Raw genomic sequence first — 70,788 nt, 5'->3', positions numbered from 1 at the left:
GTTCCAGTGCTTGAAGGAACAGAGTGAGGAAGACATGTTGAAGTTTAAATTCTGCTTAAATGATTCTTTAACTTGATTATGAATGAACTGAGGCCTTATTCTGTGGCTGAACTTCCAGTGATGGTGTTACTCTCTTTATCCATGCTGTTTACTTTTACATTGTGTGTTGCATACGTTGCTCCCAAATTGTCAGTTCTGTTCTTCAGCACCTTTTCCATATACTTGTCATGTTATTTATTTTAGTTTGAATTTACATATTTATGTGTATGGGTTTTATTTATTCTTTTGTTTTCATAGTTATCCATTGTCTTACATTTTTTGTTATTGTGAATTTATTTAACTTTGTCACTTGGTTGAAGAAAACCTTGTACTCTGTACGGCTTGATTTTTTTTTTTTTTTAGTTTCTTACTGTCCATTTGGACTTTTCTGTCTCTGAGCCCAAGATATGGAGCTGTCAACCTGTTGATATGATTAGTCTGCAAAAGGTGTAAAGTCCCATAGAAGACAGCTTCTTCTCAGACTGTCTCCATGTACATCAGGACATTGGACATGCTAATTACTGCTGAGCCTCTGTGGAAGGGTTTGCAAAGATCACAAGACCACGACAGAACCTTCTGAAGAGGAGTTCCACAGGCAATACAGAAGGCTTTCTCAAATGGTTTTTCAGCTCATAGATCACACGTGATGAATGAATTGTCCAGCTGTTGTTTGTTGTTGTTGTTTTTTTTTTTTTTTTTTTTTTTTTTTGTTAGATTCTGAAACAAACACAATCTCCTTTATATGTGTGTCAGAATCAGAGAATCTTCATAGTTTGCAGAAGAGTTGGAAGACAGAAGAAAGAAAAAAACAAAAAAAACTACAATACCCACCCCTTAGAATATACATATACCCTGATATCAGAATAGACAAAAACATGTCTTCATATTTATATTTACATATGTACATCATAGGTCTGCTGTTTATAGAAGTGATTACTGTTGAGGTAAAATGGCAGAGTGTGTTCATTTAGACTGTTGCTGACTCTGTCTTAAAGCTGTATTTTTACCAAGTGAGTGATTTTATGAATGATATTTTATGATATTCTTTCCAAGGTTTACCATCCTCAGTTTTTCCTGTGAGTTTGGTATTAGCTGTGCTCCCTCCTGATTGTTAGCTGATGCTCTGTGTCATTTCCAGTCTCTGGTCAGTCTGTGGTGAACTGTGATAAGCATGTTCATGATAAAACTGAATGTGATGTAATTAGAGACACAAAGTAATTTGTTCTGTTATTTAATTTTATTTAAACGACACACACACACACACACACACCTATTGACATTTGTCCATTCTTTATCCTCCCCAACTCCTCTTTAGATCTCGTACTCGGACCCTTTTCTATCCGTCCTACGCTCACTCTCTTCTTCATCTTCTCCCACCCTCACTTTTATCATTCTTTCATTCACAAAGGTCATGAATATATTTTGGTTTCTGCTGTACAGTAACAGTACAGCACACCGCACCACTCTCACGATTTCCCACAGGGGAATTGTCTAGTTTCTTTCTTTTCTTTATTTTTATTTCGTGTTTTTACCTGTTTGAAACTAGCTGTTCATCACAGTTTGAAAAGAGGGCATGTTCCAGTGAGTTAGGACACGCACCATGTGCACATTTGAATCCAGGAAACTCCTTTTTCCTGCCAGACTTCTTTGAACACCTTTGACGTATCATGGGCATTTATCATATTATCATACCACAAGTGTCTCTGCACTGGACAATGGGAGCATCTACGATTTCCTCAAAGGACAATCCTTGAATGTGTTCCTTGTTTCCTCAAAGCCTTTGTAGGAAACTCGCTTGATGGTGGTGACCTATTAATAATCCTGACATAAGAGAAAAACAGTATCAGTTTCTTGAGTCAATTTCTCATCATTGAGAGCATTTTTCTGTCTTCCTTTCTTTCTTTTAATTAGTTGACGGTCCCCTAAATTACTCCCCTTGTTTTATTGTGCTTTGTACAGTGTTATGGACATGTTCACTGTTCACAGGCAGTGGTCCTGGGCTGAGTATACATAGCGAATAGTGAAGGTCACTTCCCTGAACTGCTGCACTTCGCTTGTGCTGTGATGCTGCTACATGAGTTTTCCTTTGACAACAACCATCAATAAGAGAATGTTTCATTTTATTTCATTACAGTGGTTTTTGTTTACCCTCCTTCAAGTGAGCACTACAGAACCACTGCCTATAGACCATAGTTGTACTGCCCTTCAATTGATGCTTTTGTTTTGGCCATCTCATTTCATGAAGAACACATGTTTTGTTCTACCTTGGACAGGGGTATCTGAAAAATCTGTCTGCACAAACTGAGCTCCCACCACCTTTCAAATTTAAATTCTATCCCAGAGTAGAACAACACTGTATGTCCCCAAATATCTTTACCCTCATTATGAATTATATAAAAGGCAGTGCAAAGGCAGCTGCCAGAACTGACAGAATAAGTGTGATGCAGACTGAGAGTTTGATTGTATGGCGATGGTTTTTGCAGTGCTGCTTCCTTAAGTTATTAATTAACCAAAATTAATCAAGAATGCAAGAAAAGTTACAATTTAATTCGCTCATGTTCAGATTACTGTCTTTTTTTTAAGACAAAATGTGTCTGATGATTTCAAGACAATGAAAGTAAGTTGCTACTTTTGTTTTCATTTTATTGAGATTTGTGTGCAACTATTTATCCTCTATTCAGATACTTCATCCATCTATCTATAACACTCACTGTGAGGTAATTAGTGCCACTTTCTTATACCCAGATCACATTATATGCCACTTAGAGGCACACTGTTGAAGAGGCTTCATGAAATCCTCCACACAAACATCACATATTGAATTAAATTTAATATCTGGTAACATTATTGCACCGGAACACGCACAAGTCCAGTGTAAAGTCATTAATTGGAAAAGAACTAACACAGAGTGAGTGGCTTTTACTTGGAATTCACACCACATGATCAGTAGAGATCAAAACATGCTTTATGAGGTGTAATGGCAGTAAAAACTAATGAATGCTCCATTAGGGGTAAAGCAGTTTTCTGTATGGCATCAAACAACCAGCAGGTCTAGTTAGACCTCTTGCAGCTCCGGCTCCACCCCTGTATTGGGTAGCTGATGCTGGAGGCTGATCTGTGCACACCTGCCTGGGCCTTTGAAGCACTGCTTCTGGCCCATCTCCAGGGGATAGGATGTGGCTTGTGTCAGGATTTCCAGCTTATTACTGAAAACACCTCCTGAGGTCTGATATTGTATCCACCTGCGTGGTTTGTATTGTTGCAGCTCCCCAGCCACTGGCTTTGAGGACTCTCTATCAGATTACAGCTCTTTTCAAATATGATTAGTTTTATAGAGGCAGGAGGAGTAATGTAATCATTACCAGAGCATGGCTGTAATTTTAGTCCTGTCAAAATCGGCCCTCCTGATGATTCAATCCACCTAAGCCAGTGGAAGCCCAGCTGTTTTTTTTTTTTTTTTTTTACCTTGTTATTGTCAGGTTTCTTTACAGATTTGACCAAAGCAGGCTGTAAAAAATACATTTGAAACTGCTTCATTCCAACATTGCCAGAAATTAGAGTTGTAATAACTTCAAAAAGGTATAACTGCAGCTTTGACATCAGGCTTTTTTATGTACTAATACTGAATTTAATTCATCAACCCACAACACGACTGCTACGACTACAAAACAAAGGTCTACATTAAAAACACGAACAGTTTGTTCTGTTTTGATGTTGTCTGGATCTGAATTCTTGTTCTTTGAACACGTCGAACTGGAATTAAAGGACACTAAAAGAAAATGTCATTTGGCACTGGGCAGGAAGTTTACTGTAAGTTTATCAGAGCCTTTTCACCAAAAACAGCTGTCAGCTGCAGCTGGAAACAAAATTAATAAGAGCAGATTTAGTGGTCTGGAAAACCAAAACAATTAACTAAAAGAGCTTAAAAAAGCTCTGTAGAGTTAGCAGCTAGCTGCCAACCTTGTCTGTCTACCATTTGGTGCTGAGCAGGTAGCATGCAGTGGCTTTATCAGAGATTTTTTTTCATTGCAAATAACGACCTGCTGTGGCTGGAAAGGTTGATGAGTGACTAGAGGAAATAGCTAAAATGCTCCATAGAGATAAAAAGCAGTGCTTTATTTTATACTTTTTTTTTAACGAACTAAGGATCTTCCTATGTTTATCCCTTTCTGACCTCAGCTGAAAAACACAGGCTTCAACCTTTCACAGCTCTAAGTGGTTCCTAAAAAGACACAGTGCTTATTCAGACTCCTTCACCATCTAAACCGCTGACCGACAACCACCCAAGTGCTGCAGAGCATCTTTGCTTTATGTAAGCAGCTGCATTGAGAAGACTGCCCCTGCACATAAGCTCATGTGGTATGGACAAAATAACAGCAGCACCACATGAAAAGGTTGTTCAGTTTCAAGTACCTAAAGTCTTAATTACAAGAGAAGTCTGACAAACAAACCAAAATAAGTTTGCATTAAAATTCAGTTATGCACACCAGGGAATCTTGAGGCATTTTGGTAAATATGGTAATTAGATTTTTTGCTGAAAGTAAGACGAGAAAATGAATCTCTCATGTCTGTCTCCTAAATATAAAGCTACAGTGAGAATTGAATTACACTTAGCTTAGCATAAATACTGGAAACAAGTAGTCTCTAGCCTGTTTCTATCTAAAACATAACAAAATCCAGCTAACAACACTCCAGTAAGTAAATATACCCACCAGAAGCATGATATAATCGAGCATAATCTGGCACATAACCTCCATAAAGCCCTAGCCCTAAAATTACAAGGGGTTATATGTGCGACTCTTTCTTGGTTTTTCTAGAATTATAAGGTTATTTACAACTTTTACATTAAAGAATTGCAATAGGTGCTTTCTTTAAATTTTGTAAATTTGCTAACTTTCAACAGTTTTAGCCGCGAACAGGTCAAAGTTGCTGTGTATATGTGAAAGTATGTCACACTGAGGTCAAGGCTTGGGCTGTACTCTTTGCTTTTATCTGTGGGAGACTCCAAGTCTTTGGTCAGAGGCCAGTCCTGATGGTCCAACCACATGGTTTAAAGGCCAGCAGTAAGACCCCCGGTTCAGCAGCAGAGCCTCAATTCTCCACAGCCTCACTTCACTAATGTTTTCCATTAGCTGTAAGGCACATACAGAGGCTTACCTGAGCTTCAGGCCCTGGCTCCTTCTCTCTCGTAGGAGAGAACAAAGGCCCTGTGATCCTCATTACACGCCACAGTGAAGATTGAGCACAGATGTCAGGCCATTTATGCTTTGCCTAAAACCTTCTTTTACAGCCATATAAATTCATCAGAGTCCATTCGTTTGATGTTAGTAGAGAGCAGTATACATCACGGGATTGACAAAGTATAGTTCTTTGAAGTTTCGCAGTGATAATCCAGGTATTTTGAAAGGTTATTGGATGGAATCATTGCTACCACGTGTAGATTACATCTCCTGCAAGTCTGTGCAGAGGTAAAGTTTATTGTTGTTAAACAAATTAGGCCCGTGCTAAATCATTTGACCTGTTAGGACAAGTCAAAACTTTCACACGTTTACACTCTACACATACCTGAGATGTGGGACATGACTTTCAATTCCACCAAAATGTACCCCACATGCACACTTTCAAGTGCAATGTAATCAGCTGTGGAAAATTCATTAGCCATGAAAATACACTTAATGTGATGAACATGTTTAATCAGAGAATCTGGGCCAAGCAGCTGTAATAACTGTTTTGATTATACAGTTCCTTGTGTAATACACACTGCAACAATGCACCTTTGTGAGGTTTTACATATGGAGGGTGACTTAATGGCATAGCAGGGTCTTTCAGGGGTGGTCTTCCCTCATTAGAGCTCCATGCAGATTTAGTACACTCTCACAAACTTTGTGGGCAGATGATATGGGCCACGGCACCACACTGTGTTCACAGTAGCATAGGAAGTGTGTGGAAAAAAAAACTATGAAAAATGTGGAATAAAGACCTCCCCGAGTGGCAGCAGCTGGGGGGCGTATACTGTATGTTCCTGAATAAATGTTAAGTGAATAAATGTCAATACACTGAGTTAAGCAACACCACAATTTTACTACTAAGAAAACATAGCTTAACACACTGAAGCTACTTCACATCAAGAAGCATCTATTGTTAAGTAACGTAACAAATAAATGCACATATTATTTTGTGCCATTAATTAACCATATAGACCTGCCACTGTTCAGCTAACGCTGCAGATCTCAGGCTAATGTCTTGTCATGAAACAGGAGCAGGACAGCAGGAGCATTCGTGTGCAGAATTCTCTGTTCTGCTCTATCCGTGTTGACACTGATCCTTGCTCTGCTTAGCTAAAGCATCTTAGTTGAAACAACTATTACATACTACGTATTTTTTTGAATGCACAACGGGTCTTTTATTCTTGCTTGTAATGTCGACAGAGTGGTCACAGTCAGAACTGCTGGTCATGTTCACTTCCCCAAAAATACTTTTTTCCCTACACATTAAAAAGCTTTGAAACCCCAATGGTGCTGGGAAATGTAGTTAAGTTAGTAACAGTGTATGTTCACATATTTAGGTGATCACATTCATTCATTTATTCTTGGCCCTTGATGCTCCTTCTCTTTAATACATCAATGTGCTTTGTTTTAACAATGCTGGGCAGCTCATGTCGTTTTCCTCCCATGACATCTGCCACATTCATAATGGATGTTGTTTCCTGTGATTTGGTGACTGGAACAGGGTGAAAAGCTGTGTCCTTTGCACACAATGCAGAGGGAGTGGCAGCAAACATTTAGTGTTTTGGTGTCAGGAGGTGTACCCAGGAAGTCCATGGGAACAGGACAACTCTATTAGCATGTATTGTCAGAAGGCATGTTAGGAAGCAATAGCAACAAAGGCCACACATGTCTGTGGTTATTTAGCAACAGGCTGGTGCTGGTTGTGGAAAGTGTCATCAAGTTAATCAGTGAATCTGATGTCCACAATTTGTATCTGCTGTCAGAGGAGGATGGCCTTCTTACAGTTAATCTGAGCTGCTGGTATAAATCAGAAACTGATGTTAACTCACTGGCATAATAGAAAAAAGCCCATGTAAATGTGTCCTTTTGACGGACATATGTTTGTAAAATTTGGATATATTTTGGAGTAAATTTCAGACTCAGACTGAAATGTAAATGATGTGTTGCCACTGCAAGCAAGTGCCTGTTTTTTTTTTTTTTTTTTTTTAACGTTAAAACCCAAAATTCAGAAAAGTAAAGTAAATTAACTCTGGCTGTAGTTTGGGTTAAGGCTGGACAACTAAAACAACTATATTTATGGCTCAGGCGAGGCTCTGGTTATGCTTAGGCAACTAAAACAATTTTGGCTAAGGTTAGGGAGAGGCTTTGGTTATGGTGAGACAACAAAACCTTCAGCTAGAAATTAAAACTTGACTCACGGTGTCTTTTCTGTAAAAGTTGTGAATTAAAGGACAATGTATCTGCCCATCCACCAACTCGACCGCAACCCTCGACCACAGCCCTCACCCTGTACAGTATTTTCTGTCCTGCTATTTTAGTGTCCGACTGCTGCTTCCATTGTTTTGTCATGATTCCTACGCGTTGTCCTTCTATAGAGAGAATTTAGATTTTTCTCATTTTGCTTGTGAGTGTATTTGCATTTTTAAACTGTTGTCAGTTTTATAAAATTTCTAGAGGTTAATTTTTTTTTCTTATGGTCACTTTTACTTCCTCCGGGTTTTCTTCAGCTTTCATCTTTGCTTAAAACAATTCCATCTTTTCCTTCAGTATGTCAGATGCTCAGAGCCACTCTCTCCTAAAGGTATTGCGAACGCTGTGGGAAATCCAAAGCTTTCCTCTCACAGTTTCTTTATTTTGACTTGAATGGAGTCAAATAGGAATAAGGATTGGAGAGCCCTTTGATTATATTTTCCCACTGGATTATTTTTACTTACACAACACGGCTCATTGACAGAATTGCAGTCCTTTACTCTATTTTAGGCCTCTTATTTTCTGGTTCTTGGTTGGACTTGCACGGCAGGCCTGACCAAAGCTCAGGTCCATTTGTAGCCTCCATGACCAGCAACCTACCCAACAACCTCCCAAGGTCAAAAACAAGCTCAGCAGCATGTCCTCTTTCTTCATAGGACATTCAAAAGCATCTCTTGTATTTTTCCAGAAGTACATTTTGTTAATTATCTTATGTATTCTTCTTAAGTTGTGATGAGCTTGATACCCATCGTGAAATTATGCTTACATTTGATCTTTGCCCAGCAGTTTAAACCACCTGCTGTGTTTAGGCACTAACCTGAATAAATATGAGGAAAAATTCAACTTCAACTTTATTTTCCAAAAAAGGAAATTCATTTGGTCACAGTACAGTACAGATGTTGTCATCCTGCATGGATAAAAAGCCTCCTCCCAACCACACACTTTGCACAAAATGTAAAACTATGGAGTGCTGGCAGCTGTCATTACTGATTGCACATATGTGAACAAATTTTCTCTTGAATAAGACATATGACGCCTGAGTTAAGGTTTGGCAGCCTCAGTCAATAGTGCACAACTAGGGGTGCAGTGTAAGGAGAAACTCTAAGGATCTGCTTCAAGTTATTCAATAATGTTGAGAGAATTTTCTGTTCAATAAAATTAGATTTAAAGTGTAAAAGACAGCCTTTAGCACATTTTTGATAGAGGGTATTGGTCTTGCATCAAGTAGTGAATTCCACCATATGCAGAATGAGTGTGGTGGTGGGATCTTTTCATGGGGCACCACTTAGCCCACACAAACAGTATGTAAATCACTGCTGCATGATAGCTGCATATGAACACTATTTGCAGGACACATGGGTGGAATATTCTTTGGTTCAAGTGGTGGCCCATGATTGGCAGCTGCATTTTTTCTCCATATGTCAGCTGTTAAAGCAGCAGCATTGCTGACAAATCAATACCAGGCATTCAATTAAGGCCTGAGAGTTCCGATTACATTACTTAGATGTACATTATATTAGTAATATCAGTATTAATATTTGAACCTGATCTTTGCGTCATCTAAATTATTTCCAGATTCAAACACAGACCTGTTTTCAGCACAGGATTTGATGATCTGGTGATTTATTTATTTATTTGTATTTATTTATTGCGGTTCCGGAAAACTGCACAAGCAATTTCACACATCTTGCGTGCAAAAGCAAAATCGATGAACTTGCTGCACAAGTCAAGCGGCTGCATATGATTTCTCACTGCTGGAAAGAAAGCACCTTTTAACCTGCACATTCACTCCCCCCCCCAATCCGTTCAGCAGGGTTTCATGCTGGCGGACCCCACACAGCGTTAGAGGCTGAACAGTTGGTGGTGAGGAGGGTGAGGCAATGCCAGCCCACACTGTAAAACTGGCCACAGTTTATACTAATTGTACCATGAAAAACCTGACACAGTGATTCTGTCACAGTGTATGGGAGGAGGTAAGGGTTTGGAAGTTGAAGAAAAAGGATGAAATAGGTTATCAGGCACGAAATGGACCTGAAATCCAAAGTGAGAAGTAAAGCATGTTTTTTGGGAGATCAACTATTCTTTTGCAGTATCACAAATTCTTCTTCTTTAAACAAAAAAAAAAAAAAAAAATCCACTTTCCAGCCAGGCAACACGTGGCCTCCATCACAATTTCCATCTGCCAGCTGTCAGACAGTCTGCCTCTGAGTATCAACCAGTGCAGATGAAATGATGAGACAAAACACTAATCTGTTGTGGGATTCACAGATCGAAGAGTCACACTGTAAGCGAGGAGGTAACAGAGTTGAGTCAGCAGTGGATTTATGAAGATATGCATGAATCTTCTCAGAGCGGTGGAAGCTCGCCAACATCTGTGTTGACGCTTTGGACATGTGACAAATCAACCATTTCCTTCTGAGGAAGACAACTCTGACTGGAGGAATTTTAGAACTGGACTGAACCTGTTGAATCATGCACTCCGATGAATACTTCCAGTAAAATATAGTAAAACAGAACCTATAGAAGCATCTGCCAGAGGTATTGACAGCAAGACATATATTAATCACTGCTTTTATGTTTGAATGAAATGGCATGATTATAGTTTCAAACTCTGACCAAACAGGTGGTACAACTGGCTCCACTGGGATTTGGTCAGAAATATTAATTTGACAAATAACAGAAGTCTATAAATCAGATATGACTTTGATAAGTAAGTGGTTGAGACAAACATGAAAGATCCTGCTACATATGTAATATTTGTTCATTTACACTGTTTTGACTGATCAAAATTGAGCTATTTTCCAAATTATGATCATTGAAACTTATTTTGTCCTTATGTTGTGTCACTGTTGTTGAGTCCCATTCAGACAGGATTAACATTACAGGTGTAGAGAGGAATGAAATATCCACCGTGCTCCTCAGTAATTTAACTCGGCATCCAAAGCAGCATTTTTAACCATCGTGAAATTACAGGATGTCCTCTGTGTTAGACGTGGACATTCTGCTGTGAGGCAAACACAGTGCATGAGTTGTGTTTGAGTCAAAAATCACACTCACTCCCAGAGGCATATCTCAGGTGAATCTCAACACACAGACATGAAACATACATCAGTATTATTCAGTGTAACGCACACTTCCTGAGGATATTATTGTCTCTGATGTTCATTGCAAGGAATTTCCATAAATCCACTTTGAAGTCACAGAGAAAAGACTCCTGAGGACGTGCCAGAGAATCATCGAGTTTACGTTTTTTTACAGTATCAAAGTAACACAGTGATAGTTTGTAGACATGACATGACTGTTAATAGCCGGTTTGGCATATTTTTAATGATGCAAGTCTGCGAAAATGTAAACAAATCACTTTTGTTTCACTCATTTATATCAATATGTTTCAACCACCCAGATTATAACAGGATGACATCTTTTCTATTCAAAGTATTTTTGGTTGTGAGTTTGGTATCTAGCCAAATCAACGCACACATTTAAGGAAGGGAAACGCTGTGGGTCACAAATGGGCAAAATTAGGAGACAAAAACCCTTCTTTATTTTTAGAGAAAGTTCTTGGCTTTTGTTACATGTTGAAAAAGTCAACCGTGACCTGAAGCGTGAGAGAAGAATAAGAGTCTCCGGTGTCAGTCTTGTGCTTTGTACGCCCAAGAACTCACCCCGCCGTCCTCTCTGCAACCTTTCTCTGCAGTGTAAGAACATCATGCTACTACAAAAGAAAATGTCCCCCGGAAGACAAAGGAAATTGGTTGCATATGAATGTAATGAAGGAGACAGCGTTGGGCGTTTACAGAGAAATATACCACTTGGGTCCGATCCCACACGACACAATTGCTGTCTATAAGTCGGGCATTTTCACCATGGGTGGCAGCACAGCTGGAGAGCAGCAGCAACTTGAAAATGAAGACACCACAAAAGAAGAGTCTGAATTCTGAGTTCTCACATGGCGAAAGATGGTGATCAACCAAAACAAATGCTCGCAGCCTCCATAAAACAACAAACCATAACAGAACTGCTGACTTGCAGTACAGATACAACATGGCACACTAGATGAAGCAGTGTAATTTCAACCCATCCAAGTTGTTCCACTTCTCCAGTTTGGGGTCATGATGGCAGCAGACTGAACAAAGTGGCCCGGATCCTCTTCTCCATTTCTACATCTTCCAGTTATTTCAGCGGAATTCCTGAAAAACAGAGCAAGATGAGGTGTATCACTCCTAAAGAGTGTTCTCAGTCTGCTCCAAGGCTTCTTTCCCATTGGATGTGCCTAAACTACCTCTACTGGATAGTGTCCAGGGGGCATCCTGATCAGATGCTTGGATCACCTCAACTGGGTCATTTCCACATGAAGGAGCAATAATTCTATGCCAACCTCCAGATGGATGTCCAGGCTCTTCACCTTCAACCCAAGGCTGGCATCCTGCAAAGGAAAATAATACTAAACTACTTGTATCCACAGTTCTCTTTCAGTCTTTGGCACTGAACCACACTCATCTGAGCGCTCATACAGTTTTACAAATTTTCCACTGATTGTTGTGTTATATGCTTCTCCACGGTTTCCCTTCTTGCACAGTAGGACCTGACAAGCTTGCAAGGTTACCAAAAACTAGTCTTCTAGTGCCTTCAGCGGTCCACATCAGTCATGTGACCCTTGCCTTTCAGGTCCTAGCAATCAGCTAGTCTTGTTTCAAATCAGTAGCAAACGCAGGTTTATCCCATGTCAGTGTGCCATTAGCAGTATAAAAACTGCTGTCTTCAACTTTTGATGATCAAAACGTTTACAAAACTTTTGTATCATGAAATGAATCAATCTTAGTGAAAGCACTGAACGTATGTAAGATCTAAGCCTAAAGAAAGTGAAATATGAACATAGGTTTTCAACAGTCAGACTTTAAAACTCATGTCAGCTTGAATGTTAGCTGAAGCCAGTAATGATGACATGACAAAGTTCTGGAAATGTTCCCATTCCTGCCCTTGATCTTGACTTTGGCTCCGACTGTTGCAAGAGGCCTGTACTTCTAAATGAGAGTTGGTCACAGCGTCTGATGAGATGTTATCGGTGCCAAGAAGTGAATGCATAGTAAAGGGTGATGAAAAGTTTTAACCTGAAGCCTAAAGCGCAGACAAAGACCCCACTCATTAAGCAGAGAGGGGGATCTCCCTGGCAACAGCTCGGTGTTTTCATGACACAGCCAGAGAAGGGAAGATCAGCTATGTTAAGCAGTGGTTCTCCATAAACATTTATTTGTTCTTCCGAGGAACTCATTAAACATGGCAGACTCTTTTGGCCCAGAGCAAGCTAATTTGTCTTGACGTTTCTAAGAGGGTACATGGAGAGGGGAGCCCCGCTTCCCTCGTAAGCTGCACAGATGTAAGACAGACAGGTAAACTACCAGTTAGACAGCTGGAGAAAACTTGTAAAGAGACTATACTGCTGATGTGAAGTCTTTCATACATTTGGTGCAAGAATTTCCAGGTTCTTGGCTTCTTCCATGATGATAATCTCTCATGTTTTAGTAACAGACTGTTTAGACAAACAAAAGTCATAATACATGACATCATATGAGGTCAGTGGTTTCAGCTGTAAACATAACGGGGGATTGTTGACCAGTATGAGAATGATCACAAATCAATATGGTTTACAGTGGAGCCTTTGGAATGATACAAATATGTGTTTACTTCCGAGACTCGCATGTTGCTTTGGATATTTATGACTAAATAATTTCAAATACTTGTCAGATTCAGACACAGACTGCACCATTAGAGGTCAGGGGTCATTTGTTTATTCATTTTCAGGTATAAAGCATAAATGATCAGCATCACTGTATCACTGCAGTCCCTTAACCAAATGCAAATTAACCATAAACTTTCAACCAAATGTTAATATAAAACTATAGATGAGCGCAGCTTTAAAAATCAAGCAGACACAGAGGTATGTAACATCCCACTGGAGCTGTGCTTAAGTCCACCTGCTGAATATTAGCCTGAAATATCTGGCTCTTAAGCTCCCTACTGTTTCATATTGGAGGGCTGGTGCTGGGCAGAGGGGCATATAAATCATATGCCTGCTGCTGCTGGAAGGTGGGAGCAAAGTTTGCAGGCCAGAAATCCAAAAACAATGAGCTCATAGAGGCTAAAAAGTTCCAGGGAGCTGAGAGGAACTGCTGAGCTGACTGATAATTCTCTGTGGGTTCATTCCAGTCAGCGACACCATGCTAATTACTCAGTCATTTAATCTGTTGTTAGGATGAAAATATTGATAAGTGCAACTTTAATGCAAGGCCGCCCCAGAATATTCATACACAATATTATTGCAGGTCAGAGAGCACGTCCAAGAGACAACTTAAAGAAGACTGATATGCTTAATGGAGGAAGAAGTAACCAAGTAACCGCTGCCTTACAACAGCATTAAGAACAGCATGCTGCTAGCCAAAGCAGTGTATTACATGGCTGAATGAAACACCTCTTTACACTTGTGATGGATGGTGTTTCCAACAGAACAGGTTTAAAGGAACTAACACACAATGTTTTCCTGATTAGCATTTCATCTGTACAGTAAGAATGTGGAATGGCAAGACTAGATTCTAAGCTGGAGGAAGTCTTTAAGCAGTGACATGAATGTACCATATGTGTGCAAGCATGATGCACACAACTTTATTTAAAACCATTCCAATGAAATGTTATCATGCGTAAACCCCGTACAACACACCTTGAGTAATGACAGGGTGTGTATGCGCCATAGGATCGTAAACCTTTGAGTTGTAAAAACATTTCATAACTTGATAATAGCACTGTTGACAGAAGTTCAAGTTTAACTTGACAATGGTGTTCACGTAACACACATGCAGCGTCACCAAACATATGGTGGTCAAAGGGAGTTCAGCGGTGAGAATTTGTGTTCCTTCTCTCTTTCAGTCATCTTTTTCAGCAGTTTGTTGAACACAATCTTTTTTTTTTTTCCTGAGTTAACATCTGCCTCTGAGCGATGTGTTCCCACATGAACACACTGCTATCTGCCAAAGTTAGAGCCGGTTTGGTTGTTGTTTTGTAACAGGACAGATTTCTGGATTTGTGTTTTTGTCTTCTTACTGGCAAAGTTCTGTGGAACCAGCCAGGATGTGGCACCATCAGAATCAGACTCAGGCTGATGTCTCAACATGGAGATTCATTATATTATTATCATTATTATTTTTATCTGTGTAACAATTGTACTGTTTAGGGGCTATTTTATTTATTTATTTTGTTGATTGTTTTTATTAAAAATCAGGTATTTATTTTTAGGTCCCATTGTTGGCTTTCTGTTGTGTTACCATGACGTCAATCAAATCTGAGCAAATCACACTCTCACAGTCCCGATGAAACAAATTAGCCAAACTCTTAATGAATAATACCTATAAAGATCTTCTTTGTTTGTTTTGTTTACTTTGACTCTTGCTTACTTACTCATTACAGAAATATACCTAAGATTTAACACCAAGTTTTAAGGGGCTTTAACAAAGGACACACAGACGATGTTGGTCAGTGAACACTGCTGATGAAGGACAGAACACTGTTCATTCACTTTCTCCATCTACAGTTTCACAGTCAGCTGAGGAATTCAGACCAAGAACCAAACGGTCTCATGTCCACTTCATTCTCCAGGTTCAGGGCAAGCACTGCACTCCTGAGCACAGCTCGGCTTTCCATTGTTTCATTGGGTTTCAGTATATGAGTGACTGAGCAAACCCAAAGAGACGTAATACTGAAGGCACAAAATGATAAAAGCACTTTCATCTTCAATTACACTATCCAGAGAAAGATGTTATACTGAATTCTCTTATTTCACACATAGTAGTAGTAGTAGTTTCAAAGGAGGAGACGAAGACAAAGAACAGTGAAGTAATTAGGAGACGAGGGGTGTGGATTCTGATACAACTCAATAGATGTCCACAGTATTTAGTGACAGAATGGATTATCTGACTGCAGCTGCATGTTTATAGGTCATCGCTGCCATCTAGCGGTCGACTGCAGCACTTCAGAGGAATAAAAACATTTTCTTCAGCAAGTTTTATTTTCCTTTTCCTTTATTTTGACAGTAGCACTGGCTTAAACAACCTTATAATTTGTACAAATACAGTACAACCGTTTCTCCTCATTAATGCATTGCCTGCATTCACTTGCTCTGACATCCAGAAAAAGCTGGGATGACTGCTGACACGCTTGAATACATGAAGTGATGCTTCTCTACTCAGTGTTAACACTCGTTAGGTGAACTACAGACGAACAGTGTGTGTGTGTGTGTGTGTGTGCATGCCTACTTTTTAGTGCATGGGGATGATTGGGATCATTGCATTTTTGTGCAGCTATTGCCATCAGGTTACAATGTGGATTAACATGATAGATGTCACATAGAACTTGCATATTTAATACCTAACCCCTACAGCTTTCCACCTGAGAACAAACCGACACATCCACCTTTCACATACACCTTTTAGATTTGTCAAAGCGCACAAAGTAAAACAATTTTAAGGAAGAGAGAACAGGTATTGCTGTTGCTGAGACGAAGTGTGAGCAGGAAGTGGACATTTGAAAGGGCTCTTTAACTCACTGCGTGATATTAATAATAACACAACCAGGAATGACTAACACTGCTTCAGTTCAGGTACACAACTACAGTCATGAATCCAAAACACGGATCTCCACCAAAACGGTGATGGAGGACCTCTTAGGTGTGTGATGTGATTTTTGAATGGACTTAAATAAACAAAAATACCATAAAATACGTCTTTAGTCGTTATCATGCAGTTGCATTCACTGCCGTTTTTACAGCACGGAACTCTGAACAACTGTACACACCAATACAACCGATACACACTGAATCCACTGTGCTGTTTGTGCAAATGTAAAGAAAAAATCCACATAACAGAATTCATGTGACTCATATGATATGGCCTTCACAGTCACCAGATCTCAAGCTAATTGAACACCTATTTGAAATTTTGGAGCAGTGTGTTACACGGAACTCTCCACCTGGGGCGGGGCTAACCTGCTGGAGGGTCAGGGGGCAAAAATGAACCGTTTTCCCCCCAGTGCCTTTACTGTCTGTGCTTTTTCCATGTACTGTGTATTGTTTTTTAATGCACTCCAAGTGCTCCACTGCTGAAATGTGACCTGGCTCCAGGTTTTCATCATGTCAATTAGTTTATGGTAATTTGATTTATAAATAATTACAGTATAATAACTTCCCAGTAAGTATGTTGAAAGGGCAACAAAGTACTGAATCGTTGATCTTGATAAAAACATAAATAATAATAAAGATACTAACGACGAGCGCTCAAGATTAAAAATCCAAGACTTGCCTTAGGGTACTTGTTAGGGTACGCATGAAACAAGTTTGTACGAAGCGGCATCAGAACTTGTCTGAAAACAAGCGTGGGTAAAACCCTGCTGTTAATAGAATTTTAAAGGAGATATTGTCACAGTCATTGAGTCTAATGGGCATTTTTGTCAGATTGTCTTGTTTTGGAATTTCACTGAATTTGCTGGATGAAACCCCAACTCGATTCCTACGTCAGCAGTTTGTGAGGGAAGTGGGTTTCAGACAATTTACGACAATTTGACAATCCCATGGTTTGAGGCATTCTGCCGCCTGTAATGCTGATACAGCGCTGTAGTGGATCATATTACCAAACAAATTTGCAGTTAATCCAATCACCTTATCCCTCCAGCAGAGCTCCACAGAAATGGAGAATCTGTGACAAGGAGCACTGAGGGAGTTCTTAGTAAAAGAATTCACGTTGGTTTTTCTTCAGTTTGTCACAGAGCTTTCAGATATGAAAATAATAACTTTAAAAAACTGTCCCCATATCCTGGCTGCTGTTTAAATCCTGTGACTTGTTCCATTATTCACCACCTATATATCTCAACATGACATCATCAGCACAAACTGTCTCTCTGCTGCTCAGCTTAAGGAGAAACTGGCTCAGAACCACACTATAAACTGAGCTGCAAAATATTATGGAAATTACGTGTGTGAATTCTATATTAGGAATGGACTTTCCCTTTAAGGGCAGCTTTTCTCTTTATAGACACATACAGAGTCTGAGCTTTAACTCTCCATACAAAGCTTTGCAAGTTTGTCCACCTGATACATCGAAGCCACTGTTTCACAAACTTTAGTGGGTCTGACATGCTGGTAAAAGATAGAAGGCTGATCACACAAAATAACATGTCTTTGTAATTTTCATTCTCTTACTCAATGACTATACTCAGGACTTTCAAAGAACCAACAGACGATGAAGGAAAAAAAAAACTCCTATTTGTTTCTCACTGTTTAACAGCATGCAAGCTTCAAACAATGTGTGTTTTCACTTGAGAAAGTCGTCATTAAAGTCAGTCAGTGCAAAGAGGTGAAGCTGGCACCTTTGCGGCCCCTGGCTTTGGAGCTGGGGCCGGCATCTGGAGAGGTAGGGGAAACAGGGATGTCGAAGGTAGGGTTGGGAATGTGTAAAGCCACTTGTTTACTTTTCTTTGAGCAAGTCTTGGTCCGACGTGAAGGAGAAGCGTCGCCTTGGGTATGGCGGGCCCCGCAGCTCGTGGAGAGCTCTGGTGAGGGGTCAGAGTTCGCAGCGGGGCTGTGGTCCGGGCAGGTATGAGCTGTCTGAGGTTTCCCCTGAGGGCAGGAGGTGGACAGAAGCGGAGGGAGAGTGGCTGACTCCAGCAGACCTTTAGTTCCCTGTGTGCACTGTGGAGGCATGAGAAAGAGGAAGGCAGGATAAAAAAGACAAGCACTGATGAGACGAGCCAGTGAAGTTAACGGGAGGAACAGCAGGGTGTTAAATCACTTCAGTGAATACAGCTGTGCCAGAAGAATAAAAGGCGAGCTGGGAGTGCAAGCAGGCCACACAAGTGATCTGAAGCAGCAGTTCCCAAATGTTTCCTGCCACAGATTTGCACATGAATGCACAGTAGACCTCAGGGATCATATTTGATAGGTTTTTAGCCCAACAGTTGTCTGATAGAACATTGAGTACTCCACAAATTTTGAACTGCAATTTGATAAAAGTCTGGTGGCAGTGCATGAACGTCTAAATCAAATTTCATGGAAATCCATGAAATAGGACAAAAACCACAAATGTCTATTAGTCTTAAGCTCCGTTAATGTCAGGTCTTACGCCTCTGTTCATTCAAACATAAACTGTTAACACAACATTGACATGTTATTACTTCTCAACCAAAGTTACATATTGTGAAGGTGAACAGGCCTGTTTACATATCCAGTAAACATGGAGTAACATTAGCATTTTATACAAATTTAATAGTTTGTTGTTTCTAACTTTTAGTCATGTTTCTGGCCACTTGGTGAATGTGAATCCACTGCTCCTTCTCCTTTTAGCTCTGTTTAGGTCTCCACCAGCTGAGAACAATATCTGGCTCTTGAGCTGCTACATGTTCCACAATGCTCATCAGCTAGATGCTAATTTGACAGTTGGTTGTTTGGTGCTGGGCAGGCAGAGTACAGTGGGTGTATGTGACTGTTATTGCTGCCTGCTGCTGCTGGAGAAAACTTTTTGAAAACATCTAAAGTGTAAGAATTTTATTTGCAGGGCTTAAAGTTTTCGTGTTCTATGATGTTTTAAATATTTTTTCAAAGGTGACAAAATCAAACTTTTTGGTGTAATACCAAATCTTAGCAAATCTGTGGCATGAAAATGGTGGATTTTAAAATAAATGAAATACTGACACAGTATGGTGAAACTGTTTGAGCCATAGCTACACACCTGTGGATTCATTTTACAGAGAGAACATCCTGTATTGTGTTAAATCATGCACTCTGCAATGCATTCAACATAAAGCAACGCATGAGTACAGAAGCCAGCCAGGCACAGCAGTGGACACAGAGGCGCTGCACTCGCTTTCCCTCTCTCTAAACAGGCTTACCAAGCTCGAGCCTCGCTTTTCCTGTGCTAAATGTGGCTAATCAGCCAGTACAGGACACAGCAAAGTCCAGACATTTCTCCTCCTAGTGTTGGTGGTAGGACAGGCACAGAGACAGACCACATCATACAGAACAGCAAGTTAGGACTGGTGAATGGACACACAGCGAACATACTGACACTGGGACAGTTTGCTCTGAGCTTTTCTTCTCTTGGAAAACATGATTATACACCAATATGTAAACTTGGAGCGTGGGTAAACAAAACAGTGAAAAATGAGTGCACAGAGATGATGAACTGCATGGACAAATATGCAGGTTTTATTAAAATTTACATGACAAAATATAATTATGTATAAAAACTGGGTGGACAACTCACAAAAAAAAACAGAAAAAAGGAATGAAGGCATGTCGAAGAAAAAGTGAGGAGCGATGCTGATTGGCTTGATGTATTACAGATAATTTTGGCCCTTTAACCTTTTAAATGCAGATAAATAAAACTGTTACCATGACACAAGGGAAGAGGAACCAACACAATAAAAACAGGGTAGTGTAAGTTATAGAACAAGCTTCCCTCACAGCTTCAGTGTGTCAACTGAATTCAAAAGACGTTTTTACTCCCCTCACTAAACCCTAAAGACTAGAAGCACTAGATCTTCAACTGGCTTTCACTTTGGTTCGTACACATGAATGAATCTTTTGGTGTCAAAAAAATAGCTGTTTGTTATTCTAAATACCAAACAGCAGCTTCTCTGCTACTTGATATGAGAGTATTGTGGCTCACGCTGCAACTCTATCTGAACCACAGATGTGTCTTGTAAACAAAAGTTGCTGTACAACTCTCCAGGCATCTTTTTATACCCCTCACTGTCAGGGAGGGCAACAAGAGAGCAGCTCTGTGAGGAGGAGGAGGAGGAGTAGTTCAAAACAGCATCTGAGTGCTCACTCCGTACAACTCCTGCTTCCTTCCTCCCTCATAAAACATCCTCTCTCTCTCTCTCTCTCTCTCTCTCTCTCTCTCTCTCTATATATATATATATATATATATATATATATAGTATGTATCCAAAAAAAAAAAAAGCTAGAAGTTAAAAAGTTAACCTGATTTGTTCGTTTCTATGAGGTAAACATGACTGAGCTGTTCAGGTGTATAAAGTCATCAGGCTGACAGGACCAAACTACACCTTAATAAATCTTCATTCAAAAGAATAGTTTTTGTAAAATAGGCCTATAAACGCTCCCTGATACAGCTCTCGTGTGTCTTTAATCAGGAAGCTTTGATTCAATTATGTCAGAGTGCACTGAACTGTCACCATATTTCAAAAATTATTTTTAACTCTCATTTCCGCTGAGATAAGTAATAAACATTGATATGTGATCTGTCGTGTAAATACAGTCTATGTAGGGATTAACCCACACGTGGCAATCAACAACAGGCAGCAGACAGATGCTGGGTTGAGGCTACAGCAGACAACAAGGCTTCTGTCAGGCAGAGGAAGAGTTTTGGTGGGAGTTGGGGGTGCGGGCACAGGAGAGAGGGGTCCCTTTAAGCCAAAAGCCAGCTGGGAAGGTCCTCCTACCACATTTATCTCGCTTTTAGTGGCCAGAGCTGGCACCTCGATGTCGGCGCCGCCTGTCTGGGCAGATTCATCTGTGGGCAGGAAACCTCGCCTGTCGATCAAGCTGAAACAGAACAGAAAGTCCAAGTCCTCTTTTAGTCCTGACATCCCATGTCCCCTTAGTAATGGACACTCGTAAAACTGTACTGAAAGGAGACTGCAAAGGCATTTTGAACAAAGTCAGTCTTCATTTCATATACAAATACTGCAGAACTACATATAAAACTTTATGTTGTACATCCTATAGGCAAGAACAGGCAACCTTTCAAAATAAGACAGTGTTTTGGGGTTTTCAACTGTTGGTTTGAAAAATTAAATCAAATGTGTCCACCTCATAACTTATAAAAGCATTACTACTATGAACTTTGGTGCCTGGTGGCAATGCTAACAGAATATAAAACTGTGAGACCACATAAGTCAGTTATGCAGGCATTTATGAATGAATGAATGAATGAATCACCAAATTAAAAAGAGATAGTCTGAATGTGAAGCAATATGTCCTACAGCCTTATACTCACTGTGTCTGTCTGATAAAACCACAGTCTGTGCATTTTTATTCATTATCATACAGCTGAGTTGGGGTTTAACGGGTGTTCAAAGGTTTAAAATGTTTCCAGAAATCCTCATATTTGAATATTTAATGTGCATTTTCAAAAAATAGTAATCTGTTAAAAAAAATAGCCACCAGATCAACTGACAACAAAGTGTCTAGACATGTATTATGATGTGACGTGCAAGGCTGTATACTTTTAATATTTATATGCATATCTGAGATATAAGTAAAACCAAATGTAGTCTGCATCAGGATGTGAAATGCAAATCAAAAGTGTTAGGACGACTTCAGCTTGAGGATTTAATCATGCATGGATCAGTAATTCATTTAGTATGTGAGACTAACCTTGGTGGCATGGGTCCACAGAGCACAGAACAGCAGTTGATAAAGATGTTTTTATGACTGTATGGGTTAGTGACACCTTCTCCACTCTTCCCTGACCACGAGCCTTTAATCTATAAAAATCATAATAATGGTAATAAAAAAACAAAATTTACACAGGGGTTATGACACTTCTGAAGATTTCTTTTTACAACATTAAATGCTGGGTTTGCATTTAATGTTTTTATTTCTTTTTTGTAATTACACATTAGTGAATTTTCAGTTTATTATAAAATTACATACAGGGTGCTAACACTTTCCGAACTCAATGCATTACTCACGTCTTCGTTAGTGGTCAGGTTGGAAGCGACTAAGTATGTATGGAAGCCTGAGAGGCCCAAGATGGACCAGACTGAGAAGAAACATATCACCAGCTCCACTGCAGTGAAAGGTTGGGTAAAGGAGAACGTCAGTATATTTGAGGAGGGAAGAGTAAATAAAAGCGGCTCACTGACACTGTTCGTTTACTCTGGAAATCTTAAACACGTCTGTGAGTAAAGGATATCTGCCTGGACTCTCTTGCAGAGCAAACACAAGGCCTTTTCCACCTTGAGCCCCTGAAAGAGAGGAACAAAAAAAAATGTGACGCAAGGCCCTGAACGGGATCAAGTAAAGAATACCAGGTGCTTAGTACTGCTGTATATTTTTCTTATCAGACACCTAGGTTACTCTGATGTGGTAAACCTCAACCATCTGGTAGTGCGAGCGAGACAAAACAAACACTGCCAATTACTGGCAGGTGTGGTAGCAGCTCCTATCAGCAAGCTCCTGCATGTTATTCAGCCATGAAACACCTGTGGACCTGAGCATAAACACTCACTCAGTGCTAGGTGTGTGGTCACACAGCCGAAGATGAACGCCGTCAGGAAGGAGAGCGACACGATGAAGGTATAGAAGAAGCGGTAGTTGCGTTTCCCTACACAGTTCCCCACCCAGGGGCAGTGATGGTCGAAACGCTCTGAAAGAGAAGCGCACCGAAGGAGAATTCACGATGACCTCAAAGAGAAACGGCTGACATTTTAGTTAAAGGGATGGTTCAACAGTTATGCTGATATGTCACTTATTTGTCATTCAAGTCAGTCCAGCCTGAACTCGAGTAAAGGGCTGATGTTCGCTGTAACCCGGTGAAGCCATTATTTATTATTTATCGCTGGTAAATGTCACGGTGCTGGTGTGTGTTCACAGCTCACCCACACAGTTGTCACACAGGCTGCAGTGAGAGGTGCGTGGAGGCCGGAACATCTTGCAGGTGAAGCAGTACTTGAGCTTGACCACCTGCTGGTTGATCAGGACCTCCTTAGTGCGAGGCGGAGGCCGATAGCTGGCGTTTCCAGTGTTATCTACGGAGGAGAGGACAGAAAACAGAGACATGGGGGAACAAAGGTCATCAGCTGAACTGACCTATCACCATTAGCACCTACACCCTCACTTTTTATACTGAGTACCAAAAATACAGATCCTTGTTTATTTAAGTGCACGGCAAAACAATACAAGTCACAAGAAGAAGAGATGCTGCTTGGATGCAGTGACAGCAAAGACATTAACAGAGAGTATTTGTGAGAGGCTATTATTAGCAGGCTAGTTCCCAGTCACACTCACACGCTTTCGCCACAGCATGTGAGAAAATTTTATCTTGCGAAATCTGGTCTTACCACCACATTAGAGCATGACAGCTTGTACACCTTTATCACTCTTATTTGTGCAGAGCGTGTCGTGACCTCACATAATTCCCACCACAGCTCCACACAATGCCACGGTAAGCACCGGTCTAATCAGAGTAAGTGAAAACTCCTGTGCAGTTTTGCAGTGGCTTTAAGACTTGTTTTGATTTCTGTCCAGCTTGAAATTAGAATTTCTTCTATATGCTTTCAGAAGGCTCTACTGGTTACACCCATTCTATAATCTAACACAATACAATACAACAGCCCTGCCCCAGGCTCATCATGTTTTTGGTGACACTGTTGAAAATGTGAACATTCAATCATATATTTATTACTGTGGTGTTATAGTGAACGACATTAGAGGTGTTTCTAATTTCATGTTAATCCCACTGATATAAATGAGGTGGGCCAAGTACTAGAAACACCTCTGAATATAATGCTGATACAATCCTAAAACATAGAATTTAATTAACATCCCTGTGAAAATGTTCCCAAAACTTTAGAATGAAACTGGGACGCAGTTTACACTACAGATTGAAACTCCACTATTTACACATGCTGAGCACTTTTTAATGAAATTTTAAAGACATGAGTAATTGAATGCAGCCTGAGACTTCTGTTCAGAGAATACTGAGTCAAACAAAACACCCAAAACATTTGCTTAAAGATAGAGTAGCAGCTAAATACTCAACATTTACTGTACGTCAGAGTCTCTGTTTCAAAAATAGCAACAAGCAGCAGAACAGTTGGGTAATATGAACGTCTTATATCACCACTGCCTAAACTTTGGTCACGAGTAGGAGTTTGCAAGGTGCACATGAAGCCAACTTTAAACACTAAGGTCATTATACTGAAACATGCCATATGGAAAGGAAAGATAATGTTGGCAAGACTTGAAACTGACGGTGAACATAACCGATGGGCCGCTTTAAAGATCTGTGGTGAAAAATGGACAGATCGGAGCAAAGGAATCTGTACAGAACCTCGTCAGGAGGGATAACACATTTCTCAGTCCTGAAATAGTTCGGACCACGTCGAGGAGCTTTAGAAGTCAACAGCACGCCAGTGTAAGATTCTTTAAACTGAGTCACGACAAATGAGTCTTTTCAACTGTTTCTCCGTAGGATGTTTTGTGTGAGAAGGTTCACCTTCATTAAAACTAAGCAGGTAACAGTATGAGTGGTGTCTATCCCATTAGAATTTGCCTTGATGTTTCAGAGTAAAATAGCTGACACCAACACTAGCAGATCAACGCTTTCGATCTCAAGTGTGAATTATGCTCAAAAGCAAAGTAAACTATGTGAAAGCTGTTATGACAGTGCTGAAAATAGTATGTCCTTGAAGTTTGACATAATTTAATGCTAGCAGAGGGTAGCTTACAGAGAAATGAGCTGAGCTTAAGCAGTTTGAGTTTAGGGATCAAGTTCTCTTTAGGAAATATATCAGGTCTTATGGAAAGCTCTGGTGCAGGTGAGGGTCTAAATTCAGAGCCATAAACCAGGCAGGAATGCCACTCTGGGGAAAAACAGTGAGTACTTTAAAAACTGTAAAATTTTATGATGCTGGAAATCAAAGTCAAAAGCATTTAAGACATCCATATAGTTCTGACGAGAGCTGTGACAGAGCTAGCCCTTACCAATCTGTTTCTCAATGTCTGCAGCCTCGTCTGGCGTCGCCCTGGGCAGGATGCCGGGGTCAGTGAAGCTGGTCTGGAGAAGGGTGATGACCACAAACACAAAGAGGACTCCTCCAATAACCGGTATGCAGCTGGTCAGGTGTTTGACCAGAAAGGGACAGCTGTGATATGGGGCAGACAGAAAGAGGATGAATTACCAAGATACACTGACTGTATCAAAGGATTGGAAACGATCAACACAAAGTCCTGTCTCATCTAACAGAGTCTACTTTTTCACCCAGCAAAGGATCTGGTTTTAATTAACATCCAGTGCTTTTAATCACAATCTCAGTCCCTAGAGACAGAGCACACTTTCTCTACAGTGATGGAAAGAATGCAACTTTCATTTTCAGACAGTACTCCTTATTACAGTACATATTATGTCACATTAACAGCTGCAAGAAAAAAGCTCTGACATCTGTTTTTGTTTTTTTGTTTTTTTAGAGAACGTTACTATCCCAAGTTATGAAATCTTATATTTTAAGTTGAATTGGGAATTAGTAAAGAAACTGCTATTATTTAATATGAATAAGGACTTTTTAAAGGATCATTAGGACCTGCTCCACAGTTCGGCGTAGATCTAATACACCAGACAGTTCAATTCAATTCAATTCAATAAAATATCAATTTATAAAGCTGGCACTTCTCGCCATGATGCTGGGGAAGGTGAGACGTATTGAAATGTCGTCCTTAATATATCATAACCTTGTAACTAGAACAACGACTGGACTCGCTGGTGCTATGTTAGAATCGTAGACTTAATATGAAGCATGAACTCACTCAAATATAAAGAATAATCCACTGGTGATGAGAATAAGGCCCAGGGTGAGGGGCAGGACCCCGCTCTGCCGGGCCACAATGATCCGTCCTTCGCAGTAGAAGCGATTCTTTCCGGGGAAAACTTCCCACTTTCTCCTCGGTCTTCTCGGCTCCTCTTTCTTCTCACTGTCGTTTCCATGGTGGGGCGGAGGGGTCGGGGTGGGTGTCGGAAGTGCCTGCGGATCGATTTGCTGATACTCGCAGTTTTTCATGATTTATAATGAAGTCTGGCTGCTCTGTCCCAATTCGGACAATCGAGGCATTTGGCCAGCGACGGATAACATCACCGACACCCGTGTACTCTGAGGCAGCTGAGCGGAGCAAATGTCGTCATGCCACGGATAAAACAAGCTAACCCTCCACTCTGGGTATCCGACTGTAAATAACCCAAAGACCCCGTGCTCGAAATTACATGCCCGTTACTTTCCATGCTTTTTCATTTATTCATTTTTAAGTCTGTCCATTGACACACTCAGCGTAAATTCAAGCAGTAACCCACTGGCCATCGTTAGCTTGGTAGCTGTGTCATTCAGACTAACCAGCTCGGCCAGCAGCGGAATATTTAACATCAGTCAACCCCAAATACCGTTACTCCTGCTGGCTTGCTAGCTGGTTCGTTTTGCACATTTCAGCGAAACGTTTTGCTAATATCCAGTTTGTCCACAATGCACAAAGTAAATGGAGCAGTAAAACTTAGTAATTTATGCTGCATAATGCTCTCCTACAGGGAGTCCTCATACATTCGTGACCAGCTGTACATTAGCCGCGTTGCCATAAAAAAATGTCCAGGAAAATTGGCTTGGTTAAATTTGACACAAACAAAATATGTATTTCCGGTTATTTTCTTTCGAAATAAATGAGCCATTGAACCATTACCTTTTAGGTATGATGGTGGCCCTCAGATAAATGGTAATATAATATATAGGAAAACTTCTCTCATGCTATTTTCTTTCTATATATGGCATGTAGACAAGTTGTCAAACATCTATCTGTTCTGTCATTTAGAGTACTCATTGTAAATTATGTTATTAATTTTCTTCTCTATATAGTGTACATATATTTAGCGGTACAAATCATCTGTGAATTACTACAAACTTTCCTGTCTAGTGTGTTCATCTTACCTATCCAACTGTATACTTGTACATACATTTAGAGGCATAATGCATCTGTATAGTATTCACCTGTACAGTATGTTCACAATACCTATCTAACTGTACATTGCTAAAATGCTAAACTGCAAGTTACCCTGTCCTTATACATGCGTAATGACAGTAAAGTTGAATCTTATCTAATCTAATCTATTTTGTAGCCAAATTGCACAATATCCGGTAAATTAGCGCTCTACTGTGGCTAACTTGACACAGGGTCATCAAGTGAGGAGTTGTCAACAAAATGGCCGGAAACAATTTCAAAATAAAGGTACGTTAATTCTGACTTGGTCTCGGAGGTGTAGGTGGGTTTTTTTTTTAATTGTAAAAATGTTGTATTTGATGACAGCCTTCTTGGATAATATCTATAGGATTTGAAGAAGTTTACGGCGTTTCATTACCCCTGAAAAGCCACAATATACGCAATTCTGAGCCAAAATCACAGTTGCAATTTACCTTGTGTTTTATTTTTGAAGTCAAAACCAGAAGTTCAACCTCTTGTTGTAGCTACCTGGTGCGCTTCCTCCACCTTGACGCTCAGGTACACGGATTTGGTCGAAAACTTTAATGAAACTGTAATTTTGGAGCGGGGCGGCTACATGGGACATTCAAAATGGATTAATAACAGAAATGTTTAATGTAGAGTGGAGAAAGCAACATTAATTCGGGAGTCAGCTGGTGGACGCACCGTGAGTAATGTTTACTGTGAAATTCGTAAGTCCTCTAATGGAGGAAAGAGCAGCAATGACAAGTCGCCATGAAAGTGAAAATTATTTTTATTCACGAGAGGGATTTACTTCATGTTGGCTAAGCGTTAACGTGTAATAGATGCTAGTGACTAAAAACGAAAAAACTGCAAAATAATAATTTTAATTTCAGTGGCTTGTCCATTAGCTAATTACATTGTGTGGCTACTGTAAACATTCGTCGCAAACATACCGTCGTGACATGGAATGACACACAGTCGCTATTTAAACCTCACTACATGTTTCCTCTGAATGCGCCGGTAAACAGCTAAAAGATAACCTGGGATTCAAAAAGATATTTCCTTCAATTCGGCTTCCTAGCAACTATTACTTAAATTAAAACTGACTATTTACTGTATCAGTGGCTGCCAAAATAACCACACCTCAAAGAGCTCTGGGTTATCTAATTGACTGAATTGGTATAATAATGTTGTTTTATGTCCATTGTTTGATTTCAAGGCGAGGAATTTAAATGTGTTAACAGATTAATAAAGCTGTTGGATATGCTCTGGGTGTTTTCAACTTTTTTCCCCATGAGCAAAGGGACATTCCAGGCTTGATGTGCCTTAATTCAGCGGCGCAGTGTAAACACAGGAGATGGTTTGGCATGTATGTAACAGTTACTCACTGACTTTTAAAATAAAACTCTAAGTTGAATTTTAGAAATCCCCATGACACCATACAGTGAACTGGATGTGTGAATAGTTAATTGTCTTTGACTGTCTGCTTACATATCCTCCATAGAACCAGTTGGGTTACTTTACCTGCCACCTGGGGATAGTAGTTTCACATTTGTTTTGAAGAGATGCCCTCAGGTGGCTACAAGTGATTTTAGGTTTTGCTAGATTGGATTGATAACAAGCTTTGATAACAGTTGTTTAGTGATGCAATGTCAATGCCATCTTGCCATTTTGTTAAACTTCAGTTTAACATTTTTTTTCCTCATGATTGTGCAGACCTTGAAACCAGAAAGTTATGTCTGCCAGCAGCACAGGAAGTCTGAGACACAGCTCAGGGCCTGGTGGCTACAGGCATGGACCAAGCCGGGGCAGCAGCCAGAAGCTGTCGTATGAGGAGCGCTGTGTGGACCCAGAGGAAGAAAGGCTACCGACCCCGGAGCCAAAGTCAGTTCACAAAGCTCACCTGAAAGATGCAAACGGGAAGGAGTCTGAAACCATCGGCTTCATTCCTGGCTCTGCTGACTCTCGCTCTGCAGCACAAACCTGCAATCCCTGTGCTTCTCCACGGAGCTGTAGTAGCTTTGTGTGCAGCGTGCTGACCTGTGGCCTGTACAGGGTCTGCCAGCGTACCATTCTTGCTCCGTGCCTGGCGCCAAACGAGAGGTCCCCAGATGAGCCAGAGAAGGTGAGCCTCCAAAGTATGAACCCAGGGGACAACAAAGTGGAGGATGGTACAGACTGGCTAGGGGATGTCCACATTGCTGGAGTCAAAGTGGAGAGTCCAAGGGAGTATTTAGATGTCGAAGCCAAATCTCCAACATATGTGCCTCGGGCTGGTGGTCAAATGCAGCCCACCAGTCCATCCCTGCACGAGTCGATGAGGTTCGATGACTGGGAGGAAGGCGAGGAGGACGTGGATTCTCTGATTACTAAGAAGCTGCTGGAGCTCTACTCTGAATATCAGATCGAAGAGCTGGCCAGGTGCACCTCAGACTCTGTGTTTCTGAGGAAGAGCAAGGCCATCAATCAGCTCATCAATTCGCTGGCAGAGGAGCACAAAATGGACGAGCAAGAAGCCGAGTGTCGGCTGGTGCGCGGCATCATCCGCATCAGCACCCGGAAGAGCACGAAGAGGAGGCCTCCCATCTCAAAGAGGGAGAGGACACTGTCAGACAGCGGCAATGAGACAATGAGGGAGAGCGAGTCCTTTTCTTTCAGCAACAACAGTAAGCCAGTGTTTCCTCTGATATGCATGCGCAAACGTGCACAGTCTTCAAACAAATGAGCCACCATCATTTGAACATTAATAGGGTGCTGAGGCCGATGTTTAATGAGATTAGGTCTAAACCTAGTAAACAGCTGGGCCGTCTATGGTCAGTGTGCAAAATTTAGGTCTTGTTCTGTTGTCTGACAACAGAGGTAGGTGTCCATGGAAGGTAGCCCATCCATGGACACATGCACAGCAGCACCACTGCTGAAAAAAAATCCGAAGGGAAACACTGGAACAGTGACAGTTTTACTTTTGAACCGCTTGTCTTCCATTAATTAACCATCATTCTTGTTTTCACTTTTTTGTTTCCTTAAGATGACTACAAATCAAATCCAAACATCCAAATATCAGAGCTGACCTCCTCTGATAAGTGTGCCAGGGAGATGTGGAAAAACAATGGAGGTAAGAAAGCTTTATTATGTAACTAAATACACAGCATGCTGTGAAATTCACAACATATACTGCTGTTTTTAATGAAAACGAGACGAAGCTTTGTAGCTTGACTAGTGTGTTATTCACTTATTTCTTTCCTCAGTAGTTTGGTTAGTGACTTTGAATAAGAGACATGTTTTGTTTTTCATAAACTATATATTTGGCTGTCACAACAGGGGAAATCCATCTTGCATTTATTTGCCAACATAGCGCTGCTTGAGAAGTAAATAGCAGAGTTTGTTTTCATCAGACGAAGCATAACACTCCTTTGACTTCCTGATTAGTTCTGGTCCACTTTTTTTTCCTGGTTAGATTAAGAGTCTGAATTGTAAAAACAACAAAACAGTGTTTGTTTTGCAAAATGTTGCATTAAAATCAACTTATTAGACGCCTTTTTAAATCAAATGCTTTTGGTGAGAACAGATGAAATAGAAGTGCAGGGCTGTTGCCGGGATTTTAGAAATAATGAGGTCATGAGTCTGAGTCTCCCAAATGCTCCCCAGCCTCCAGATGGGATTATTTTTTTGTAATCTAGATTTGGATTTAATATATTTATTCATTTCAGTAAAAATTTCTGTAAGTTCTGTGACACCAAATGAAGGTCTAAATTAAAAAAAAAAAAAAAAATCTACCCAAAACGCATGCTGCACGCTGTTTTGTTTGAGTTAGAAACACCTGGATTTTCTTTGCCTTACAAGCATCAGAGCTCACTTGTGTCATCTGCGTTCCCTTGGGGTGCTGAGGGCTGTTTCAAAGGCAAAAGAATTCTTTACATATTCATTTTGTTGGAGTAAAAGTCATATTTGATTATACTGATTCTAAAAATACTGGAATCAGTCCAGAAAATAACATTTATGTATAAGTATTTGTTTGTAGGATGTAAATGCCCCCACCCAGGTCTCTAAAACACTTTCAATCCCCAGAATAAATTCAGAGGACATGACTTCTGTGCCCTTTATGGCAGCAAAGTCACTGTGGAGATGTTTGACTACTAGTGTTATTTTACAGTTTACTTTTATGTGATTACAACTAGCCATTAAATTTCTGTTTTTGCCATGAAGGTTGAAGGATGGACAAAATAACTGTAAATGGGAATATGCCATATAAAAGTGATGTTTCATCTAAGAATACACAGTTAATTATACAAAGATGTCGACAAATGATTTTAGGTCTTGATCTTCTTCCATGTAAACCGCTGTGTGATTTGTAAACCTTCAGTGGGTCAGCCATGTCTAGCACAGGAAACAACAGGAGGCTTTGTGGCTCAGCCGACAAATTTTCATATGTGGGCTAACGTCCTATCAAATGAACACAGAGGTACTGTTGAAATTCACCCTGCACCTATTCACAGGGCTGCACCAATAACAGAATGTAAATAGTTTTTTTTAACCAGTGAAATGAGTTGTGCAGCGCGTACATGCTGCTGTTTCAGCTTGCAGAAATCATATCAGTGTGCAAGATTTTTTTAAACTGGGAATGATGTAAAGAATAATATTCAGAGGAAAAAATGGGCCCAGTGTTGACAAGTCTCCTAAATCTCTCAAAGTCAGGTTGACCAAACTCTCTTAGCTGCTCCAACTTGTCACCAATGGCTTGTTTCGACTTGCTGAGTGTCACCTATTCACCTGCATTGAACGTCACCTGCACCTGCAACATGTCAGAGCTTTGCTGTACTGTGACCGAGATAAAGAGGAAACAGTGTGACAGGAAGTTAGTTGCTCAGGCAAAGCAGTCCATAATGTGAGGCGGTCAAAGGGACCTGACAGGCCCATGTCAAACATTTCAGTAGTCCTTGCATTAAGTTTGTTTTAGTCATGTAAGTGTTTGTTGTTTTCTGAGTCATATTTAATTAATTTTTATTATTTTAATTAAAATTGTGTGTGTGTGTGTGTAACTTAACTGGACATAGTTTAGAAAGAAGTGAGGGACTCTGGGTAATGCTCCGACTAAAGTTTGGTGACGATGGCACACCTAGTGCGCTCTCTGCAAGTGTAGCACACACGCTCGAGGCCTTGTGGATTTGGACAGCTTTTGGCACTCGGGGCTTTCCAGTAACACGCCCTGTTAAGTCTGCAAGGCTGAAAGTGTGGTGAAGTCCGTCATTTGAATTCAGCCTTTGAAACCTGTATTGTTCACATCCAGATTTACTTGTTCGAAGTCTTCTTCTTCCCTGCCTTTGTTGGCACATTGTTGCTTTTCCTGGTGCATTACTCTCGTTGCCAGTGGCATTATGAAACCACTGTCAGGAAATGTGTATGAAAGAAAAAAACAAAAGGACACATACATAAAAATACTGCTCTTAAATGACACTAGTGATCAAAATCTCCAAATGTTTTTCCCCTTGAGAAGGAAGGGAAAAGGCAGATTATCTGTGTGTGACTCAAACAACAACAGGTGCACCACTCGCAAAGTTTAAATCACTTGTACAAGCCACCTAAAAATAAGCTGTTCATATGAGCGGTTATTGCATGGGGACCAGTAGCATGTGTCTGATTAGAACAGACACTTGTCCATTTCACAAACAATGAACTGAGAGCATTTTACAAAGGTGGCCTGTGCTGTGGGTGCACTGCTGTGGCTAAGGTTTGGTTGTTCTACCATGAAGCATAGATTTTTTTTTTTAATTTCCAGCTATTTATTTATATATATATATAGATATATATATGTGTGTGTGTGTGTGTGTGTGTATACAGTTGGAGACAAAAGTATTATCAGTTTGACATGTTTTGCATAAAGCAAGGGTTTAATGCGAGTTTTTATTGAAGCAAACTAAAAACTGATGTGATCAACAAATAAGAAATTATTTAGCAATCTGACAGAAATTTTACAAAAATGTAATTGGTCGGTGACAAAAGCACTGGCACCTTTTATATTTTGTTAACTTTTCAAGACTGAATCATGCAGACAGGTGTGGAAGGGTCGTGTTGACACACCTGTCGGTAGTTGTTTGACGGCTTTACCCAGAGATAAAAAGCGGGGGGGCAGCCAAGTTTTATTCAACTTGCACTTGCCCACTAGCCAAACATCATGGTGAAGTCTAAAGAAGTCAGTTTGCAAGTTTGCAAGAAGTTCAACCTGACTGCTACAGTTGAAAACAGGCCTAGACGTGGACGTCCAAGAAAGACTGACAACAGAAGTGCTAGAAAAGTTGTGTGAGAGGTCAAAAAGAACCCTGGACTTACAGCCAAGGATATCAGAAAAAACTTGGAAACATCTGGAACATTTGTACACACAAGAACTGTACAGAGAACACTCAGCAGAAACGGGTACAGAGGATGTCGACCCATCAAAAAGCCTTACCTGAAAGCTGTCCACAAGAAGATGCGACTGGAGTATTCTAAGAAGTATGTAAGTGAATCTGACAGCTTCTTCTCAAAAGTACTGTGGTTAGACGAGTCAAAAATAGAGTTGTTCCGAAATAACGGCCCTCGCTATGTTTGGAGACAGCCAGGACAAGCCTTGGACGAAAAGCATCTGGTGCCTACTGTAAAGCACAATGGCGGCTCCATCATGGTTTGGGGATGCTTCAGTAGTGCAGGCACAGGAAGTCTTCATATCATAGAAGGAAAAATGGATGCCACCATGTATCAAGAAATACTTCGTGATCAAATGCTCCCACCAGCAAGGCAGCTACTGGGTCGACGTTGCAGAGGTGTCAGCAGTTGGTATCAAGCTACAAGAACAGATTACAAGCTGTTGTAAAGGCCAAAGGCGGACATACAAAATACTGACTTGGAAGTGCCAATACTTTTGTCACCAACCAGTTATGTTTTTGTAAAATTTCTCTCAGATTGCATCAATCATATCATTGTTTTGAAATGTTCGTTTAGTTTGCTTCAGTAAATAATTGCATTAAGCCATTGCTTCATTCAAAACATGTCAAACTGACAGGGGTGCCAGTACTTTTGTCTCCAACTGTATATAATATTTTTAATCACCTCTCCACCATTAGCTGATTTGCAGTGAAAACATCTCACCTGTGAGTGTGAAATGATTTCTAGTTGCTGAGTAAATACAAACAGCATTTAGCAGAATCAGTGCTCAGACTCTGTCTCCAGGCTAACGCTGATGAATTACAGTTTGTGTCTTTCTTTTTTTTCTTTTTGTGGTTATAGGTCATACTTCTACTTCTCCAACAGCCTACTCGCCTTCTCACACAGAGACTAACTCTTCAGGTGTCTCACTAATTTGTTCCTCTGTGAGAACGTGATTCCTGCTCCACGTTGGCAGCCTATGCTTGCATTATTGGTCATGCTGTGTCCACAAGGTCGTGTGTGAGACACGACTTGCACAGGAGCCTCTGGCTGAGCCAAGCTCTTATCAGAGACCATGTCTTTGCTGTGGAAAACAAAAATGTGAAAATTCACATTGTCTGAAGGACTTCAGAGAACTCAGGGCTCTGTGTGTAGATATTTATGGTTGATGAATATTACGTGTATATTTGAAGGATTGATTGATTGATTGATTGATTGAGAGCTTGTCCTGCAGGCAGATATCACCAGCAGCTCTTGAGTGTTGTATCATGATTAACCGTCCTCTCGTCCTTGAAGGAGTCATGTTCATGAAACCTGATTCATCTGGTCATATTGTGCTATAGTTATGCAAAGGACCTTTAAATTTGTTTCTGTAAAAACAAAATACAGTTGAGTTGTATTTACTTGGCACATTTAACAGTGTGTGTGTGATTTTAAAGTGTACTCTGATCGTTTTCATTTTTCAGATTGATGTGAGTGGAATAGCATTGTTCAAAAGCTTTCAGTGATGTAAGAGGATGAAGTAAGAAAAGGGAAGGAAAAAGCAGTTTTGTATGATGGTTCAAAATCCTGTAAATCTGATTTTAATTGGAGTTTTTTTATCTGTGCTTTTTTTAATCTGTGTTGATTTTTATTTTTAAAATCCAAAAAGCACAGTTCTGTCAAAGGAATAGTCTGACATTTTGGAAAATGCGCTTATTTGCTTTACTGCTGAGACTTAGATGAGAAGCTTGTTGCTAGCGTTTTTGTTGCTAGCTTCATATTTACTGTACAGACTCGAGTGGTATCATCTCATAAAGGAAACAAACGTATTTTCCAAAGTGCGATATCTGCTTTTTGGTCACAAAGCTAGTTAGTGAACCTTGAAGTGGATCTTTAATTAGGATTTAATGTCAAAATTGTCATTTCTGTTGTGACTTTCATGTGGTGTGGTTTCTCTTTTCAAAGCTTATGATTGTTAGTGTCATAACATGAAGTCCATATGAAGCAGACAGCCCCTAAGCTTTGATGTTAACCCGTTCGTTGAATGCATCTGGAGACTCTGTAACTCAGCCCTCAAACTGAATGATCATATGAAATCTGGTCTGAACTGCAGCTATGCTTCAGGTTGTGTCATGTACTGTAAGTTATTAATGCCATTAGCGCAGGCTGTCTCATGAAGTGAATGTCTGTTTTCATACTAACATGCTTGCTCTGTTTTCTCCTGAGTCCTGATGGGAATGTGGCCAGCTGACTCACTCACTGCCGGCTTCTTATCAGCACTAGCTTCTGGCTACTGTTGGTCCTGGACTCTATTTTAGTAGCGTCGGTAAATACTAATGGGTGGTTTATACACACAATTAACTGTTCAGATTACTTGCTGTTCTCAGGATCTTTAGTGCCCTATTTGAATTGAAAGTATAAAGAGTAAACTACTTCTTTGGTCTGATGGACTATCGCCCAGGATGCTTTAAATAACCACAGTGTCTTTTCAGTGAGTCAGGACTTTGGCTGCAACAGCAGCATCGTTATGATGAAATGGTGTGAAACTGGTTGTTCAGGTTTGGACCAAGAAAGGAGAAATCGACTAATTAGAAATAATGAATGTGTCTGTCATATAAACTGCTAACTGTAACTATCCTAACGTGCTTTTTGTGTCTCTGAACTGGTTGAAGTGTCTGCTGAAACAGCATTTTGTGTTCATTCACTTTATACCATACTTTGTCAGGTTTCCTAAAAGACAAATGCTTGGGTCTTTATTAAAAAGGAACGTTTATATTTTCAGCAGAAATGTGTTGGCAGGTTCTTCGATTGAAAATAATCCATCTTTTAACAGACGTCTCTTTGTAAAACAATAAAGTAAATGAAGTTAAAGAGAGGAGCTGTTTGCTTGTTGTTTGCCACTCATGGCCACATGAGGGAGTCAAAGGATGCTTTTTTTCTTTTTAAAAGTCAGATCATGCTGCTTTCTCAGTTCTCCTTCCACAAGCACACTCACTTCTTCACAAGTGTGTTTGATTCCTGTGCTTTCTCAGAAGTGATATGTCATTAATAGAACGTCATAAAGCTAAAGAAAGTAGCAAAAGGTTTATTTTGTGCATTTTTCACTGTATAAAATTCAACATTACAACACACTGATAAAAGTCTATTCTCTGTCATCTTACTGGACAAATAACATCTCTGTTAGTAAACGTATCATACTGGTGTTGCCAATAATTGGCTTGAAGAAGAGCTCTGTGACTAAGCTGTGGTTGATATTCTGAATGGCAGAGGCTGCTAGAAGGATGTGTCCGAAGCGACTGGCGTCCTCTGGGTGCAGGAGGCAGATGACTTCATGGAGAGCTCTCTGAGCTTCCTGTTGGAGGCCCTCAATCAGCAACATGGCGCTCAATCCTTGAACGACTGTAGTGGAAGGGGAGAAGTTTCTAGTTAAGCTGATCATATCTGACAAAGTCGTTAGCATGGCCACTGAAACACAACCAACAAAAAGATGTTATACCTGGGTTGAACAGCACAGCACCCTTCAGGTAAGCATATTCCTTCAGGTTGAGGTCCAGATTCCACAGCTGACGCAAGCAAGTTCTCAGTCTGTGGACTCCGGCAAGAGTTGGCTGGTCAGCCTCCTTCTCAGAAAGTCCCTGTCTGAGCAAAATCTGTCTAAGGATACTTGAATTCGGTGCATCAGTCACTTCAAACACTATCTTTTCTTGTGCAAGCCCCAGAACAAATAAAGGAACCCAGCAGTGTTTTAACAGCGCTGTCTGATCTCCGGACGGAAGCTGGCTGAAGGATGGTAAACTTCTCATGAAGCAGATGGTTTTGACCAGCACATTGGAGGCAACTTGGCAGGTGGCTTCTGGCTCCTTCAGGCAAACTGCCCTCCTGTGCTCACAGTGGCAGCTGTGTGGCATGGAGTTCAGTTTGTTGTTGAGGTAGTTGCTGTCCCTCCAGCTCAAAATGTTATAAAGGATAGTGTGAGGATGCTGATCCCGGTAACAAGTGCTGTTTGTAATCTTCTCATCAGGAGGAAACATGGTGAGGAAGGAAATATTCTTAAAATCGTTTTAGCAAAAAAATTAATAAATAAAAACGAGTCAGTTAGCTTCAGAAAGCAAGAACAGCCTCAATCAGTGCTCAGCCTCGGCCCCTATTTATCCAGGATGTCACCTGCTCACGACAAACTCAGCCTTGACCCTCCTTTTTAAGCCCGTGCACTGAGGTAAAAAAAAAAAAAAAAAAAAACAGTGACCATGGACTTCCCGTTCAGACAGATCTAGGTTCCCTCCACGTGGAGGCGATAAGGTCAGTAAACTCAGCAGGTGTACAGGGAAAGGAAACGGTGAAGCTGGCAGGGGTGAATGACATTTATCATGTTTACCTCAGTCATTAACTCCAGTCTATCAAGGACTGACAGGGTCAACGCTCAGGCTGCCACCTGACCTGTGCCCTAGTTACCCCTTCGTCCTGCATGAAAAAAACACAATAATTTCTTAAATAGGTTTTAAGAATTACAACCGTGCTGCCAATTTTTTTCAGAAATTACTTGATTTCTATTGGTCATTTAATTCACTGGTTTATTAGGTTTACCTACCCATTATAATAAGAAAAAATAATATAATAAATAATAATGATGATGATGACAATTTTCTGTCATGACAGGAAACTGTAAAACAAATTTAAACCATGGGTGCAGCAGATAAATAAGTGACTTACTGATGAATCTGAGTCATCTCTGCCTTCTTAAACTGGACTAAATAGTAATTATAAAATGATTTCTCAGAATTATAAGTTTCATTATATTTAATGCAGCTGCCCACTGGTTTCTCTGACACCAAGGGAAGGAACATTTTTTCATGCATTTAGAGCCATTAATCTGAAAAATATCTCAGAAAAAATTTCTGCAAATCTAATACTCTGCAGTTTTCAGTTGTTTATTGTTATAATTATTTTCTATTTTCACTGCTATAATTAACTGCCATTAAATTACTATGATTAATTAAACAATAAAATAATAACAAATTATACTCAGGTTAACATACAACGATTTAAAATCTCATTTAGAATAAAATCATCAATTTTGATATATTTTTTTTTCCCTCTAGAAAGTTCTTATTCTTACTGGACCCTTCAGTCCCCCCCTACACAAAGCGCTCTCTTTATTGGTAAGTTTAGTTGTCATTTAGAATCTCTTTCTCCAATTGGTCCAAACAAGTGTAGGCGGGGTTTGTTTCCAGGAAGTAAGCGGCGTGCCAACGGCCCTCACATTGTCGCTAACTCAACTTTTAGCTTGCCATTCTCACAGTTAGCGTTTCATTTAACCTTTTCCTAATCCACAAACATGGGTGACGATGAAGAAAAGTACGACGGAATGTTGCTTGTTATGGCACAGCAACACGAAGGAGGAGTACAAGAGGTAATTCACCCTGTTGCTAACGTGCTAAAGCTTCCGTGTCTGTGTTGATGCTAATTCAGTTAGCCTCTAAGCTAGTAGGCACACCTCGTCTGTCAGCATTCATAACATCAAAGCAGAATTTTCCAGCCATTTTACAGGTTTTAAATACTGTTGTCATTTAAAAAGAAAACATTCTAGCTGAACAGATCATAAACTTATGTTTTATAATCAGTGAGATGTTGTGGTGAATTCGGCTTACATGTGTCTCACAGAGCAGCATGACACTACAATAAAATCCCTCTTTTAGTTATTGTTCAACTCATTTCTGGATGGTCTGTTTTCATCGTAAAGGATGTTATGAATATCTATCCACAGTTAAACATCTTAATATATCACTGAGTTACTGGGTCTGGGCTAAGTGGTGTTAAATGACTGAAATTTCTAGAAGAATCATTATTTCCACCATTAACACACATTTCTTGACATTTAATAAAGAAAAAAATATTATTATATATTATTCCTCTCTTCTTTATTTAATTTCATTTGTGATTGTTTTTCTTTCTACAGTTAGTAAACACATTTTTCAGCTTCCTCCGCCGCAAAACCGACTTCTTCACTGGAGGTGATGCTGATGCTGCAGAGAAGGTAACATTACTGTAGATGCAGCTTCTGTGACATTTGACACTGTGCTGTTAGAAACCTGGACAGTTATTAACATAGGTGCCACTTGACTTGTCATTTCTCACCGTTCCTGTTTTTTCAGTTAGTGAAGGATGCTTTTGCACACCACAGTAAGCTGGCGCTGAAAGCCCACAAAGACAAGCAGATGAAACAGGAGAAGGAAAAGAAAGAGAAAGCTGAAAGAGCTGCCAAGCTGGCAGAGGAAGAGAGAAAAAAGAAAAACGACGACGGTCCCAGAATTCAGGAACTGACTGATGAAGAAGCAGAGAAACTTCAGTCTGAACTTGACAAGGTGAAATTTGGAAGCTCTGATGCTCTGTCACACGAATAACTGCGGTTGTTCTATTGTGTATTACTTTATCCCTTTATTTATGTATTTATTGTGTGTTTTGCATTACAGAAAAAGAAGCAAGAGGAGAAAACGGAGACAACCCCAACAAATGCAGAAAAAGAGAAGGGGGTGAGTGTTGGAACAGGTCAGGAGTGAAATGTTTGGTGTTGATGAGCAGTAAAATCTGGTTCTGCTGATTTACTGGTCTTAATTTCCATGTCCGCAGTCTGACTCAGAAGGAGAGGAAGACGAGAAGGACAAAGATAAGCTGAAGCCTAATGCCGGAAACGGAGCTGACCTGCCCAACTACAAGTGGACGCAGACCCTGTCTGAAGTTGATGTGAGTCCTTTTTGACCTCGGGAAAATGCTTTGAATCTCCGTGGAATCCATCTGTATCACCAACTTGTGTTTACTAAGCCTCTCAGAGTCTGTGGTTTTTGATCATCTTGCTGCTCAGGCAGCCAGATTTTTACTAAAAACCCTCGACTGTGACATAGTGTGACAGACCTCACGCCTCCTGTCTTGGCCGTTTCTCTGTATTGGCAGGCCCGGTTGTACTGGCCGGGACATTACTCTTATATGACATGATATTTCTTTTTGCCTGAAAATGTTGAAGCTAGCAGTGTTCACCTGAGTGTCAACAGCAATATTTGCACCACAATCCAGCCTCTGTATTTCACACTACTCAACTATTTATGGTACAAGGCACTGACAAGCAGCCTGGAAATGTTGCCCCATGCCTTAGCCTCTGAAGAGAGGATGTGTCTCTGTGGAGAAACACTGGTTTGCCTTTACAAGTATAGTGGACTTATTTTACACAGGTTGCTACCACACACTGATATCTACAGATTTATAAATCAATTTCTATTCAGTCTGTCACCCTCCCTCACACGTTTCCCTTGTCATTGAGTATGTTTGTACATAAATGAACCAAACCAACAAAAGAACTGTGGGTATGATGGCATCATGTGTCAGCCTGCTGTAAATCCTCTGTGTTCTGAAAGTTTTGATGCCTGTCTCTTAGACATCATCTAATATCTGTTACTATTTTTAACGTCCTCCCTCAGCTGGCGGTGCCTTTTGATGTGAAGTTCCGCATTAAGGGGAGAGACGTGGTGGTGGACATCCAGCGACGCTCCATCAAGGTCGGCCTGAAAGGACACCCTCCTGTCATCGAGGGGCAGCTCTACAACGAGGTGAAGGTAGAAGAAAGCTCCTGGCTCATCGACGACGGCAAGGTTGTTACAGTGCACCTGGAAAAGGTAAGAAAAGAGTGTGGGTCACTGGAGACGGACTCCAGCCTTTAATGTGTGTCTCCTCAGCTGTGCTGAGGTGAATGAAAAGAAAGCTGGGTTGTTGAGATGAATAATGTATGTAGATTTTTTTTAAATTTCATCTGAATCTTTCCTTTTTAACTTCAGATTAATAAAATGGAGTGGTGGAGCAAGATCGTTACCACAGATCCAGAAATCAACACCAAGAAAATCTGTCCAGAGAACTCAAAGGTAAAGGATGCCAGGCTTTCGCTTTTCACAGTAACTGTATGTTAATAAAAGCAACTAAAAGATTACTGACATGCACTCCTTCACTCCTCCACCCCCCACCCCCTCTGCCCCCCCATGTGTACTTCCTGCGGAGCAGTTGTCAGACCTGGATGGGGAGACGCGTGGTATGGTGGAGAAGATGATGTACGACCAAAGGCAGAAATCAATGGGCCTGCCTACGTCTGAAGAGCAGAAGAAACAAGACATTCTTAAAAAGTAAGTTTCCAGTGTAGCCTCACTGCCAGAGAACACACCTGTTCGGTTTAGCTCAGGTTTTGTCATCGCAAAACTGTAAATAAACCTTTTATTCTCTGTCAGCTGACCTCTCTGGTAACTCGCCAAAGCAGACACTGTACTCAGAGTCACTTTATCAGAGGCTTTATGGTGCACAAAGATTTTATAGGAAACTGAATTTGAAAGCCTCCTGTGTAGTTTTGCCCTCAGTGTTACCTGTTTCTGTTCAAGGCCAAGCTCACCTGCTGTAACTGTGGGCAGTAAAAGATGGTGTGTTGACTGTGCCATCTGCTGCAGACAGTGACCTGGTTCAGCATGGCGGACGTGATGTTTTACAAGTCTTTTCTTTTAACTCGTTTTGACACTTTTACTAACTACTGAAGTCCCCTTAGAAGATTAGATCATTTAAACAGTGTCTTGTTGCACTTTAAAGGTTTTACTGTGGTTTACAGTTTAACTACAAATGATATGTATGTTACTCCCAACCATTTGTCATGTCCTGCTTAAATATTTTACATTGATGTTCTACCCTGCAGGCCTCATTTGGCTTCAGTTTATTTTAGTCTCTGCGAGGTGATAGCTGCTACTAGCATGACACACCTGAAGCTCCAACCAGACCGTTAGCATCAGGTTTTTAAAGCATTGCACTGATGAGTTATGTTAACAGTGTGATGTTACTTAAAGAACGTCTTTGAACAAACCACCAGGAAGAGCATGAAAACTGCTGTCGCTTCTGGCTGTAGGTAGCATGTTGTTCAAGCCTCTGCAACTTAATTGTGTACGGTAAAATGAACAGACACCAGTGGCTGTCTCAAGACTGAAAACACCATGTGCACTTAAAGAAAATGGTCAGCCGTAAAGTGAAGTATATCCCATTCATAGTAAAAGGGCAAATCCATGAAAGCATGCTTTCATTTGCACATTAAGGATGATTTTCTTCCAACTGCTACAAACTCCAGCGGTCTGTGTCGTATCATGTCAAATATTACACACAGCAGTAGCATTACTAAGAAAAGTCCTGGACTTGAGCTAACTTCACAGCTTAGACAGATGTGAAGGACACTCTTCGTCCTCTGCTGCTCACAGTCGAGGCCAGTAGAGTCTCGCCTTCTGTCATGTTGCCGTCCACTTCCTCTTTGAGCTTGTTAAAGCTGCCTGTGAAGGTCTCGTACAGTTTTATAAGAGTTAAACAACAGCTCTGAGGTGACTGCTGTGAAGATAACTGGATGACAGAGTTTCTTTACTGACACAAAGTTCACGTTATGTCTGACCAATCAAATGTGTTGTCTGATGGTGTCATCTCAGTCATCATGCACCTTTTCACTGTTTAAAAAAAAATCACCCAGTTGCCAGAAGGAGGTGCTACAGCTAAAGTTAAAAAAAGTCTTCCCTCAGTGCTCTGAGGGGAAATGTTGACAATCCAGAAATTTACCAGCAAGAATAAAGTTTGATCAAAATAATCCACGTGTGTCTATGATATAAATAAAGACACATGCAGAAATGGATGGGGGAAAAAAAACTTCTGAAAGCCTCTTGCTTTGTTGTCAACATGTCAGCTGTTTTTTTTGTTTCTAACATCTTGTGTGTCTGCAGGTTCATGGCTCAGCACCCAGAGATGGATTTCTCTAAAGCCAAGTTCAGCTGAGACCAGCTGTTGCAGGCTTCACCGGTAGAATCCACATCATGGTTCACACAAACCACGTTAGAGCCAACGTCAGGCACCAACCCAGCTTCCCTTCATGTGTTCTCTTCATACTAGACATGCGTTTTTGTTGATTAACATCTCTTAAGGGCAGAGGTGTGTGTTTCAGTTTTTCCTTTTGTTATGAGAACATGGTCTGATGACCGGAACATCTGCATTCTCTCTGTGCATGTCGTCCAAATATTTAAAGATGTGTCTGGATTTTTTTTTTTATAAATGAATTTAAAATCAAAGTGATTCAACACGAGTGCTTTAATTTTCTGCAGTCAGTCAGCACAAGAGTTAACACTTCACCTGATTTCAGTGGGTTAAATATCAGTTCCCTGAATTAGCAGAAATGAATGCAAAATAATCAAACACTGAGGTTTCAATTCACTTTCGTATCTTTGCTGTCTGTGAATTTGAAAGTTCATAACCTTGAAGAGTTCAAGGCCAAGACTGGTGATTTTTACCAGGCCTCTGGGTCACTGAACTCAGCCGTGTATCATGTTTGGATCACTTCCAAAGGCTCCTGGCCTACAATGAGAACCAGGTCACCAGGCAGGTCAATTGTGTAATTGAGCATGTCCTGGTGTGGACCCTGTGTGGATGCCACAGATTTCTAAGCCTTTTTGATTAAGTTTATATGTAAAATGTCACTGTCCATTCAAATACTGTAAGTTTTGTAGTTCATTTCTATCACTTGTGTACTGATTAGATGCTTAGGCGTCAAAGAAACACGGTGCACAGACTGGAAGGTTTTCTGTCTGAGCCACAAGGGAGCAGCAGTGTTTTCCTTAAAGTGTAAAAGGCTGTGAGTGCTTTTTAAGGTTGAGTGTTACCTTGTATAGTTAATGTGCAAAGAGTTCTCACACCAATCCTACAAATCTGCTGAAACGCTGCAGAAGATGATCCTCAGGTGGAAGAAATGAGTTTATCTCATAGCTTTAAATGAACAAGTCGAGACCTGGGAAGTCAGTGAGGTTTTTATTTTATAAAAATGTGTAAAAAGTAGAAGCTTAGTAGTAGTACTTTAATAGCTTTTAATATGTTAAGATAGTAGTTATATATTTAGAATAGTAACACAACAGTATTTATATTAGTAGTAAAAACAATTTATAAGAAAAGAGCAACTACAGCTACAGCTGCATCTTCAGGTTATGACCAATAATACATTGTATAGTCACTGAAGAAGATGTGCATTCACCTCTGTCTGCACCCGTCAAACATCTACTCTTAACCAACTTACAGATTTCCATTTCAGCCCTGATTCAGTTGTTGAATGCTTTTAATGTGAAGCAGCAGCAGGAAAGCATGATGACACAGTGAGGTTCAGTATCAGCTGATGTAGCCTCAGGCTGCGAGCCTCGAGTGGAGGTGAGGAGCTTGCATCCTTCTAAGTCAACATGCTCAGATATTTGTTCATGTTTTTAATTTTCAGACATGTGGTCTGAGTGTGTAGTGGAAGTAAAATGGAAGGATCATTATCTTTCATCAGAACTTCACTGTTAGCACTTTGACAAATGGACCAAAGTTTCCATATTTACATCCTTCACATCACTGACAGGCTACACAGAAAAACCATGTCCTCACTGTAAACATCATTCCAACATATTACTATTCATACTGAGTAGTTCACTCTTTTCAAAGTGACTGACACGCTCCGACCCTGAGGGTAATCACCGTACGACTACCACTGATTGAAGGACATGGTTTCTCACTCAGACCACACTGGATATCATGCACCTCTGCTAAATGTTACTTCACTGAGGACCAGTTTGCTTACAAGTCTTTTCTGCTCGTGTGACTGTCCACAGCTAACTGGACTGCCCTGTCAGGATGGTGAGAGGCTGTCACCATCACTGTGGTGACCGGAGGAAACATACATTAGCTTATGTTGGCTAGCAAGTCCTCCTAATGTGTGAAATTGCTCATCTAGTTCAAAAACACTCTCGGGACATCTCTCTCATCAGGACAGCGGCGTTTTTTGCGAAGGCTGATCTGCTGATTGCAGAGAGCAGGTCGCCGTGTTTGTGTTTTGATTGTTAGGCCATGTGTTACAGTTCTGTGTCATGGATGTCGAGTAGTTGTTCACATGTTGGCAAAGAGCAGTTATTCTGGGACTGGAGAGGAAGCAGTATTCAGTATTTAAGGGCAACAGATAGATGTTTTGTCTAATCTCGAATCATCTTGAGATTTTCTTCTTCGTGGGTGCTCTTGGATTTAAAAGCTTGTGCCTTTTTTAATGTTTTATCCAGTTTGCTACAAATAGTAGGTTTGTTTGTCACTTTCATTTTTTTGCCTAAAGCTTCAGGCTCTGTTTGGATTCGGGTTTGATCATTTCAGTATATAAGGAAAATTCTCTCTCTCTCTCTCTCTGACAGTGCCAGTCACTTCTGTCGGGTCAGGTCTTTAATGACATGGGTACAGGCTGGGTTCTGGTCTCAGTTTTTAGCCCCGTGCAGAGTTCTACTGTTTGTTCATTTGGATTGTCAAAACCCAGGTATGGTCCTTTAGGACTCATAGACTGGGATCACTGTAGTGGCCTGACTTCCCAAAGTTCCTTTAACAGCCTCAGCTAGGGAGGTGAAGCCAGAGGCCTGATGGGATTGCTGGTGGGTGGGGCAGCTGTATGACTGTGCAGGGGCTGAGGGCACAGAGAAGGCAGAGTCTGCTCAGCTGACAGCAATGTCTCACCAAGGTACCAGAATTTCTTCATTAACGAAGACACACAGACATCAGAGGGACGGGGTTGGGGTTTGGGGGCGGACGAGGGGGCGGTCTGCAAACACACCTCCCCGCCACCGCACTGACTCCCTGTTCCAGACTTGACGGCTTGTTTTTTGGCAGTGGCCCCTCATCCCCTCATAAATCACCTGCAAGGCCCAGCACAATGTGACTCACCGTCATAATTGTGGTGTTTGCGGAGGCCGCCTCGTCCCTGTCTCTTCGTCCATAGGGCTGCTCAGTGGCTTATTCCTGGAAGTGGAGGAGGGATACGTGAGAGGACACCAGGACAAAGTTGGGACGGGAGGCTGGCTGATTCTTCATCTGTCAGATTTAGATTTTCATGCCGCCTCATTGGATGAAAACACTGAGTCTGAGTCAGTCTGACTTCGATCGCTGACTCCATCCCATGTCTCTCTGCCAGCGACTGATATATTTTAAGTGGATGTCATTAACAAACTCTGTTTCTGTCATTAAGACAGATTTAAAACCTCAGATCAAACTAAAACTAATAACGACAAGCACAGTTAGAGAGCGCCGACCCAACCCAACATGTGCATCTGTTGTTTAGACTGCTCCATCCATCCTCCACACCTGGGTGCTGGGCACACTCTGTAAAGCGTATTTGGAACACACACTTCCAGGGGTGGAGATGAGGCCAGTGTGCAAAGTCAGACTCCCAATTGTCAATCAGTGAAGGCCAACACAGGCTGCAGGCTGGGGTGTGCAGAGCAGATCAGCCATTTTGAAGGACAAAGGCTTCAGTCAGCTCTCAGGGTCCTCAGATCAACACACACACACACATACCATAACTGAGAGGGCAGAGATGGCCCTGAGCCCAGCAGGACCTGTTTACCGCTCCAGACTGAGCAAAGACCATCAGCAAACATCCTCCCCAGCAGGTCTGGACAACTGCTCATAAAGAGCCCATCACACGCACACACACACACACACAGCAAAGATGAAACACAAGGACTCAGTGACTTTTATTTTTTTGGCTTTTGTTGTTTGCTGAACAAAGTGAAGTCATCAAAAATCAAACTCTGATCCTGTGAGTAATAACTAATGAAGAGCACCCCGGGGTGATACCATAGAGATGGTGATGGCCCAGTATAATTCACAAGCACAGGCTAATATAAAAATAATGTCACTGTTGATTGGTCCAGTGAATCTTAGAATATCTTAACATAGCAAAAAGCAGTGGTGGAGGAAAGTAAGTTGACTGACCTATCAACTGTACTAAATTGTTAATATTCTATTTTCTATTTCACGTTGTGATATGGTACTTTCTACTTATAGTTGACTTACTTCTACTCTAGTTGACAGCTATAAAAAATTAACCGACTATGATTTTACATATAAAACATATGCATCATACTTGAACAGTATGATACATACAGATTAAATCACTCCAGTAGTGAAAATTAGCTGAATTAACTAAATTACTCTATTATATAGAGTATTATTCTCTTTATTCATTGTACTTTTTGACACTTTAGTACATTTTTCTCTTCTGTACATTGTAAAATTGTGAATGTAGTACTTGCTTTTACTTATACTGCAGTTATTTACTCATATATACAGCCTGTTTATATTATACTTGCATTGCATCTTTACTTGCAGTAGCTGATTTTTTAATACATTTTAAGTTTGTGACAATTTTTTGTTGTCACAATTTTTTTGTGACAACAAAAATTTGTCTGTCGGCTGTTTGGTGCCGACAGACAAATTTTGTGACACAGTGAAACAAAACAGAAAAGAATTGAGCCGCTAAACCAAAACACTGAGCTAATCGATGAAACTGCAAACTCTCCACAGATTTGTAACCATTTTATTTTTTCTATTTTTATTTCTATCTTGTTTGACAGATTAATTCCTCTATTTGGAGAAGCACTAAAATGAAGGCTTTGGGAGATGTCAGCGTTTCATGTGAGGGACCTTTGCTCCGTTTGGCCCCGCCAGCTGCAGGTCACATTGCTGCTTCATTACTATTTGCCTGTGGCCCCGTGACCCTCCAGCCTTCATTTGCACCTCGGTGAGGACCACTCCATCACTTTCCAGGGGCCGAACCTCTGTGGGCCTGACACACACACATCACACCACTGACATCACGAACACACGGCCAAGCCACTGGCCTCAGGTATGAGCTGAGGATAAAGCTGAATCAACTAAAATGCATTTCTGTTTTTTTTTTTGTTTTTTTTTTAGTTGAGCTTGATGTCACTTTTATTTAATATGTGCACATGGACTTTTACATTAGCACCGTTTGTTTATGTGCATCTCAACAAACTAAAATCAGTCACTTTTTCTGAATAATTTTAAAACTTTTTAAATATGATTTTGTTCAATCCTTTATTCGTCCAATGAATCCACATCTTTTTGTCTCTATTGATAATGAAACATATTATAATACATTCTTATCATGAACATTAGCATTATAATGAGTTTATTAAGACAACAAGGCATAGAAAGATTGGTTTAACAAGCAAATAAAAAAGTTGGTTAATTGCACTGAGTTTGGTTTGAGTCCACTATGTTCCTGTTAATAATGCAAAGCTAACTTTGGAAAAATACCAGTAATAACATGTATATTTTTATTTATTTAATCATTTATTTGTATTTATTTAATCTCAGGTGTTAGCGTTTTGGGTCCGTCTTCGGTACCTTTGACTCTCCTCACATGCAGATCTGAATGTGTTAGCCGTATGTCGCACCACAACGCAGATTGTAACGAACGGGTGCCAGTGATGGAAAAATACCCCGATAGGTTTCTGAAACTGGACACTTCTCCATCACCTTGTCATTTCAATTACACATCAAAGAAGCCACATTCACTTAGAGTCGCTGTGCGGAGGCCGTTATTTAAAGCAGCTCATATCATGGGGCCAGAAATGTTACGATTGAAGTTTGATGCACGAGGGCAAAGTGAGAGTTACACCTCGAGACTAACCCACGGGTATCAAAATGAGACACAGGACATTTTTAGGCGCCCATTGCTCGACCCTTTCATGTTTGTCTCATTAATTAAACCACTTGGCCTTTGTTTGACCTTCAATCTTTAGAGATGATAGGAACTTATTATGTACATGGTGTGTTCTTTTCATCTCTCTGTACCAAAATCATACTTATTATAGTGCTTAGAGCTGAGAAACTTCAAATCATTACACAAGGTACCAAGTGTCCACAAAACAGACCAAATGAAACCCAGTTTGAGAAAACAAACATATTTAATTTATTATTACATGACATAAATAAAACTCACAGTGAGTTCAAATACAAATACATAGTTTATGTACATGTGTTTGTGCAGGTGAAGTGGGGGGGGGGGGTGTCCCCACAGAATCCTGCCAGGATACAGAAGGCACTTGCGACTCTCAGTCCAATCCTTGAACATTTGTATTGCAACCAGAAAAAAGGCACATTTATATGGAAAACACTGGACGTTAATTTATTCTATATACACTCATATACACATTTATGTTAGCAGGACCATTTTTAAAAAAAATTGTTTTATGTTGATAAAAACAAAAGTGTCAGTGATTGTGCGATTCAGGGTGGTTGTTTGGAGCCATAAGAGGGGAAAAAAGTGTAATAAACATGTTATAACTATGTAAAAGGCATGTTGTGAATCACTAAGAGCAAAGAGAGTTCTGACCATGTAGCTACTCTAAGGCCTATTATTCTACTGTGATATTGTCCAATATGGAAGGACATGATTGTCTTTCAAGTTCTGTCTCTGCACATCAACATCAGTCACGTGTGACTCCAGCCTAACTTTTGCACCTTCTTTAAGTTATATGCTCCTTAATGAATAATCTATGCTTTTTCACAAACAGGAGCCAAAATGGATCCTTTCCAGGTCTCGTGACACTCCCGCGTCTTCCTCAGGACCTTTCTTCATGTCTTCAGTCCTGTTCCTAAAGCCTCCAGCCTTCGGAGATGACAGCCTAGCACACAGAGTTGAATTTTTCAGCTGCTCAGTAACTCTGAGCCACAGGCGCCCAGGATGCAGTCAGCCTGGCGATGGAGCTCTCGAACTGGGCCTCCCCGACACCGACCTCGCTCAAACTGGGGTCATACATGGAGGAAGGCGAGGAGACGGGCAGCGAGGAGGTCAGGCCCGTGTAGGAGGAGCCCCTCAGGAACTGGGAGGTCAGACCTCCAGGTATGGAGCCCGAGGCCGAGCCTGAAGGGGTGAGGGTGGTGCCAGCTACTGACCATAGACTGGGATACTGACTGTGGATGAGAGAGGACAAGAGTGTTGGTGAATCTGAGATGGTTCTGGTGGCATCATGGGGTCATAACATGAACCCTGTGATGTTCATGTTAGTTAGCTTTAACTAATAAACACCAACTACCTGTTACGTGGAAATTGTTATAAGTTCTAGCTTCAGTGAAACCAAGAGCAAGAATCTGTGTAGCCATTCTACACCTGTGGTTCAGGGTCTCACCTGGAGTTAGATGTGGAGTTGGTGGTGTGGGACAGGGTGCCCATGCCTGTGGAGTTGGGGATCTGAAGAGCGGACCAGCTGTCATGAGTAGGCAGAGTCCCTGAAGTGTTGTCCATGTAGTTGTCTGAAAATGAGGTACAGAGCGTATTTACTCGCTAATGCTCCTTTTAATTTGGCATCTTAAGAGGAAACGTTTGATATGAGTGGGGTCTTACTTGTGCTGGATGTGCGGTGGGGGTAGTGGCTGGGGTACGGGGCGGTTCTGTGGCTCCTCAGGCTGGAATAGCGCTCGCAGTAGGAGCCAGAGGAGTGACCTGCTGTGCTACTGAACTGAGGAGGGCTGCTGCTGGGGCAGATAGGACTCTGGCCTGGGAGGAACCAACCTCCAACTGTGGAAGTGAATAGACACGGTTAAGTCCCAGATGCTCTTTATCAGCGACTGCGGCTTTTCAAATTTGAACTTGAATGCTCTCCTTGAACATTTTTGAAATGGAGAAATGAAAGAAACTCACGCTGAGAGTAGCCAGACTGCTGACTGTCCGCACTGTGATCAGGGACTTCTTTATGGTCGCTCCTGCAAACCAGAACAATTATATTAGATGATATAATGTTAAAGCCAACTAATCTGAGACTAGTTTGGTAATCTGAGCTTTGATTTGAAGTTTAAGCTTGTACCTTTCTTTAGCGTCCAGGAAGGCTTTAGCGAAGGGATTGTGCTTTATCTTCAGAGCAGTGATCTGTGGGCAGAGCGTGACAGCTGTTAGCACTTCATTCAATATTTAAGGCAAATCGGCGTTTTTAAGATTTTTTTATGACGGGGATACACACAACTGACCTCTTCGTTCTGGTACGCAGTGACAGCGATGAACTGTGTTTCAGGGAAAGACTGGCTGCTGATCATCTTCTGGATCCCTCCGACCTTCACGATGTGTATCCTTGGCTCATATTTGTGCAGAGAATTCAGCATGATCTGTAGAATAAAAATACAAATTAATTTAACTATTTGTCACCACTATTTCAATCAGCAAATTTAGTCACGTTTTTATATGATCAAGTGAAAATATGGCAGCAAAATGACAGAAATCCAGTGAATGAATTTTACAGCTCCTAAAAATAAGAGAAAGGAGTGGTATATTTTATGATTAAAAATATAGTAACTTGTTAAAATGAATCTTTAAAGCTCCTTTAGAGCAACAGTAGCATTTCATTCATGCATTTCTTTGATTGACTTTGCAAACCTAACTCCTCACCTGTCCGCCTCCGTTCAGTTTATTGGAGAGTTTGACTTTGCTGAAGGAAACAGGCGCTTTCATCCAGTGCGCTCCGAAGTTGGGGGAGTCCGGGTGGATGTAGACGCAGCTGGGGCTCTGGGGTTCCGGTTTGCCACCGGGGACCCACTCCCCGTTCACGTATTTCCACCGGTTGTTGTCCGCGGCTACGAAATCCAGCAGCACCGAGTACATGGCGTTTGGGTCCAGGCCGGTGACGCTGGCTCTGAGCACCGGAAACATCCTCCTGGAAAGAATAAGAATGAAATTTATGAGAATTTGTCTAAGGAGTCATTTTTACCAAAATCGTTTTTAAACATGTAACTTTAACTGAAGTTCAGTCACAGAAAGTTCTGCTGATATTTCCTCTGAGCCTCCCGAGGCCTCTCTTAGGCCTCAGGAAGCAAAATCTTTGACAGAGCGCGTACGTGTGTGTGTGAGAGCCTCACATAAAAAAATAAAATAAAATGCTTGACAACTTTGATCAAGCACATTTTTAGTTCTCACAATTTAAAAAACCCTGCGTAAAATCCACCCTCCCTGTGCGCACCGCGGCCTCGCCACAGGTCGCTTTATTGAACCTACCTTCCAGTTTTGGTGACAATCATCTCGTTGGTCAACTCTTTGAACTTGTTCCATAAGTCTGCGTCCTCCAGCGTCAGTTTAATGTCCCTCTCGGACGCATCTCCTTTCTCGCTGCCCTTCTGGAACTCGCTCTCCACGGCGCTGAGGAGATGCTCCAGGCGCTGGTCGGGGTTGGAGGAAGACATATTTCCAAGAAGAGTAGTTAGACCTAAATCCAAGACGCTTGGTGCAGGATCTCACTGGTTCAAAAACAGACGCTGAGGGAGATCAGGTCCGAGCAACACTGGTTTCTAAGCCTCGAGGCCTCATCATTTAAGGGCCCCCGGGGACCTCATGGGGATGTGGGGCGTGGTTTGCGCGCACACACCTCGCCTCTCTGACGGGGTTCAACGTCTTCAAACACCGCCCACACACAGCAGACTGAGCAGAGAGATTCCGCTTCACTTTTGCAGATTTTAAAAATTTTCAAACCAGCTTTTATCATTTTAGTTGAAATTTGTTTTCCTCAACCAAACTCTATTAAAAAACAAAATCCCCTTTTTTCACAGCTTTTTTTAGGTGTTCAAAGAATGTCTTTTCTGTTGATAAAGCTGCCAGTATGAACTTTGGGATTTATCATTTAATACCTGAAAATCTGTTACAGTCTGTAACATCTGATGCTCCACACATTCAAAGCTGTGTGTTCAAACAAAAGAAGGGAAGCGAGGGGACAGAGCTGTGCCTTTGAACTCAGTTGTATATTTGCAAATAGTGCTAATCTTTTGTTGTCTCTAATCCACATGGGAGAGGCCTTGTGTTTACTGAGTATGGGCCATTAGGGCAGACTCTGTGTTCCTGTTGTGCCAAAGTGTGGACAGCCCACAAGTGATGCCCAGATTTGCATAATGGGCCTGCATGTCTCCCTCTGAGGCTCTAATATTAAATGTTTCAGCCTGCTGGAGGCTGAGAGGTTAATTCTACTGTTTTAATAAAACTAAACTCGTATCATTCACCAGCAAAAGGAAAAGTGTGATATACTGTACTGACAGTATATAATATAAATATAAAAACACTGAATCCGCGACTTTTTTCTGCTCATTAGTACGTTTCTTTGCTCTCTTTGCAGTGAGATGAAAGAGGAAATGTTTCCAATGTTTCTGAGTTACTTTGAGTGTATCCATTTACACTGATCTATACTTTTTCTCTGTTTAACTGAGAGTTTGATATGTGATAATAATAATTACAAAACTTTTCAATTAAATACAAAATTAACCAACATATTGTGCTTCACAAATAATGAAAAATACACATGAACTGACAGATGCAAAAAGCAGGAACATCATTAAAACTAAAGCTAAATTTAGAACTAGTTCCTTTGAAGATTAAGATTTTTTTTTTTAACTAAATCTATGATGAGTTTGTCTTTATGCTTTGATTCTTCTACATTTCAGAGGGAAACATTTTACCTTTTATCCACAGCATCATCATCCTGGTTCTTTTCAGATTAAGATTTTATACAGACGACCAACTTTAACTCTTATAAATATTAAAAATAATTAATCTCACTGAAACTACATTAAGTAGATGAAATCAGCTCTACTGTGACTGCATCATCATAATAATCTGATGACATAATATATGAAAAGGTAATAAAGCAATGACAGAGAACAGTCTGATGCCTGATCTGCACTTTCAGTTTCAATGTTTTAAGTAACTTTGTATTTGTGACAGTCATGTTGTGAGTATTTCCGTTTCAGATGGGAATCACTGTTTCTTACTACACAATACATTTATTCGAAACCTATAATTATCAATTGTGTTCAGATTAAGATTTTATGAACCAAACTTATGATTATTTTTGAAAATATGATGCACTGTTGCAGACTGAAGGGGCCAACAGTATATAAATTTCAGTTTACCGTACATGATTTCATTTGATAGTGACGAGATATTACTGAGCCGTCACCTGAGTTTTGAGTGGCTCCACTGATCCTATGAAAGGGTTTTGTGTTTCAGATCTGAGCCTTGTTGTGTTGTTTTTTTTTTTTCCCGTCACCCCTGATTTCACTGTCTGTGATGTACTTGGAATTGAGTGAGGGCTTTGGAGCGCGACTCCACTTTACTACACCACTTCCTCCACTTCTACAGAGGCCATAAATGTAAAGGGGCTCTCTCACACCTTTCCATCCCGTATCATTCAGCAGCCTCTTCCTTTTCCCCCTGTGTGTGTGTGTGTGTGTGTTTTTTTATTTTGGAGGTTGAGAGAAAGAGACAGAGAGTGTTAAAAAACAGCTGCATACTGGACATTACCCCCACAGACCAGATCTGTAGGCTCTGCTAACCCCCGACAGACAAAGTCACACTCACAGGAAGTTGCCTCATAATTCCAAATTAAGACTGAATTCAGTGATCGTGCCTGTTTGGTAAGTCAGGGCTGAGTTGTCTGTAGCTGCTGCAGCAACAACACAGTCTCCTGGCTGTGTGCTGTGGTTGTCAGGTGTTGCCCCGCGAGAATTATTAAAGCACAAAACAACACAATACACCTTCACAGTTTGACTGACAGGTGAAATCCAAACTGAGGTGAAGGAGGAGCCTCCTCATCCCACACGATGAGCGAACGTCTGTTCTGAGATATAAGGTTTGCGTGGAAAGCCACCTAAGGCTTCCCACAGCGTTTCTCTGCATACACACACACACACACACACACACACACACGCACGCACTGCTGCTGCTGCTCGGTGAGCTGAGGGTTAACTGATGCAGGCCCTGCTCTGGCATGGACACACACACACACCTAGGTGAGAAATATTGCAGAGGTCTGGTGCTTCACAAAGGGACAGTTATAACGATGCATATTTTCCAGAGGACTTCGCTGGCCTAAATAAGTAAACACAGCGAGGTGGATGAGTCAGCCCTGGGAAGGAAAAAACACACACACACATGTACGAACACACTCACAAAGTAAAATTATTCATAAATTATGACAGAAGTTAGTTAATGGATAAAACAACACAGTAACTCAAGCTCCAATTTTACTGATATAGACAAAAAATTAGAAAGTCTCAGAGATATAAACATACAACAGCATAAAGTGTTTTTTTGTTGTTTGTTTAATCCTGAAGTTGTGACGTGTGTATTTATATGCTTCATGTTGTGTAACTCAATAGCTCTTTAACTCACTGTTATTGCCGTCAGAGCCACAGCCAAGGTCATAGCTCAACTGATATTTTTCTTCAAAATGTTTTAAAAAAATGTTTAATTATTTGTGCGACTGTTAAATTATATTTTGTGTGAAATCTCCCATAAATGCTGTTGGAGAAATGTTGAACGTTTCCTTTATTATTTCCCTGAAATGTCTTATTTATTCATGTGTGATCTTTATTAGATCACAGACAGCAAAAACTGTGGCACTAACAGAATTTCTCTTCATTTTCCCAGCATTTTCAAGCTCGTTGCTTTGGATGTGTCAACGTTCGGTGTTCGGTGATGTGTCAACGTTCGGTGAGCTAAAAGGTTGTGTAACAGCAGCACAAAGGGAGAAATAACAGTCACAGTGAAGTCTGCTTCATAGACCAAAGTCTTAGTCTTGCTATGAGTAAAAGTAGTAATACTACAGTGTAAAAATACACAAGTGTTGTAATAAAAGTAATTATTATACAGTCTGGCATTTGTCAACATATTGTTATTATACGTACTTTTATGTTTATTTATTTATTTATTGATTATTGTTACTGATGCTTTCATGCATAAGAAGTATTTATTGCAAATAATTCTCTCAGGCAGGTTAATCTATAACAAAGCTCTTAAGTTATCATACTTTTTTTCTGTAAAATATAAATCTGTACTAAAGTCCTACAGCTGTCAGATGAATGTAGTGTAGTAAAATGTACAGCATCTCCCTCTGAACTGTAGTGAAGGAAGTATAAAGTTACATGGACTGGAAATACTCAAGTAAAGCACATGTGTAGTGTACTGATCACAGACAGTGTTATGTTCTGACTCAGACACATTTGTTATAAAGAGAAATTTACATTCAGTTCTCATATTGTATTTTAATGTCACTCTGTTATTCTAACTGCAGCACTGTGTGCATGGAAAGAGCAACAAGCGAAACAACCACCGGCCACCACTTCCTCTCATCCCACAGAAAGCCTACCAGCAAAGGCTGAAGAACCCCCAACATACACACAGACACACACACAACACACTGGGCCCCAGCCCTCCCTGATGTGGATTGAGCCCTCAGCTTCGTCTGTCACTTTTGCGTTTCCACTTCAAGTTCAGGAAATCTAAACTTTCCTCTTCTAATCACCCGTCCCTTTGAAAGGGATAAAAAGAATTAGTGCCGACAGTAATTGCCCCCCCTCACCCCCCCGACAGCCCCTCATCTAGGTGCCCTACAGTAGACCTTGGGACCTTTGGCATGCTAATGATAGGAGGCTCAGCTTTGACACTACAGAGACTTAGCTCAGCCAGATCTGGCCAAGTAGAGCTGCTGAGGACATCACAGGGAGGAAGGTTTGCAAGGTCGGCACGAAGATTTCATAAAATGAGCCGTAAACAGCTCCTGTGTGGGAGACGGTTCAGCTGTACATCTGAAATAAGACATTGCTAATATGAATTAATAAAGGCTGGAACATGACAGGACTGTAAAACCAACATTAAAACATTTAGAAATGATGAAATTAACGAGAGCACTTTGAAAATATCCTCATTAAAACTCTTTACACAAGGAGTAAAAACCCTCAGACTTACATTTAAATTTCTGTCCTCAGGCACAGCATTTCATGGTGTTTACCACAGCCTCGGTGTCTTAGTTCTTTTTTCTTTTTTCAAACATAGACATTTGATTTAGTTTGGATTAGATCAGATTAGAACTGACTAGATAAAAGTTGTAATGATTCCCCACGAAGGAGAAACGCTGTATCTCACAGTGGTAGAGAGAAAGAGGACAGATATATTATTGTATTTAATAATTTAATATAAATTTTATTTGTAATACAAGTTCCATTTAATAGAAATACATAAGTATTAGAAAAAATACTCAAAGAGTCTAAAGTAAAAGCCTATTTTGATGTGTTATTTATAGGCAGATGTAGTTGGTTCTTTTTAGCTGTCATTGGAGCTTAAACACCGTTTTTCTTAAAACAAGTGAAAGAAATCTGTAACAGCATGAAAAAGATTTCAACCTGTTGTATATTCAAATGAACCCGTTGAAAAAATTGACTCAAAATAAAAGGTTTAAAGCAGGTCACTGCACCCAAAAGTGGGAAAAATGAAATTCGATTTTTAGAAAATCGTTTGGAATATTTGGGTGGAATATTCTCACTGCACTGGTGGATTTTTTTTTTCTTTTATTGAGTAAATAAGGGGTTGGGATTTAATTTGTAGACTAAAATGCAGGAATCAAAGCTCATAATTTAAAAGGTGATCATGTGTTTTGTAACTAAAGTGTTCATTCATGCAGAGGAGTAAAAAGCACAACATTTCACTCTGAAATGTGGTGGAGTAAAAGTAAAAAGCAACACACACACACACACACACAGCCAGAGCCAGTGCTGTCAAATTTAATTCTGTTTCAAGCCTCAGTTTTGTGCATAGCATCTTGTTCGTGTCACATATAGTTTGTATCATTTAATTTCTCTTCACTTTTATTCATTCCTTTATTTAATTGACTCCTCATGTACTGGTTTCATCAGTTGTCGATTCAGAGTCTGCTCACTTTCCATGTATGTGGGTTCTCAGGACCTTTCAACATACTCAGACACTCTGAGTATGTTGAAAGGATTTAAATTTACAGGATGACACAGAAACAAAAAAGTTAAATTCATGAAGATAAACATCAACTTGTAGTTATTATGTATATGATGGTAGAGCTGGACAGCTACTGTTTATCTAACCTGCCAGATTCTTAAAATCTGCTGTATATACAGAGTAAACTGGTAAACACAGTGCTGAAGTGTGTAAAGAATGCTTGAATAAATACTGTGTGGATAAGAAGTTACTCTATTTACAGAGGTGGGTCAGGTCCCTGTTTCATGCTGCGTTGAATCTGTGATTGCTGATTTGCTAATTCATGATTTTAGTTTAAGATGTTGTCTGTCTTGTCTGAAGTGTGTGTGCTGTTTCTAATACAAAGACACGTGATCTCTTTGGGAAACTAGTTGTTTGGTTTTGTTGTTTGGTTGTTGGTTGTAGTTGTGAAAGTGTATATATATATATATACATCTTATGTGCTCTAATTTTGCAATGAAAGCAATAGACATTAGACAATAGACAAGAGGACATTTTTATTTTGTCATATTATTATATTAGTATTTGTCTTGTCTTTGATAATTTATCTTTATCTCTCGCCTTCACCTTTACAGCAGCTTGAGGGACAGTGTCAGTTATATACTAAATCATACATGTTGTCTTTACTTCACTGTCTTGCGTGTTCCAGCTCTGTAGGACATGTGCTCTGTTTGTCCTGACTGGTTTCATTTATGGACATGTCTCAGCATCATCAATACTGTACTGTACAAGACATACAATAACAGCAACAACAAAATAATCACATTCATTGATGGACCTCTGCCTCAGCAGATAGTGAAGTTATATTTCACACACATTTTCTTTGCTGCAGGTTTGTTTTTGCCTGTTTCCCCCTTTTTTTTCTGCTCTGATTGGTGTTGCCTGATGTAAATATGAGCAGCTGAGGTCAGCAGACACCAGTGTGTGAGAAAACACAGTTAAATCTCCTCGCTGCTGCCTCCAGCTGTGTGCACATGCACCCACACACACACACACACACATATGAGCAGCAGACCCTGTGGAGTGAGATCACACTTCAGCCTATCTCCCTCTGACGTGAAGAGGGGTCGACTTCGGCTGTGCTGGGAAGCCGTGAAAGACATTAGCAAATATTAGCTGATATTAATCATGACTTTGGGGTGGATCATCATAACCGGGCCCCGCTGTCTGCTTGGGAAGACTTTTTATAACCTCAGGACAGTCTCTCTCTCTCTCTCTCTCTCTCTCTGCTCTAACCTGGGTGGGTGAGTTTTTTTTTTTTTTTTCTTAGTGGGAGGGTTGAATGGGCAGGAGGGGGGGAGATCAAAAGGAGTGAGACCAGTTTCCACTGACAAACAGTAAGTGTTAAAGACAGAGGATTAATGATAGGTGCAGCCAGGAACATTATTTACCCAGAGTCAGAGGACGTGTGACTTCAGAGCTCATCACCCTCTTCCTCTGCCGGCACTTCCTCTCTCTATAAATGCACAATTAAAATGAGATGTTCACACAACACGGTGTCACCCTCTGATTCATCACCCAATGAGCTATCAGCATCTTACTCGCTTATCAGCTTATCAAGCAATAATATGGAAGACTAATAATAGTATCTTATGTACAGTGTGTGGACAACATGGGGAACCATTAACATTTGAAGAAAGAAGAAATAACAGAGAGAGAGAGAGAGAGAGAGAGAGAGAGTATAAAAGAATAACATGTCTGTTATTATGTCCAGTATGTCTGTTATTATTCTATGTCTTACTTTTTGACACTAAAATTTAAGAAGAGACCTGGACTTTTATGACCGTTAAACCTTTTTCTTTTGGGTGTGTCCTTTTGGGCTTGAACAGGGGGTGATCCGTTAAGGTTTTAAGCTGGTTACAGCTCCTGGACATACAGTTTGCATCAGCTTCATTTTTAGGCATCACAGACTAAAAAAGGTTACCACTCATCTAAACACACTCACATACACATATGAACGAATGAATAATGCATAAAATCAATTTCCATTTTTTTTATTGTTGTCAAAAAGACCCTGACACATTATTTAAACCATCATTTGACTGAAAAGTCCCTTTAAAAGCCTCATAACATCAGTTACTGATCACAATCTGTATCGCACCTCTGTGATCCTGATGTTTTGTAACACTGTATTGTGCACACTGGAACAAAACCTCGTATACAGATACCTCAAAAGTGAAGCAGATGAAACTAAAACTGTCCGCACTGTGAGACACCTGTCCACACCTCACGTATACAATGCTGCTGTTAGCTGCTTCTCTCTTCTGTTTCGCTGCTTCCTTTCATACATGTCAGCCCTGGTTAACAGCAGTTGTCAGGTAACACTCATTTCCTGCTCTACTGGAAGGAAGTCTCGTTGCCTGAGAGCCCTGGCAGGCAGCTATGCCTCTATGGGTGTCCAGGGGCCCCAGAGAGGCAGCCAGCGTCTGCCTGCAGAGTCCGGAGGCCTTGCAGGACTGTAGGAAGAGGGGGTGGGAGGGGGGGCCCCCGCTGCACCGTAAACTGGAGGGGGGTAAACAAAGGGGGCCGGGCTGCTTTTACTGCCTTCCCACGCCAGGCAGCAGCAGCAGCTGACTGAAAAGTGTTACCTGGAATATGCCGAGTTGCCCCCTCCACCAGCAGACAGCCAATCTGAATGCAGGCGCAGTGACCCAGGTGTACAAACAGCAAACAGTGGGGCCACATCAAAGGCTCTCATTAAAAGACAATAGATGCAACCCTCCTCCTCATCTCCTCCCCAGTCCCTGACAAGGTTTTGGTCACAGCCATCCCAGCTTCACTGCATCCCCCCCGAGACAAGTAGCCTGCCCCCTTCAGTCCAGTCTGGTGGTGAGAAGGGAGGATTCCTCCTCATCCAGGCTTTAGAAGCTATTTTCTCTAGCCTGTCACTGCAAATGTAAGGCAGGCACCTGCTTTGCAATATATATACATATATTGGTAATATATTAAGAACACTGTCAAGTTCAACCCATCAACATTTATGCCACATATAAACCCAGTTATCATGGGACCAGGTGATGTCCTCACTCCCTCTTACAATTTTGAACTTGGCAGTGATTCCGCCGCTGTGCAACTTAAAGGATAAATCTGGTGACGTTCCAAACCAACAATGAACTGAATCCCTCCACACTGTTGCACCAGGTGACACGTTCCTCCATTACCAGTTTATTTTGAGTCAATCCCAGATATACAGTCCTTGAGCCGGAAAAAACTCCCAAGAGCGTCAAATATGTATCTGTCCACCGCTGAAAATAATCCTAAACAAATGCACTATTTCCTCTTGTTTGGGTAACATTTGGTAGAAAGTACAGTGCCCAGCAGTTCTGGGACGTTTCTTCCAGCATTTTTCTTTATAAGGATGTAGCAGCGGTACAGGCGATACAAACCACTCATGCTTCAAATGAAAACTTACTGTATGATTTTGCAACCCATGCTGATTTGTAAGAGCTCAGTCTGTGAGTACAGATACCTGACAGATGTACAGTTGATGGTAATGATACACAAAGTTAAAACCGTTAGAACAAAGATGTTGTTGTAATTAGAATTTCTCCCTGAGCAGTGACTGTATTTTATAAGGAAAACAGCTTCAAAGCTGAACATTAACTGATTTTATCTGACTCATGCTTTTTCTCCTCGTATCAATTACATCACTGGGTGTTTTCATCTCAGATGTAAAAACTTTGAATTTGCACATAGAGTCAGTGGGGAAACGTAGAAAAAAGTAATCACTTCTCCCTGCAAAAGAAAAAAACACACACACACACACACACACACAAACAGATTTTAAAGCTGCACCCTAAAGGCCTGCACTGAGCTTTTAGATGTGAGCGGGCCTGGGAAAAGCCTATCTGGGCTCCACAGACAGCAGCAGCCTCCAGCTTTGATGGGGAGGCCTCTTTGTAGTTTGCCTGGAGATGGCTTGTTAGTCAGTAAAAGTGAGGGCTAAATGGCTCCCTAACAGGAAGCAGTTTACACGGTGACGCTCAACCTGCCTGTGGCCCTCTATTGTCCCAAGCCCCATGTCCCACTTCATTACCATTTCCATAAGAAAGGAACAGTAATTGCCCCTTTTCTTCTGCTGCCCCTTCATCTTGGAGTGTCTCTTCTTTCTTTGCCCCCCCTTTCTTCACTCATTCCCTCTCTATCTATCTCTCCTCTGTCTCTGAGAAGTCCACGCAAACTGGTTGCACCTTGATAGAAAATATGTATATTTTTTACATTTGTCTTAAGTAGAGACTTTATCATCTCAGGATGTAGAAACCAACTATCTTCTACACTCTTTGTCCATCTTTAAAAGTATTTAAAACCAAATTTGAATTATTAAAAGAGAAAATGCATCATTCTTACATACAAGAACACAATTATTGTGCCCCACCACCTGAGAGAAGTACCCAGATCGTCCAAACTAAGCATCAGAGCAGTGTCTGTATCGAAGGTCCTGAGACTTCAGTGACCTTTGACCTGACCTCACATGGGGAATCTGGGCAACAGACGGATCATCGTAGAGAGCAAGTGAAAATGCTGAAATTTGTGATGGTTATAGTTCCTGTGGGAAAACTGGATCATCACAACTAAGGCAAACAGACTGTAAAGAAGAATAAAATACAGTGAATGTGCAGAACAGATGTTTTAAGTGAAAATGACGGATGAATGTTTTAGTGAAGTGATATTCTTTATTCATGTCATGTCATGTCATGATAGGGTGAGCAGATACAGGCCCCCGTTGCAATACAATTCACATTCACATGGATTTGGAAATAAATGCACACATGAAGTAAAAACAGAGACATGTCAAAATAGCCTGGAATCAACACTTGAGAAACAGGGCCAGAGAGGACACACACACACACTCTCACTTTTCACACCGTTCCCCATCACAGGCCTGCCTTTACCTCACTTTGAACTTCCAAGGTGCCGAGAGGCGAATGCAGCAACAACAGAGTGGGTCTATGCGGAGAGAACGATCGACGGCAGTAATCCTATCAGGAGCAGCGTGGATACATGCAAACAACCAAAGTCAAACATGTCATTTCACACGCATGCTTGGTGGGACACCTGGATCCCACGGGTACCAACACAGTGGAGGCCATTTCTGAAAAGGTACTTAATTCTAAAGGTTGGAGCTGTGTATTTTGGTCATATTCTGATTTCCATTGAATTGAAATAGTGTGTATCATTTGTGTAGGTGCCAGAGGTTTTAGAAGAACCAGCTGAAACAATCCTCCTGGCTCCTCAGTTTCCCATGGAGGGCCTGCAGGTAGTGCCGCTGTCAAGGGAAGGGGAGGGCAGCTGGACCCCCTCGGTGAGTTGAACTGTTTTAATCATGGCCCCCATGTGGACCTCGACAAAAGAGCCAGGTCGGAATCACCGTCTGCTCTTTTGTTGCAGGGGGAGCCATCGAGGCTGGGAGTGGGCTGCGGGGCTCAGTCGCCGCTCCCATCACCACAGCAGGCCTCCTATTTATTTGCTTTGGAGATTGTTTTATTCCAGGTGACAGTAAAGGTAGCAGATTCCCGGCATGATGTATTGCACTGTAATCGTTCTTACCGGTGGGCCAGGAAATACTGTCAGCAGAGCTGCTGTGGGAGACACACACACACACACACACACACACACACACACACACACACACACACACACACACACACACACACACACACACACACACACACACACACACACACACGCACACACACACACACACACACAACACACAACACACTCTGCAGCTGGTCTGTAACAGAGAAATTACAGCTATGATTATACATGAAGCACAGATTTTTAATCATTTGTATTGTGTTCAGATGTAGTTTCTTACAGTCCATATTCAAGCATTATGTTGATGTAACCAATAATTTATCTGCACCAACCTCAGAGAATGCTCAACGTCACTAATGACTGTGTGAAAATATTAAGTCAAATTTGAACATGAAATAAATCAAATTCACTAAAAAATACATTTTTCGGTGATATTGTGAAACCACGAGCTGTGACCGATTAGTCAATTGACAGGAAATTAATCAAAACATTTGATAATCAAAATATTGTTTTCAGCTGCTCCGATTTTGCTGTTTTTCTTGGGTTTTTTTCATGTAACTGTAAATTTCAACAATTCTTTTTTTTCCTGACAAAAATTCAGAGCTTTTGATTGATTGATTGTTTTTTTCCTTTTTTTTGTGGGGTGTCAAGAAAGCATGACACTGTTCATCAGCTCCATGCTACAGTCGGTCATTGCCTTTTTCTGTGATAATGGGTTTGATAATCTCTCCACAGGCGAGAAGAACAGGCTGAATCACAGCTTTTTGTTGGTGGAGTCTTTTCTGTGGCGTTTTAGAAAGATGACAGTTACTGAGGCGAGAGAGAGAGAGAGAGAGAGAGAGAGAGGGAGAGAGAGAGGGAGAGAGAGATGAGAGATCATGTGCTACAAACATCCTCAGTTGGATTTAGACCGTGGATTTTGCACATCCAGGTGTGGTGTCATGTAAATTTGGGCTCCAATCAGAATTTAGAAACTGTGTGGTGACAGATGTGGGCTCGTTTACAAGCGCTGTCAGTCACGTTCAATCAAACCACACCCATTAAGAAGCAGATTAACTGAGTTTTTTAAGTTTTTATGAATAACTGAGAATGTTTTTTTTTTTCCTGAACTTGTCATCGTCAGCTTATCAGCTTCTTTTTGAGTTCTCAAGCAAAGCTCATTCTCGACGATGGTCGAGAATGAGCTTCAACTCTGAAGTAATCGGCTATCATAAAAGAAACATTATGAACAGGTCAAAGATTGGTTGCCCTTCAGTGCTTGTCTCACCTTTAAATAACGTTTATGTCTTGGTCATGACGTCACGTCTGTCTCACAGCATTTCACTGAAGCTCTGCGTGATGACTGATGCCATGTTGTCTAAATGAGTGCTTCATCACGTCAGTGGAACTACTGTAGATGTGGAAGTGACTGATTTAAAAAAGCTGCTAATTGTGAACACTGTCAAAGCTCCCAGCAGCACAGCACAGAGGTGACGACTAATTACAACATGAGACAAATGATGGCATTCGGATGTACCTGCTGATTAATATTGATCACCAGGCCCCTTATAAATGTGAGCATGTCTCTCCCAAACTCTCCTGTCACTCCTCTGCTGCTGCTTATAAGAGACACAGCTGCTGACACTCTTTCGAGGTTTGGTGACGATTTCATTGATCCTTGCAGTGATCTCTGACTAAATGGCCCCCTGGTGTTTATTACAGAAGAGGACGGAGGGGAAAACATCTGTACAAATGAAAGGTTTGGACAGGAAAAGGTCCTGCTTAGAGCTGAGACACAGCTGTCTGAGGTGTGTGCAGAAAGATTTGGGAAAAGAGAGTAAAAATCTATGGGGAGTTTTGAATAGTACGACTGGTGTTATGTTGTCTTGGTGATTGCTGCTGGCTGTGGTCAATTTAATTGAGTTTTTGCTTCCTCATACAAAGTAGCCAGTCCTTAAATAATGCATGGTCACCCTCTGGTGGCCAGTACAGATACCACTCTGCCGGGTGTAGCAGAAGCAGCTGTTTTCTCGATGAACCAGCCCTCCATATCAGTGTGCATTATTTTGGAATCAATAATTTAATCTGCTATGAATGTGAACCCCAAACAATGTACAATGTGGGTTTTTTTTCTTCTCCAACAGTGTGCGCAAGATTGATGATGAATAACCCACAAATCATATAGAGAGCCGACAAAAATGCACATGTCTCCACAGTTTCACTTTTCTGGGCCTGCTTTTGTTGCCGTGAATATTACACCACGAATCAAATTACAGGCACAGGGGGCTTTGTGAATGATTGATATAATGCAACAGCATGCAGTAAAAATGACTACATGATGTTTTATTCATGAGGGGTTAGATAAACAATAAAATCTCGGCTGAAACGTGAACACCCACAGAACAATAGATTCATGAGAATTGCAAACACATTAGATTGTTGTATAATCGTCCTTTCTTAGTGTTATCGTTTGAAAATGTATAAATTTCCCCAGTCTGAATATAATTTGAATTCTGATGTCAGCAGCAGCAGCAGCAGGCAAAATATCCCTCTCTGCTTTGAAGATTCTGACTTCAGAGAGAAACATTTCTGAACACATCTCATCAGGCTTTATGGAATTTAGATAAGTGAGTTTGCATTCATGTTGGACCTCGTTTCCTCTTTCCTGCTCTTTGAATTGGACACTTTCATTTGCGCCAGTGTCTTTCACTCCCTCCAAACCATGACAAACAGATGCATTAGCGCCCTAATTGCTGAGATTACCAATGAGATGCCTTATGAGTTACCAGGGTTGCCTCCTAGAAATGAAAGCCCCGGCCAATTTGCATGGGAGGTAATTGAATCGCCTGCAGTGAGGGAGAGAGGGGACGTGCTACGCATTACAGCCCAATTGGCTTCTCTGTGAGTGTGGCATGAAAAGCCATTTTCAAGCACTGAATGCCAAGGGTTTTCTCTCTCATTCATGCAGAGTCCACTTCTCGCAGCCTTTCCCATCCACTCCAGCGTTTCTCCAGGCCGGCTGATGGCTGTTGAATGGGTTTGCATTTGGAGGCCCTCGTACTTATGGGGAAATGACCAATCACTCCTTCATCTGGAAATCCTGAGAACAGACATGGAAGAGGAGGGGTGAAATGAAAGTCTGTGGGAATGTGGAATAAGATTAACTATTGCTGTACAAATTCTCTGAGGCTGGGTAGAGAAATGCATTGGGACAGTGGTGAGATGTACATGTCATATGTTATCTACATGTGCAAATTGAATGTACTGATGAGGTGAATAGTTGCTACACAGCCCCACACACACACACTTGCACACACAGTGTGGACATCTGTATGCCCTTTTAATGTGACTATAACACACTTTTCATATAGAAATCCCTATTTGCTGCAAGTGTTGTATTTTCTGAATGATATTCATTGACATTTTGATGCATTTAAATAATATTTCCATTCCATTTTCCTGCTGCAATATTTCATATTTTTACTTATTTGCATATTGAGTGTGTTTCGCATCCTTTTGTCTTTGCCTCCCATCATAATTCATTTCACTCACAGAAAATCATGTATACTCAATGGCCAAAAGTATGTTGACACTTCTGTCCATATATTAGTATGGATTTGTACTGGGGATGTTTTTTCTTTAGATTTCAACCTATCCACAGCATGGACAAACATTTAAACATGAGAAGACAAGACGTTAGAAAATAATGATTATGGTGCCATTTATTATGATATACAATTGCTTCAGAAGGTATTCAGACCCGTTGTAGATTTAATTCGGTCAGGTGTCTAGAACTCGACTGGAGTCCGCCTGTATAAAATTGAACTAAATGATCGGACACAGCCAGGAAGGATCACCTTTCATAGCAACAAAGACCCAAAGCATACAACCAAGAAAAAGCTGGAGTGGCTTTGGGACAAGTCTCTGTCCATCCTGGAGTGGCCCAGTCAAAGCCCCAAAGCCCCTGAAGATGGCAGTTCACAGACGCTTCCCATCCAATCTGATGGAGTTTGAGAGGATCTGTCAGGGACAATAGGATAAACTGCTCAAATCCCGGTGTACAAAGCTTGTAGAGACTCACCAAAGAAGACTCGAAGCTGTAATTGCTGCCAGCGGGACTCCTACAAAGTATTGAATTAAGGGTCTGAATGCTGATAAATTTCAGTTTTGGACTTTTAATAAAATTGCAGAAGTTCTAAACACATTTTTACTTTGTCATTATGGATTATTAAGTGTAGATTGATGGCCAAAAATTAAATCTACAACACAATGAAGTATGCAAAAAGTAAAAGGGTCAACATACTTTCTGAGGCAACTGTATGTACAAAAAAACAAACATATGCCAATCAATTTGAGTACAAAGAGTATGAACACTGTAAAGTGTAAAAAAACAAACACAACAATAAAAAGAAATGCAGCCCATCCAGCACCCCAGGGATGAACTGGAACACAAGCTCGGACCTCACTGATGCTTTTTTGTCTGAATGGGAGCAAATCCCTGCAGCCAGGTTCCAACACCTAATGGAAAGGCAGAAACCAGTAGAGTGAAGGCTGTTGCAGCAGTACATTAATGCCCATGGTTTTGGAGTGTGTGATGGTTATGTGTCTGCATACCTTTGGCTATATAATGTAAATCCATTTGCACTGTTATCATTGATAGTCTGTAATATCCTGCAGTGTCCCAGTTTTCTTATAGCGATTGTTAAGTTTCTTTGTGTTCTCGCTTGTTGTCACTTATTGTACATGCATGTGTCTCTAATGGTGAATATACAATGCAAAACGAAACCTATTATTCTAGATGGCTTTCACAGCAATGGAAGTGAGGTGACAGGAAAAACAATATTCATTTCCTGCAGTCTGTGTGTCACTCTGATGCCTGTCAGCATGGATGGACAACAGACGAAGGTCTCTATCCTTTTCCAGTTGCTGCATCTGCATCTCTTTTGTCATTAGACCACAGAAAAGGGAAACATACCCCGCTCTTATTTATTTTTAGTCCTGGCCTCAAATGGGAATGAGGCCGATTACACTTCCAAGATTGACAATTTTATGCTGCCAAATTAAAAGAACCCTCTGAATTAGCGAGATAATTGCATGCAATCTCCCTTTAATGGGCCTGTCAGTGATTACTGGCTGCCTCGACCAGCCCTATCAGTGGCAGGGGAGGGGAGTGTGCTGAAATGAAATGTCAATCATATTAGCATAAATGAGTAAATTAGTGCGAGTAGCTCATTGTCAGAGCAAATCAGTCCTGATGTGCCACCCTCCGACCCGCGGTGAGGACTGACACCGTAAGGAAGGAAGGATGAAGAAGAAGAAGAAGAAAACAGTGAGAGAGAGAGAGGGAGGAGTAAGAGAGACAAAGAAATTACACGTGAGCACATGGTACTGACAGCTTATGAGAGGTACAATTATTATCTTCAACGGGTGAAGCACATTGCTGTGGCAAAGACCAGTAGATAATCATTTCTCTTCATCTGTTCTTGTGTTCATTTAGTCGATGCAGAGCGGGCTGCAACGCTCAGGGCCCGGATTCAACAACTGCATCACAGCAGAGGAAGAAGAAATTTAAGGAAGTTCTGAAGGGGGCTTTTAAGTGCAGTTCCCTAATATTGGTCTAAGATTAGTCTCTTCTCTCACAGAACTCTCTGTGTTTCTCACAGAAGAATTTCTCAAACACAATCTTAGGTGTGCAATTACAAGGTAAGCATGAACAGGAAGAGGGGCTTTCCACTCTGACTGAACTTTCGTGTAGGTTTCATGTAGGTCTGGAACACTGACGTATTTAGGATTTACTCAAATGAGTTACTTTGAGAAGCGAAAAAGTCTCACGTATTGATTTCTGCATTTTGGCCATTAACCTATAAATAGCACAGTCACAGTTGTTCTCAGTTCTGTTTTTGAGACAAGGCAGTAAAAACAAAAGTAAAGAGACTAAAACATTTTACAAAAACTTAAAGACTCCTGGTAAAATCCCTGCAAAGCCTCCATCACTGGACGTTTACATCAAAATAAAATCAAACAGTAGCTCTAGTACGACGGATTCAACTCATTTAAATTGGGTTATTCATGTGCCATAGTTTCACTTCTTAATAAGCTGCTACAAATACATAAAACAATAAAAGAAATGAACATGAGTCTGACTCATGGATGTATTCAGAGAGCTGGATTTGGCTCAGCTGCTCAGCCTTGCTGCTCATTTGTCACAGTGGCCACTTGCAGTTCTGCAACAAAAAAAAAAAAAAATCCCCTGCGGCCCAGTGAGCATCATCCCCATAGATAACCATTGGACTACTAAAAGCGACACTTCCAAGTCACAACAACAAGGTCAGTTATTACGCTTTCTATGATGAATTTTTAAACCATCATGGCTTTATATTTGTTGACTTTTGTGTGTATTTTGTCACCCCCATGTAAAGTATCTGGGCTGAGAGAAGACAGAAGCAAACCTGAAACCTTTTTGGCTCATGGTCTCACTGAACACTTTTCATTGGAATGAATGGCCCCAGCTTTGAGTCCAGAACCGTTCTAACACATCCGTGGTGCAACTTTAAGGCTGGCAGTGATGGTAAGCCCTCCAAGTCAAAATAGCGGCAGGTTATTCTGTTCTTTGCACTTTGCTGACAGTACATGTATACAGAACTCCAAAGCTGGGAGACAATTTTCTGTGAATTTGTCACCACAAGTGACACCATTCATATCACACACTTTTGATCATTTCATCCACTGTGACTTTGAAAACTGTTGTTTTGTGCATTTTTAAGGAATCATTTTAGAGAATCTATTTAATTTTACATGAAGACACATGAAGACATGATTTCATGACAAGCATTTATTTAAGAGAGAATTCTTGTGATTTAGGAGCTGTGCTTCCATAAAGTTCGGGACTCAGATTAAAGTCAGAATAAAAAAAAAAAAAGAATTGCATATGCTGGATCCTACATTCCCCA

The 70,788-nt window shown here is 40.8% G+C and overlaps 5 protein-coding genes across 9 annotated transcripts; 2 read left to right on the top strand and 3 right to left on the bottom strand.

Moving 5' to 3' along the window:
* Nucleotides 1-15,660: 15,660 nt before the first annotated feature.
* zdhhc18b (zinc finger DHHC-type palmitoyltransferase 18b) lies at nt 15,661-26,891 on the bottom strand. Its single transcript, XM_041052618.1, has 9 exons — nt 26,107-26,891; nt 25,288-25,448; nt 23,181-23,330; nt 22,811-22,948; nt 22,496-22,547; nt 22,272-22,374; nt 21,955-22,064; nt 21,018-21,120; nt 15,661-18,246 (listed from the first exon to the last, which is right to left on the bottom strand). Exons 1-9 carry the CDS (start codon nt 26,355-26,357, stop codon nt 17,899-17,901), a joined length of 1,416 nt encoding a protein of 471 aa, XP_040908552.1. The 5' UTR covers nt 26,358-26,891; the 3' UTR covers nt 15,661-17,898.
* Nucleotides 26,892-27,807: 916 nt separating this feature from the next.
* On the top strand, nt 27,808-38,792 carry kdf1b (keratinocyte differentiation factor 1b). 4 transcript variants are annotated; one of them, XR_005895112.1, is made up of 5 exons: nt 27,808-27,982; nt 28,996-29,945; nt 30,305-30,391; nt 34,537-37,181; nt 38,757-38,792. XR_005895112.1 is itself a non-coding variant. In XM_041052619.1 (4 exons), exons 2-4 carry the CDS (start codon nt 29,015-29,017, stop codon nt 34,629-34,631), a joined length of 1,113 nt encoding a protein of 370 aa, XP_040908553.1. In that variant the 5' UTR covers nt 27,808-27,982; nt 28,996-29,014; the 3' UTR covers nt 34,632-37,920. The 4 variants fall into 4 exon arrangements, 3 of the variants coding, with proteins under 3 accessions (XP_040908553.1, XP_040908555.1, XP_040908554.1); XM_041052619.1 differs by lacking the exon at nt 38,757-38,792 and having other exon boundaries at nt 34,537-37,920; XM_041052621.1 differs by lacking the exons at nt 34,537-37,181; nt 38,757-38,792 and adding an exon at nt 30,598-33,082.
* On the bottom strand, nt 36,815-37,688 carry nr0b2b (nuclear receptor subfamily 0, group B, member 2b). The gene is made up of 2 exons (XM_041052624.1): nt 37,154-37,688; nt 36,815-37,056 (listed from the first exon to the last, which is right to left on the bottom strand). Exons 1-2 carry the CDS (start codon nt 37,686-37,688, stop codon nt 36,815-36,817), a joined length of 777 nt encoding a protein of 258 aa, XP_040908558.1.
* Nucleotides 38,793-38,861: 69 nt separating the features above from the next.
* On the top strand, nt 38,862-43,772 carry nudc (nudC nuclear distribution protein). Of its 2 annotated transcripts, none has more exons than XM_041052623.1 (9): nt 38,862-39,067; nt 39,614-39,691; nt 39,810-40,019; nt 40,131-40,187; nt 40,285-40,398; nt 41,127-41,321; nt 41,481-41,564; nt 41,701-41,819; nt 43,431-43,772. In XM_041052623.1, the coding sequence occupies exons 1-9, from the start codon at nt 38,993-38,995 to the stop codon at nt 43,480-43,482; spliced, it is 984 nt and encodes a 327-aa protein (XP_040908557.1). In that variant the 5' UTR covers nt 38,862-38,992; the 3' UTR covers nt 43,483-43,772. The 2 variants fall into 2 exon arrangements, with proteins under 2 accessions (XP_040908557.1, XP_040908556.1); XM_041052622.1 differs by having other exon boundaries at nt 40,128-40,187.
* Nucleotides 43,773-50,222: 6,450 nt separating this feature from the next.
* tbxta (T-box transcription factor Ta) lies at nt 50,223-52,734 on the bottom strand. Its single transcript, XM_041053574.1, has 8 exons — nt 52,550-52,734; nt 51,947-52,211; nt 51,532-51,666; nt 51,372-51,433; nt 51,209-51,270; nt 50,912-51,085; nt 50,697-50,820; nt 50,223-50,481 (listed from the first exon to the last, which is right to left on the bottom strand). The coding sequence occupies exons 1-8, from the start codon at nt 52,732-52,734 to the stop codon at nt 50,223-50,225; spliced, it is 1,266 nt and encodes a 421-aa protein (XP_040909508.1).
* Between the last annotated feature and the right edge of the window lie 18,054 nt (nt 52,735-70,788).

This window comes from Toxotes jaculatrix, chromosome 13, assembly GCF_017976425.1.
Source record: "Toxotes jaculatrix isolate fToxJac2 chromosome 13, fToxJac2.pri, whole genome shotgun sequence".
In the NCBI taxonomy this organism is placed as follows: domain Eukaryota; kingdom Metazoa; phylum Chordata; class Actinopteri; family Toxotidae; genus Toxotes; species Toxotes jaculatrix.
The sequence above is the reverse complement of the archived record's forward strand: the minus strand, read 5'-3'. Positions and strand labels throughout refer to the sequence as shown.

Bases quoted from the DNA above. Each gene is read 5' to 3' on its own strand.
- zdhhc18b (XM_041052618.1), bottom strand. From the start codon at position 26,357: ATGAAAAACTGCGAGTATCAGCAAATCGATCCGCAGGCACTTCCGACA. The intron at 21,121-21,954 runs GTTAGTCTCACA...GTTCTGTTTCAG, and splicing joins TGTGGACCCATGCCACCAAG to CTTGATCGACAGGCGAGGTT. The intron at 18,247-21,017 runs GTAGGAGGACCT...ATGCCTCCACAG, and splicing joins CTAAAAGCGAGATAAATGTG to TGCACACAGGGAACTAAAGG.
- tbxta (XM_041053574.1), bottom strand. From the start codon at position 52,734: ATGTCTTCCTCCAACCCCGACCAGCGCCTGGAGCATCTCCTCAGCGCC. The intron at 51,271-51,371 runs GTACAAGCTTAA...TCTGGTTTGCAG, and splicing joins TTCCTGGACGCTAAAGAAAG to GAGCGACCATAAAGAAGTCC. The intron at 50,821-50,911 runs GTAAGACCCCAC...CCTCATTTTCAG, and splicing joins CCACCGCACATCCAGCACAA to ACAACTACATGGACAACACT.
- kdf1b (XM_041052619.1), top strand. From the start codon at position 29,015: ATGTCTGCCAGCAGCACAGGAAGTCTGAGACACAGCTCAGGGCCTGGT. The intron at 29,946-30,304 runs GTAAGCCAGTGT...TGTTTCCTTAAG, and splicing joins CTTTTCTTTCAGCAACAACA to ATGACTACAAATCAAATCCA. The intron at 30,392-34,536 runs GTAAGAAAGCTT...TTGTGGTTATAG, and splicing joins GATGTGGAAAAACAATGGAG to GTCATACTTCTACTTCTCCA.
- nr0b2b (XM_041052624.1), bottom strand. From the start codon at position 37,688: ATGTTTCCTCCTGATGAGAAGATTACAAACAGCACTTGTTACCGGGAT. The intron at 37,057-37,153 runs GTATAACATCTT...CTTCCACTACAG, and splicing joins TGCTGTGCTGTTCAACCCAG to TCGTTCAAGGATTGAGCGCC.
- nudc (XM_041052622.1), top strand. From the start codon at position 38,993: ATGGGTGACGATGAAGAAAAGTACGACGGAATGTTGCTTGTTATGGCA. The intron at 39,068-39,613 runs GTAATTCACCCT...TTCTTTCTACAG, and splicing joins ACGAAGGAGGAGTACAAGAG to TTAGTAAACACATTTTTCAG. The intron at 40,020-40,127 runs GTGAAATTTGGA...TTTGCATTACAG, and splicing joins TTCAGTCTGAACTTGACAAG to AAAAAGAAGCAAGAGGAGAA.